Source organism: Chroicocephalus ridibundus, unplaced genomic scaffold (assembly GCF_963924245.1).
Source record: "Chroicocephalus ridibundus unplaced genomic scaffold, bChrRid1.1 SCAFFOLD_61, whole genome shotgun sequence".
NCBI lineage: Eukaryota > Metazoa > Chordata > Aves > Charadriiformes > Laridae > Chroicocephalus > Chroicocephalus ridibundus.
Genome location: NW_026961567.1, coordinates 681,611 through 751,842, shown reverse-complemented (window position 1 = coordinate 751,842; position 70,232 = coordinate 681,611).

The window sequence follows — 70,232 nt, the reverse complement described above, 5'->3', positions numbered from 1 at the left end:
GGGCAATATAACACGAGACATAACGCAATAGAGGGCGGTACAAGGCATTACACAGTCAAAGAACAACCGATTAAAAAAAAAAAAACCACGCAACACGGTGTGGTACGATGCCAGAATAGAACACAGAGCAATCAAGAGCGTGACGGGGCAACACGATGCGAAACCGATACTGAGTGAGGCGGAGCAATACTATTTCAAATATACAAGAACATAGTACGGAACCAAATTCTTAAGCGTACGACACAAGACCATCTCAAATGGCAGTCAAGGAAGTTACCGAGCAACGTAATCCCGATTTGCACAAAATGGTACCATCAGGCACCATCACGTCCGTCAACACTAAGTTGTACTGCAATATCCCCCGCATCACACGCGCCGTACCCTTCTGCTCACCTGCTCCGCATGGATTCTGGGTTTGGACTTTGTGGCACACTCTGGTTCTGGCACCTAAAACACCTAAGACACACAATATTACTGTTGAGCTTACGGGAAACCACCACCCCCATGCGCTACCTCTCTGCTACCCAGCTCACCTCCAACGCTCGTCCGGCTCCGGATGCCTGCAGCGCCTGCAAAACCAAAGACAAACACTCCCCTGAGCCGCAATGTAGCACTGGGCTATTAGACGCCAACGTGTCCACAACCGCCTCACTTGCTGGGACTACTCAGTGGGTGCGCAGCATCGCCCCTCTGACCCTGCATGTCACACCAACCGAAGAAACACACGCCGAGATACTGCCCAAAACCCTACCAAATTCCCCATCTCCCACTCCCTCACCTTGCCCGCCCATCCTCCCCCTCCTGGCTCTTCGGGCGTGGGAGCTGTCGCCAGAGCCGCGGCCCTACCGGAAAATGCTTCGCAGGCTTGTGCGGCGGTGACACATGGGCGCCGGTGGCAGCGAGGCTGACGGCCGCCGCAAAGCCCGCAGCCCCACAGGCTGTTTCGCCAGGCGAGCGGCTGCCAAAGAGCTTTCCAACGAGGCACGGCTTTCCCTCCTGGCTCTTCGGGCGTGGGAGCTGTCGGCAGAGCCGCGGCCCTACAGGAAAATGCTTCGCAGGCTGGCGCGGCTGCACCTGGTGGGCGCCGGTGGCGGGGAGGCTGACGGCCGCCACAAAGCCCGCAGCCCCACGGGCTGTGGGGCCACGCGAGCGGCTGCCAAAGAGCTTTCCAACAAGGCACGGCTTTCCCTCCTGGGTCTTCGGGCGTGGGAGCTGTCGCCAGAGCCACGGCCCTACCGGAAAATGCTTCACAGGCTGGTGCGGCGGCGCCACGTGGGCGCCGGTGGCGCGGAGGCTGACGGCCGCCGCAAAGCCCGCAGCCCCACAGGCTGTTTCGCCAGGCGAGCGGCTGCCAAAGAGCTTTCCAAAGAGGCATGGCTTTCCCTCATGGCTCTTCGGGCGTGGGAGCTGTCGTCAGAGCCGCAGCCCTACCGGAAAATGCTTCGCACGCTGTCGCGGCGGCGCCACGTGGTCGCCGGTGTCGCTGAGGCTGACGTCCGCCGGAAAGCCCGCAGCCCCACGGGCTGTGAGGCCACGCGAGCGGCTGCCAAAGACCTTTCCAACGAGGCACAGCTTTCCCTCCTAGGTCTTCGGGCGTGGGAGCTGTCGCCAGAGCCGCGGCCCTACCGGAAAATGCTTCGCAGGCTGGCGCGTCTGCACCTGGTGGGCGCCAGTGGCGGGGAGGCTGACGGCCGCCACAAAGCCCACAGCCCCACGGGCTGTGGGGCCACGCGATCGGCTGCCAAAGAGCTTTCCAACGAGGCACGGCTTTCCCTCCTGGCTCTTCGTGCTTGGGAGCTGTCGCCAGAGTTGCGACGCTACCGGAAAATGCTTCGCAGGCTGGTGGGGCGGCGCCACGTGGGCGCCGGTGGCTCTGAGGCTGACGGCCGCCGCAAAGCCCGCAGCCCCACGGGCTGTTTCGCCACGCGATCGGATGCCAAAGAGCTTTCCAACGAGGCACGGCTTTCCCTCCTGGCTCTTCGGGCGTGGGAGCTGTCGCCAGAGCCGCGGCCCTACCGCAAAATGCTTCGCAGGCTAGCGCGGCGGCGCCATGTGGGTGCCGGTTGCGCCGAGGCTGACGGCCGCCGCAAAGCCCGCAGCCCCACGGGCTGTGGGGCCACGCAAGAGGCTGCCAAAGAGCTTTCCAACGAGGCATGGCTTTCCCTCCTGGCTCTTCGGGCGTGGGAGCTGTCGCCAGAGCCGCGGCCCTACTGGAAAATGCTTCGCAGGCTGGTGGGGCGGCGCCAGGTGGGCGCTGGTGGCTCCGAGGCTGACGGCCGCCGCAAAGCCCGCAGCCCCACGGGCTGTGGGGCCACGCGAGCGGCTGCCAAAGAGCTTTCCAACGAGGCACGGCTTTCCCTCCTGGCTCTTCGGGCGTGGGAGCTGTCGCCAGAGCCACGGCCCTACCAGAAAATGCTTCGCAGCGTGGCGCGGCGGCGCCACATGGGCGCCGGTGGCGTGGAGGCTGACGGCCGCCGCAAAGCCCGCAGCCCCACGGGCTGTGGGGCCACGCGAGCGGCTGCCAAAGAGCTTTCCAGCGAGGCACGGCTTTCCCTCCTGGCTCTTCCGGCGTGGGAGCTGTCGCCAGCGCCGCGGCCCTACCGGAAAATGGTTTGGAGGCTGGCGCGGCGGCACCACCTCGGGCTGCGGGCTTTCCTGCTGCCTTCAGAGTCTCACAGCCACCCTTTCCCACTTGGCACCACGCCAGCCTCTAGCATTTCTATTATTAAGTCAAGACAGTGTACGACTTAACATCATACAGAGCGCTACACATCAATACATGCTCAAATTAAGCATAGCCACTGGAAAAATTGGCAATACAGTGCCATCGTATGTTACCAAGTGTCACATCTCATTGAAGACAATGACAGAGCGATGCAACGTCAAGCGCAACACAGTACTGGGCCGTGCGAGGCAATACGCCGTCACAGAATCAGCAATAGAGAAATTCACAACGGAGTGCGGTCTTACGATAGAATCTCTAAAGCCACCGTTAAGCCAGTGACAGGCGGTACAATGCCACACGTTACAGTATACAGGGCAGTACAACCCGATTCGCAGACAAATAAATTAGAGCAAATTACAAGACTCCCAATACAGTACAGTACAATGCCAGACCGTCTCAGATGTCGGTCAAGACAATGCCAGGGCAATGCAGTGCAAGACATAACGTTATACAGGTCAGTACAAGGCAATACGCAGTCAAATGAAGAACAGTCAACTACAATACCCAAACCACACTGGCAAACAATGGCAAACAATCCCACATGTCGGTCGAGACAATGACAACGCGAGACAGAACACCGTGCAGGGCAGCGCAAGGCAGTACACAGTCAAATAGAGAACAGCTGACCAGAAAACCCGCACTACGCTGCCGTACGATCTCAAAACATCTCGGATGGCAGTCAAGGCAATTACAGGGCAAGACAAAGCACTACGTCGCAGTACACAAGGCAGTACAAGGCAATACTCAGTCAAATAAATAACAGACAGTCACAAAATTCACAGTGCAGTGAATTCACATGGGTCAGATGGCAACCAAAAGAAGGACAGGGCAATACAAGGCGAGAGGTAACCCAATACGGGGCCGGACAAGGCAATATGCAGTTGTGGCGGGTGGAGCGATTCACTTCAGTCCTGAGAGAAGTAGAGAAACATTTAGAAACATCAACACAGTGTTTCGACAAAGGCAGCAGTGAACGTAACATCCCTTTACCAGGTTCCGTGGCCACGTACCCCAGATCATTTATTGCACAGGGGCCAGGGTCAGACGAGCTGTTAGGGAGACCCTCCCGTCGAGCCACAACCCCCTTGCTTTCTAAACTCCTTCTTGAAGAGCAGTCTAAGTGCGGCTGGATCCAATTCCTAGCCCTGGACTTGGGCACCGGTTCACCTCTAAAGGATTGTATCCGCGCCATCAACCCTTTATATCACTGAGCTAAGGCTACGAGGTTTAGCGTGGTATTAGTCACTTACCGAGACTCTGTTGCGGCAAGGGATCTCTCAGCCTTGAGGAGCAGAACCTGAAGCAAGCGTCCCCGCTCAAGGGCACATCCTGGTGCTATGACAGACTATGACAGGCAATACTATGACAGGGCAATACAATGCGAGACGTAACTTTACACAGGGCAGTACAAGGCCAATACACAGTCAAATAGGGAATGACCGATCACAAAATTGATGCACGGTCAAATAGAGTACAACAGCCTAAGAAGCCCTCAATACAGTGCCTGTCAACGCCAGAATACATCAGATGGCTCGCAGCACGGTGAGAGGGCAATACGACGCAAGACTCAGGAAAATACAGGGCAGTACAAAGCAATACGTAGTCAAATATAGAACAGCCGATCAAAAACACCCTCAGTTCGGTGCGGTACAACCCCAGAGAGTGTAAAAGGACAGTTAAGACTATTTCATGGCAACACAACGCACAATGTAACACAATACAGGTTGCTACAACACGATACAGAATAATATAGGAAACAACCCATCAAAACGCCACAATACGGTGCAGTACGATCCCACACGGTCTCGGGTGGCAGTCAAAACAACTATAGGGCGACACGATCCAAGATGCAACATTACACGACAGAGCAGAACTGAAGACGCAGTCAACTAAATACCAACCAATTAGAAGAACCGCAATACAGTGCGGGAGAAAACAAAAATAAATGGAGATGCCAGTCAAGACAATGACAGAGCAATACAAGGCAAGAAATAACGCAATACAGGGCAGTACAGTGAAATACACGGTCAAATAAATAACTGATTAAGTATCCCGCAATACCGTGCGATGCAATGCCAAAACGCGTGAGACAGCAGTCGAGGCAGTGACAGAGCTATACAATGGAAGACGTAACAATGCAGGGCTGTACAACACCAAAATGTATCAGATGGCACTCAGAACAATAACATGGCGATACAATGCAAGCCGCAACACAATACAAGGTGGTAACAAGGCAATACACGGTCAAACACAGACTAACGAATAAAACCTGCACAATACGGATCGCTGCAATCCCAGAACATCTAAAGTGACAGTGAACGGAATGACGGGGCAGTACAATGCAAGATACAACACTAGACAGGGCAATACGCATTCAAATAACGCACAACCGATTAAAAAACCCACAATACACACCAGTACAATGCCGGAACAGATCAGATGGCAGTCCGGGCAAATAGAGGACAATACAATGCCAAACGTGATGCCATACAGGGCCGGACAAGGCAATACGCAGTTGTGGCAGGCCGAGCGGCTAACTTCGCTTCTAAGAGAGAAGCGGTGAAACATTCAGAAACATCAACACAGTGATTCTCCAAAGGCAGCAGCGCATGTGACGGCGCTTTACCAGATTCCATATGGCCACGCACCCCGGATTATTTACTGCCTAGGGGCCAGGGTCAGACAAGCTGTCAGGGAGACCCTCCCGTTGAGTCACGAGGCTCGGAAAGGACCCCCTTGCTTTCTAAACTCCTTCTCGGAGAGGAGTCTAGGTGCGGCTGGATCCAATTCCTAGCCCCGGACTTAGGCAACGGTTCACCTCTAAAGGATTGTATCTGCGCCATCGACCCTTTATATCACTGAGCTAAGGCTACAAGGTTTTGTATGCTATTAGTCACTTACTGAGAATCTGTTGCGGCAAGGCATCTCTGTCTCGAGGAGCAGAACCTTAATTGAGCGTCCCTGCTCAAGGGGAGATCCTGGCACGGAGGCCCCTGCCATGCAGAAGTCAAAAGGCTCTTGGGCTGTCCACTATTTATGGGGTAAGCTAATTGACTTATAGTCACATCAGCACAGGAACAAAATATCTAGGTCCCCACTGTGTTGCCAACCATCCCCCAACTTCAAGTACCACTCAGAACAACTCCATGGATGATTGGGGCGCCAAAACGAAGGGGCGCCCGCACCACCCCAGCAGTCAAATAAGGAACAACCAATGGAACTTTCACAATAAATAAGTACAATCCCAGACAGTCCAAAGTAACAGCCAAGACAACGACAGACCAATACAGTGCAAGACCTAACATCATACAGAGCAGTAAAAGGCAACGCGCAGCCAAGTCAAGAACAGTTAAAATACCCATAATCCAGTGCAGCACTATGACACTGTCCCAAAACGCAGTCAAAACAATGACAGAGTAATGCAACACGAGCTGTAACACAATACAGGGCAGCACAAAGCAATACACAGTCACACAAAGAACAGCCAATTACAAAACCCACAACAGAACGCCCTACGATCTCAGGAAGTCTCAGAGGGCAGTCACGGCAAATACAGGGCAATACGGTGCAAGATAACACAATACAGGCCACTGCCAGCCAATACTCAGTCAAATAAATAACAGACAGTCAAAAAATTCACAATGCAGTGCACTACTATGACACCATGGGTCAGGTGGCAATCATGACAACGATAGGGCAATACAAGGCAAGACGTAACCCAACACGGGGCCGGACAAGGCAATATGCAGTTGTGGCAGGTGGAGCCATTCACTTCACTCCTAAGAGAAAAGTAGAGAAACATTCAGAAACATCAACACAGTGATTCTCCAAAGGCAGCAGTGCGCATGACGGCGCTTTATCAGGTTCCGTGGCCACGGACCCTGGATTATTTCCTGCCTAGGGGCCAGGGTCAGACGAGCTGTCAGGGAGACCCTCCCGTTGAGTCACGAGGCTCGGAAAGGACCCCCTTGCTTTCTAAACTCCTTCTCGGAGAGGAGTCTAGGTGCGGCTGGATCCAATTCCTAGCTCGGAGAGGACCCCCTTGCTTTCTAAACTCCTTCTCGGAGAGGAGTCTAGGTGCGGCTGGATCCAATTCCTAGCCCCGGACTTGGGCAACGGTTCACCTCTAAAGGATTATGTCTGTGCCGTCAACCCTTTACATGGCTCATAAAAAACAGCTGATGAAGGAAGTGACAATATGGTGGCCTACAACGGCAGAATAGATCAGATGACAATCAAGACAACAACAGAGCAATACAATGGAAGACGTAACACCACACGGGGCCGGACAAGGCAATACACAGCCACATCAGAACCCATGAGAGACATCAAACTACAGTCCAGACCTAGGACAGATTCTCTAACGTGACCGTCAAGACGACAGGGCAATGCAATGCAAGATGTAACACAGGCCATATGCAGTTGTGGCGGGCGCAATGATAAAATTCACTCCTAAGAGAGAGGTAGAGAAACATTAACAAACATAACAGTGATTCACTAAAGGTAGCAGCGCACGTGATGGCACTTTACCAGGTTCCATATGGCCACGCACCCCGGGTCATTTACTGCCTCAGGGCCAGGGTCTGACACGCTGTCTGGGAGACCCTCCTGTTGAGTCACGAGGCTCGGAAAGGACCCCCTTGCTTTCTAAACTCCTTCTCCGAGAGGAGTCTAGGTGCGGCTGGATCCCATCCTCGCCCCGGACTTGGGCAATGGTTCACCTCTAAAGGATCATATCTGCGTGATCAAACCCTTCGTATCGCTCAGCTAAGATGGCAAAGTCTGGCATGCTGTTAGTCACTTACCCAGAATCTGTTGCGGCAAGGCTTCTCTCAACCTAGAGGAGCAGAACCTTAAGTGAGTGTCCCCGGGAAACGCTGGCAAACAGGCCGCTGCCTTGCAAGGAAGCTCAAAGGGCTCTTGGTCTGTCCGCTAGGTCTATAGCAAGCTAACTGACTCACAGTGTCTTGACTCTGGTGCCAGCCACCCCACAAAGTTCAAGTGCCACTCGTAGCGACTCCTGCTGGTCGTTATAGCTCGAGCAGCAGCCTGGAGGAAAAAGGGGGGTGACATCGCAACAGCGGTCAAATACAGAACAACCGGTTAAAAATTGCACAATACTGTGCCAGAGACTCTAAAATAACTGGCAAGACAACGACAGGGCAACACCATGCAAGATCTAACCTTACACAGGGCAGTACAAGGCAACATACAATCAAATGCAGAGCAGACAATGAAAGAATTGACGGTACGGTGCCATACAACGGTAGAATATATCAGATGTCGGTCACCACAATGACAGAGCAATACAAGGCAAGACGTAACGCGATACGGGGCCCTACCAGGCGACACAGTCAAGGAAACAACAACCCATGAAAGAATTCACAATACAGCGCGGTCCTAGGACGGAACGTGTAAAATGACCGTCGAGACAGTGACAGGGCAATACAATGCAAGACACAACACCATACCAGGTGGTAACAAGGCAACATGCAGCCAAACGAAGAACAACCGATTAAGAAACCCAGCATACGTTCAACTGTAATACCAGAAAACATCAGAAGGCAGTCAAGACAACGACAGCACACTATAACATGAGAAGTAACACAATACACAGCAGTACAAGGCATTACACAGTCAAATAAAGAAGAACCGATTAAAAACCACACAATACAGTGCGGTGCGATGCCAGAGTGGATCAGAAGGCAGTCGAGACTATGACGGGGCAATATAATGCAAGATGTTACACAATACAGGGCGGTACAAGGCATTAGAAAGCCAGATGAAGAACAACCGATTAAAAAACCCGCAATACAGCGTGGTACGAGGCCCGAACAGATCAGAAGGCAGTCAAGGCTACGACGGGGCAATATAACACGAGACATAACGCAATAGAGGGCGGTACAAGGCATTACACAGTCAAAGAACAACCGATTAAAAAAAAAAAAACCACGCAACACGGTGTGGTACGATGCCAGAATAGAACACAGAGCAATCAAGAGCGTGACGGGGCAACACGATGCGAAACCGATACTGAGTGAGGCGGAGCAATACTATTTCAAATATACAAGAACATAGTACGGAACCAAATTCTTAAGCGTACGACACAAGACCATCTCAAATGGCAGTCAAGGAAGTTACCGAGCAACGTAATCCCGATTTGCACAAAATGGTACCATCAGGCACCATCACGTCCGTCAACACTAAGTTGTACTGCAATATCCCCCGCATCACACGCGCCGTACCCTTCTGCTCACCTGCTCCGCATGGATTCTGGGTTTGGACTTTGTGGCACACTCTGGTTCTGGCACCTAAAACACCTAAGACACACAATATTACTGTTGAGCTTACGGGAAACCACCACCCCCATGCGCTACCTCTCTGCTACCCAGCTCACCTCCAACGCTCGTCCGGCTCCGGATGCCTGCAGCGCCTGCAAAACCAAAGACAAACACTCCCCTGAGCCGCAATGTAGCACTGGGCTATTAGACGCCAACGTGTCCACAACCGCCTCACTTGCTGGGACTACTCAGTGGGTGCGCAGCATCGCCCCTCTGACCCTGCATGTCACACCAACCGAAGAAACACACGCCGAGATACTGCCCAAAACCCTACCAAATTCCCCATCTCCCACTCCCTCACCTTGCCCGCCCATCCTCCCCCTCCTGGCTCTTCGGGCGTGGGAGCTGTCGCCAGAGCCGCGGCCCTACCGGAAAATGCTTCGCAGGCTTGTGCGGCGGTGACACATGGGCGCCGGTGGCAGCGAGGCTGACGGCCGCCGCAAAGCCCGCAGCCCCACAGGCTGTTTCGCCAGGCGAGCGGCTGCCAAAGAGCTTTCCAACGAGGCACGGCTTTCCCTCCTGGCTCTTCGGGCGTGGGAGCTGTCGGCAGAGCCGCGGCCCTACAGGAAAATGCTTCGCAAGCTGGCGCGGCAGCGCCACGTAGGCGCCGGTGGCGGCGAGGCTGACGGCCGCCGCAAAGCCCGCAGCCCCACGGGCTGTGGGGCCACGCGAGCGGCTGCCAAAGAGCTTTCCAACAAGGCACGGCTTTCCCTCCTGGGTCTTCGGGCGTGGGAGCTGTCGCCAGAGCCACGGCCCTACCGGAAAATGCTTCACAGGCTGGTGCGGCGGCGCCACGTGGGCGCCGGTGGCGCGGAGGGTGACGGCCGCCGCAAAGCCCGCAGCCCCACAGGCTGTTTCGCCAGGCGAGCGGCTGCCAAAGAGCTTTCCAAAGAGGCATGGCTTTCCCTCATGGCTCTTCGGGCGTGGGAGCTGTCGTCAGAGCCGCAGCCCTACCGGAAAATGCTTCGCACGCTGTCGCGGCGGCGCCACGTGGTCGCCGGTGTCGCTGAGGCTGACGTCCGCCGGAAAGCCCGCAGCCCCACGGGCTGTGAGGCCACGCGAGCGGCTGCCAAAGACCTTTCCAACGAGGCACAGCTTTCCCTCCTAGGTCTTCGGGCGTGGGAGCTGTCGCCAGAGCCGCGGCCCTACCGGAAAATGCTTCGCAGGCTGGCGCGTCTGCACCTGGTGGGCGCCAGTGGCGGGGAGGCTGACGGCCGCCACAAAGCCCACAGCCCCACGGGCTGTTTCGCCACGCGATCGGCTGCCAAAGAGCTTTCCAACGAGGCACGGCTTTCCCTCCTGGCTCTTCGTGCTTGGGAGCTGTCGCCAGAGTTGCGACCCTACCGGAAAATGCTTCGCAGGCTGGTGGGGCGGCGCCACGTGGGCGCCGGTGGCTCTGAGGCTGACAACCGCCGCAAAGCCCGCAGCCCCACGGGCTGTTTCGCCACGCGATCGGATGCCAAAGAGCTTTCCAACGAGGCACGGCTTTCCCTCCTGGCTCTTCGGGCGTGGGAGCTGTCGCCAGAGCCGCGGCCCTACCGCAAAATGCTTCGCAGGCTAGCGCGGCGGCGCCATGTGGGTGCCGGTTGCGCCGAGGCTGACGGCCGCCGCAAAGCCCGCAGCCCCACGGGCTGTGGGGCCACGCAAGAGGCTGCCAAAGAGCTTTCCAACGAGGCACGGCTTTCCCTCCTGGCTCTTCGGGCGTGGGAGCTGTCGCCAGAGCCGCGGCCCTACTGGAAAATGCTTCGCAGGCTGGTGGGGCGGCGCCAGGTGGGCGCTGGTGGCTCCAAGGCTGACGGCCGCCGCAAAGCCCGCAGCCCCACGGGCTGTGGGGCCACGTGAGCGGCTGCCAAAGAGCTTTCCAACGAGGCACGGCTTTCCCTCCTGGCTCTTCGGGCGTGGGAGCTGTCGCCAGAGCCACGGCCCTACCAGAAAATGCTTCGCAGCGTGGCGCGGCGGCGCCACATGGGCGCCGGTGGCGTGGAGGCTGACGGCCGCCGCAAAGCCCGCAGCCCCACGGGCTGTGGGGCCACGCGAGCGGCTGCCAAAGAGCTTTCCAGCGAGGCATGGCTTTCCCTCCTGGCTCTTCCGGCGTGGGAGCTGTCGCCAGAGCCGCGGCCCTACCGGAAAATGGTTTGGAGGCTGGCGCGGCGGCACCACCTCGGGCTGCGGGCTTTCCTGCTGCCTTCAGAGTCTCACAGCCACCCTTTCCCACTTGGCACCACGCCAGCCTCTAGCATTTCTATTATTAAGTCAAGACAGTGTACGACTTAACATCATACAGAGCGCTACACATCAATACATGCTCAAATTAAGCATAGCCACTGGAAAAATTGGCAATACAGTGCCATCGTATGTTACCAAGTGTCACATCTCATTGAAGACAATGACAGAGCGATGCAACGTCAAGCGTAACACAGTACTGGGCCGTGCGAGGCAATACGCCGTCACAGAATCAGCAATAGAGAAATTCACAACGGAGTGCAGTCTTACGATAGAATCTCTAAAGCCACCGTTAAGCCAGTGACAGGCGGTACAATGCCACACGTTACAGTATACAGGGCAGTACAACCCGATTCGCAGACAAATAAATTAGAGCAAATTACAAGACTCCCAATACAGTACAGTACAATGCCAGACCGTCTCAGATGTCGGTCAAGACAATGCCAGGGCAATGCAGTGCAAGACATAACGTTATACAGGTCAGTACAAGGCAATACGCAGTCAAATGAAGAACAGTAAACTACAATACCCAAACCACACTGGCAAACAATGGCAAACAATCACACATGTCGGTCGAGACAATGACAACGCGAGACAGAACACCGTGCAGGGCAGCGCAAGGCAGTACACAGTCAAATAGAGAACAGCTGACCAGAAAACCCGCACTACGCTGCCGTACGATCTCAAAACATCTCGGATGGCAGTCAAGGCAATTACAGGGCAAGACAAAGCACTACGTCGCAGTACACAAGGCAGTACAAGGCAATACTCAGTCAAATAAATAACAGACAGTCACAAAATTCACAGTGCAGTGAATTCACATGGGTCAGATGGCAACCAAAAGAAGGACAGGGCAATACAAGGCGAGAGGTAACCCAATACGGGGCCGGACAAGGCAATATGCAGTTGTGGCGGGTGGAGCGATTCACTTCAGTCCTGAGAGAAGTAGAGAAACATTTAGAAACATCAACACAGTGTTTCGACAAAGGCAGCAGTGAACGTAACATCCCTTTACCAGGTTCCGTGGCCACGTACCCCAGATCATTTATTGCACAGGGGCCAGGGTCAGACGAGCTGTTAGGGAGACCCTCCCGTCGAGCCACAACCCCCTTGCTTTCTAAACTCCTTCTTGAAGAGCAGTCTAAGTGCGGCTGGATCCAATTCCTAGCCCTGGACTTGGGCACCGCTTCACCTCTAAAGGATTGTATCCGCGCCATCAACCCTTTATATCACTGAGCTAAGGCTACGAGGTTTAGCGTGGTATTAGTCACTTACCGAGACTCTGTTGCGGCAAGGGATCTCTCAGCCTTGAGGAGCAGAACCTGAAGCAAGCGTCCCCGCTCAAGGGCACATCCTGGTGCTATGACAGACTATGACAGGCAATACTATGACAGGGCAATACAATGCGAGACGTAACTTTACACAGGGCAGTACAAGGCCAATACACAGTCAAATAGGGAATGACCGATCACAAAATTGATGCACGGTCAAATAGAGTACAACAGCCTAAGAAGCCCTCAATACAGTGCCTGTCAACGCCAGAATACATCAGATGGCTCGCAGCACGGTGAGAGGGCAATACGACGCAAGACTCAGGAAAATACAGGGCAGTACAAAGCAATACGTAGTCAAATATAGAACAGCCGATCAAAAACACCCTCAGTTCGGTGCGGTACAACCCCAGAGAGTGTAAAAGGACAGTTAAGACTATTTCATGGCAACACAACGCACAATGTAACACAATACAGGTTGCTACAACACGATACAGAATAATATAGGAAACAACCCATCAAAACGCCACAATACGGTGCAGTACGATCCCACACGGTCTCGGGTGGCAGTCAAAACAACTATAGGGCGACACGATCCAAGATGCAACATTACACGACAGAGCAGAACTGAAGACGCAGTCAACTAAATACCAACCAATTAGAAGAACCGCAATACAGTGCGGGAGAAAACAAAAATAAATGGAGATGCCAGTCAAGACAATGACAGAGCAATACAAGGCAAGAAATAACGCAATACAGGGCAGTACAGTGAAATACACGGTCAAATAAATAACTGATTAAGTATCCCGCAATACCGTGCGATGCAATGCCAAAACGCGTGAGACAGCAGTCGAGGCAGTGACAGAGCTATACAATGGAAGACGTAACAATGCAGGGCTGTACAACACCAAAATGTATCAGATGGCACTCAGAACAATAACATGGCGATACAATGCAAGCCGCAACACAATACAAGGTGGTAACAAGGCAATACACGGTCAAACACAGACTAACGAATAAAACCTGCACAATACGGATCGCTGCAATCCCAGAACATCTAAAGTGACAGTGAACGGAATGACGGGGCAGTACAATGCAAGATACAACACTAGACAGGGCAATACGCATTCAAATAACGCACAACCGATTAAAAAACCCACAATACACACCAGTACAATGCCGGAACAGATCAGATGGCAGTCCGGGCAAATAGAGGACAATACAATGCCAAACGTGATGCCATACAGGGCCGGACAAGGCAATACGCAGTTGTGGCAGGCCGAGCGGCTAACTTCGCTTCTAAGAGAGAAGCGGTGAAACATTCAGAAACATCAACACAGTGATTCTCCAAAGGCAGCAGCGCATGTGACGGCGCTTTACCAGATTCCATATGGCCACGCACCCCGGATTATTTACTGCCTAGGGGCCAGGGTCAGACAAGCTGTCAGGGAGACCCTCCCGTTGAGTCACGAGGCTCGGAAAGGACCCCCTTGCTTTCTAAACTCCTTCTCGGAGAGGAGTCTAGGTGCGGCTGGATCCAATTCCTAGCCCCGGACTTAGGCAACGGTTCACCTCTAAAGGATTGTATCTGCGCCATCGACCCTTTATATCACTGAGCTAAGGCTACAAGGTTTTGTATGCTATTAGTCACTTACTGAGAATCTGTTGCGGCAAGGCATCTCTGTCTCGAGGAGCAGAACCTTAATTGAGCGTCCCTGCTCAAGGGGAGATCCTGGCACGGAGGCCCCTGCCATGCAGAAGTCAAAAGGCTCTTGGGCTGTCCACTATTTATGGGGTAAGCTAATTGACTTATAGTCACATCAGCACAGGAACAAAATATCTAGGTCCCCACTGTGTTGCCAACCATCCCCCAACTTCAAGTACCACTCAGAACAACTCCATGGATGATTGGGGCGCCAAAACGAAGGGGCGCCCGCACCACCCCAGCAGTCAAATAAGGAACAACCAATGGAACTTTCACAATAAATAAGTACAATCCCAGACAGTCCAAAGTAACAGCCAAGACAACGACAGACCAATACAGTGCAAGACCTAACATCATACAGAGCAGTAAAAGGCAACGCGCAGCCAAGTCAAGAACAGTTAAAATACCCATAATCCAGTGCAGCACTATGACACTGTCCCAAAACGCAGTCAAAACAATGACAGAGTAATGCAACACGAGCTGTAACACAATACAGGGCAGCACAAAGCAATACACAGTCACACAAAGAACAGCCAATTACAAAACCCACAACAGAACGCCCTACGATCTCAGGAAGTCTCAGAGGGCAGTCACGGCAAATACAGGGCAATACGGTGCAAGATAACACAATACAGGCCACTGCCAGCCAATACTCAGTCAAATAAATAACAGACAGTCAAAAAATTCACAATGCAGTGCACTACTATGACACCATGGGTCAGGTGGCAATCATGACAACGATAGGGCAATACAAGGCAAGACGTAACCCAACACGGGGCCGGACAAGGCAATATGCAGTTGTGGCAGGTGGAGCCATTCACTTCACTCCTAAGAGAAAAGTAGAGAAACATTCAGAAACATCAACACAGTGATTCTCCAAAGGCAGCAGTGCGCATGACGGCGCTTTATCAGGTTCCGTGGCCACGGACCCTGGATTATTTCCTGCCTAGGGGCCAGGGTCAGACGAGCTGTCAGGGAGACCCTCCCGTTGAGTCACGAGGCTCGGAAAGGACCCCCTTGCTTTCTAAACTCCTTCTCGGAGAGGAGTCTAGGTGCGGCTGGATCCAATTCCTAGCTCGGAGAGGACCCCCTTGCTTTCTAAACTCCTTCTCGGAGAGGAGTCTAGGTGCGGCTGGATCCAATTCCTAGCCCCGGACTTGGGCAACGGTTCACCTCTAAAGGATTATGTCTGTGCCGTCAACCCTTTACATGGCTCATAAAAAACAGCTGATGAAGGAAGTGACAATATGGTGGCCTACAACGGCAGAATAGATCAGATGACAATCAAGACAACAACAGAGCAATACAATGGAAGACGTAACACCACACGGGGCCGGACAAGGCAATACACAGCCACATCAGAACCCATGAGAGACATCAAACTACAGTCCAGACCTAGGACAGATTCTCTAACGTGACCGTCAAGACGACAGGGCAATGCAATGCAAGATGTAACACAGGCCATATGCAGTTGTGGCGGGCGCAATGATAAAATTCACTCCTAAGAGAGAGGTAGAGAAACATTAACAAACATAACAGTGATTCACTAAAGGTAGCAGCGCACGTGATGGCACTTTACCAGGTTCCATATGGCCACGCACCCCGGGTCATTTACTGCCTCAGGGCCAGGGTCTGACACGCTGTCTGGGAGACCCTCCTGTTGAGTCACGAGGCTCGGAAAGGACCCCCTTGCTTTCTAAACTCCTTCTCCGAGAGGAGTCTAGGTGCGGCTGGATCCCATCCTCGCCCCGGACTTGGGCAACGGTTCACCTCTAAAGGATCATATCTGCGTGATCAAACCCTTCGTATCGCTCAGCTAAGATGGCAAAGTCTGGCATGCTGTTAGTCACTTACCCAGAATCTGTTGCGGCAAGGCTTCTCTCAACCTAGAGGAGCAGAACCTTAAGTGAGTGTCCCCGGGAAACGCTGGCAAACAGGCCGCTGCCTTGCAAGGAAGCTCAAAGGGCTCTTGGTCTGTCCGCTAGGTCTATAGCAAGCTAACTGACTCACAGTGTCTTGACTCTGGTGCCAGCCACCCCACAAAGTTCAAGTGCCACTCGTAGCGACTCCTGCTGGTCGTTATAGCTCGAGCAGCAGCCTGGAGGAAAAAGGGGGGTGACATCGCAACAGCGGTCAAATACAGAACAACCGGTTAAAAATTGCACAATACTGTGCCAGAGACTCTAAAATAACTGGCAAGACAACGACAGGGCAACACCATGCAAGATCTAACCTTACACAGGGCAGTACAAGGCAACATACAATCAAATGCAGAGCAGACAATGAAAGAATTGACGGTACGGTGCCATACAACGGTAGAATATATCAGATGTCGGTCACCACAATGACAGAGCAATACAAGGCAAGACGTAACGCGATACGGGGCCCTACCAGGCGACACAGTCAAGGAAACAACAACCCATGAAAGAATTCACAATACAGCGCGGTCCTAGGACGGAACGTGTAAAATGACCGTCGAGACAGTGACAGGGCAATACAATGCAAGACACAACACCATACCAGGTGGTAACAAGGCAACATGCAGCCAAACGAAGAACAACCGATTAAGAAACCCAGCATACGTTCAACTGTAATACCAGAAAACATCAGAAGGCAGTCAAGACAACGACAGCACACTATAACATGAGAAGTAACACAATACACAGCAGTACAAGGCATTACACAGTCAAATAAAGAAGAACCGATTAAAAACCACACAATACAGTGCGGTGCGATGCCAGAGTGGATCAGAAGGCAGTCGAGACTATGACGGGGCAATATAATGCAAGATGTTACACAATACAGGGCGGTACAAGGCATTAGAAAGCCAGATGAAGAACAACCGATTAAAAAACCCGCAATACAGCGTGGTACGAGGCCCGAACAGATCAGAAGGCAGTCAAGGCTACGACGGGGCAATATAACACGAGACATAACGCAATAGAGGGCAGTACAAGGCATTACACAGTCAAAGAACAACCGATTAAAAAAAAAAAACCACGCAACACGGTGTGGTACGATGCCAGAATAGAACACAGAGCAATCAAGAGCGTGACGGGGCAACACGATGCGAAACCGATACTGAGTGAGGCGGAGCAATACTATTTCAAATATACAAGAACATAGTACGGAACCAAATTCTTAAGCGTACGACACAAGACCATCTCAAATGGCAGTCAAGGAAGTTACTGAGCAACGTAATCCCGATTTGCACAAAATGGTGCCATCAGGCACCATCACGTCCATCAACACTAAGTTGTACTGCAACTGTACCCCGCATCACACGCGCCGTACCCTTCTGCTCACCTGCTCCGCATGGATTCTGGGTTTGGACTTTGTGGCACACTCTGGTTCTGGCACCTAAAACACCTAAGACACACAATATTACTCTTGAGCTTACGGGAAACCACCACCCCCATGCGCTACCTCTCTGCTACCCAGCTCACCTCCAACGCTCGTCCGGCTCCGGATGCCTGCGGCGCCTGCAAAACCAAAGACAAACACTCCCCTGAGCCGCAATGTAGCACTGGGCTATTAGACGCCAACGTGTCCACAACCGCCTCACTTGCTGGGACTACTCAGTGGGTGCGCAGCATCGCCCCTCTGACCCTGCATGTCACACCAACCGAAGAAACACACGCCGAGATACTGCCCAAAACCCTACCAAATTCCCCATCTCCCACTCCCTCACCTTGCCCGCCCATCCTCCCCCGAGGCGTGCAACCTGAAGGCTCGCAAACCACCCATAAAACCCAACAGACATGGGTTGCTTTAAAACTTGAAAGTTGCTCCCTCTGAGGCAGATGTGATAAGGTCAGCAGCGGCGGGTGGGCTGAAGTGACTGACTCATCCCCATCCCCACATCCCATGTCATTCATTGCTTCAAAACTTCAAATTGGAAAGAACCAATACATACAGTACTCAGAGCCACATCTTCTCTCTAATACCACGTGCTGACTCACCTTCTTACATTGCTCTCCTCTCCTACGCTGCCCCGCCAAGCTTGTCCTGTTGCATCTGCAAGAACGACATCAGAGAAATCACCCTGAGGCAGAGCAATAGAGTCATAACAACAAAAAGCCTTGCACCTTTTTACAAATACCATCTAAGGTCCAAATACAACCGTACACAAAGAAAATTACAAAAAAAAAAATCCGCAGCAAAACCAGCTGTACCCTCTTCCACATGAGCTCTTCTTCACTGCTGCTGTATTGCCTTTCCAACATGCCTCTGCTCTTCCCAAACAAAACAGAAGAGGTGTCTACACAGCCTCCCAATGGCTACCCTGAGACAACTCTAACACCTTTGCCCCGATCTACTGGGATTCATGTACTACATATAGACTCTCCACAGGATTCCGCCCACCCTGGACACTACGTGCCCAGGCAGGGCAGCCCCGAGCCAAACACTCACGGTTACGGACAGACACTACACGGAACGCTACGAACGACACGCCTCAAAGATGAGAGAAAACTCTCAGCAAGAAAGATGACACGGGGACCAAAGTCACCGTCGTGCAAGAAAATCTGTGGGATCGTGATGATGTCAACATGAAGACGCTCTACGGAACCCCCTGAAGCAAACTGTAGAACGTGATGGTACGTAATAAGAATGGACTGTTGAGCCCGCTAAGATGGACGTGCAGGAAGTCTGGCTTCAAGACCTAAGAACGTAACGACGCAGGGAAGAACTCCCAGACGTGGAAGTGGGCCGTCCAGAAACTTCCGAGAGGCAAGATTGATGCACGCTTTAAGATGCTAACGCAAGAAGAGCATCAGATGAATGGTGCTACGCCCACAGGCCCAAGCATTCGAGACCCTAAGGATGACGCCCAGGGCCCCACGTCGTGCTCCTGGAGCTCAAAGATGACCTCGAGACCCAAGAAGGGGCGAAGATACACAACACAGACCACATGAACGACATGACAACACGCACGGGCTGGAACTGCCCTGCCCGGGACACGCTAGCGTCACACTGAGCAGTAAGCAACATCCTTTACCTTCCTAAATATGACTGTGCCCCGGGACAGCCCTCGCCACTACGCTAACGTCAAAGACCCCATTTTGCAATTGTCCACCTCGGCCCCTCTCCGGCGCCTGACTGTCAACTTAGCTTTTGGAGGGACAGGCATCTGAATCCTTCTTCGATGCGGTCCGCAAAAACCAGCCATCCGATACATTTCCGCAGTCACCAGGTTCCTCCTCTTCCTCTGCAAAAGGAAAATAAAACATAATCCCAGAGGCCGCCACAGCACCAGCAATAAGCATCCTGAGAGGAGATGCCAACCTCTTCGACGACACGCTCAGCCTCCCGAATGCCGTGGCGTTCTGCTTGCCCGCTCTGCGCCGATTCCGGAGTCCGAGGCTGCAATGATAGTTATTCACAGCACCTAAGAGACCAAGAAACACAACATTACCACTGCGCTTCTGCCAAACCGCCACACCATCAACTCCTATCTTCTGTCTTCATTCACATGAAAAAAAAAGTACCCAATTGTATTCATAGAGGCGCCAGTCACATCTTCCCTCTAATGCCACATGCCGAGCCACCTCCGTACAGCGCTCCTCTCGGCTCCCCTACGTCACCCTGCACATCTCATCTCTCGGCATCTAAAAAGAGAAAAAAAAAAAAATCCAACATTACGCCGATGCAGAGCGATAGCTTAATTCCAAAGGTCTTGTTTCTACTTCGGAACACTGTTCAATTAGATCCAACTACAGCCTGCCATCAAAAAAAAAAAAAACCACAGAAAAAGCCCACAAACATTACACCCCACACAAAGCAGCCTGAACATCTTTGAGATACTGTGTCCTTCACTGACTGTGAACAGCCTCTCCGACTTGGCTCTGCTTATGCCAACACCCACTAATAAAACACCCACGCACCCAACCTACTGAGAGCAAATTAATTCCAGATGACTACCCAACCTTTGCCTCGGTCGCCACAGATCCACATATTAACTGTAGACTCTCGTCACTATTCTGCCTGCCCTGGACTCTACACACCCGGGCAGGGGGGCTCCGAGCCAGACACACACACAAGCACAGACCAACACTACACAAAACGCTAAAAACAACGCATCTCAAGGATGAGAGAAAACTCTCAGCAAGAAGGATGACACCCAGACGGAAGTCACCGTCGGGCAAGACGACCTGGAGACCGTGGTGGTGATGTGAAGAGGCTCTATGGAAGCCCCTGAAACAGAGCGTAGGACATCATCATCTGTGATAAGAAGGGACTGTCAAGACTGATAAGATGTATGCGGGGGAAGCCTGGCTTCAAGACCTAAGAACATAATGACATAGGGAAGAAGTCCCAGTTGTAGACGCGGGCCATCCGGAAACTTCCAAGACGCAAGACCAATGCAAGCTTTAAGCTTCTAACGCAAGACGACCAGCAGCCGAATGGTGCTATGCCCATGGGTGCAGGCGTTCGAGACCCTAGGGATGGCGCCTGAGGCGCCATGCCGTGCTCCTGGAGCTTAAAGACGACCTCGAGACCCAAGAAAGGTCTAAGACACAGAACACGGACCACACGAAAGACAACAACACACACAGGCTGGAACCACCCTGCCCGGGAATGCCGAACAGTAAGCCGCATCCCTTACGTGCCTAAAGGAGACTGCCCTCCAGGACAAACCTCTCCCCTACGCCAACTTCAAAGACACCTTTTTGCAATTCTCAACCTCGTCCCCTCTCGAGCGCCAGTCTCTCAACTTAGCTTTTGGAGGGCCAGGGGTCCGAATCCATCCTTGAGGCAGTCCACAGAAAACAGCCATCCAGTACGTTCCTGTGGTCACCAGCTTCCTCCTCTTCCTCTGCAAAAGGAAAAGAAAAAAAAAAGTTATCCCAAAAGCAGCCACAGCACCAGCAATAAGCATCCTGAGAGGAGATGCCGACCTCTTCCACAACACCCTCAGCCTCGTGAACACCGAGGCATTCTGCTCGCCCGCTCAGCGCCAATTCCAGAGTCTGACGCTGCGGCAACAGTTATTCACGGCACCTAAGATACCAAGAAACACAGCATTACCACTGCGCTACTGCCAAACCACCAGTCCCGTGCTCCTCCTCGATACTATCTGGCTCGCCTCAAATGCGAGAGCCTAGAGCACACCAGGCTCCGACGACACCCGAACCCATCTGCAAAACCTGTCCAAGAAGGACTCATGAACCCGGCTACCTTTTCTAGCCCTCCCCCAGTGCCAAAACTTTAGAAACCCCTTCTCTTCTCCCTGAGCTGCCAGGGAAGGAGCCCCACTTCTTCCCCATAGATCCCACCCTTTATTTGCCAGCCCGAACACCCGGCGTTGGACACTTCTTGAGAGCCACTCTTCCCAGCCTCTCCCTGCGTCCCACCACCACCTCCTATCTTCTGTCTTCCCACGGACTCTGGGCTCTGCTGCAGACCCACAGAGTCAGTGAAGCCCTGATCTGACCTATACCAGGGGCCTGCCACAAGCCGCAAAGGCTCCAGGGACACGGCAAAACCCTGAGCACGGTGGGGGAAGGTGACAAGGCACCCCACATCCTGAAATACGTTATGCTTTATGGCCCTGCTGCTTTCCTGAGAAATGTGGAAACTCCATCTACAGCTGCAGACAAGGTGCTCACCCAGTCCCTGCAAAGTAATCTCATCATCTGCCCGATTGAGACAAATTCTATTGGCATCTTATCTGGGATACAGCAAAGCTAGTGGGGGAAAAAAAAAAAAAAAAAACACAAACAAGAAAGTTCCGTCTTCAATACAGTCAGGGATTCCAGGAAAATGCGCCATGCCTGGAAGAGAGAAAACCATACCCTTAAACTATCTCACCGCCCCCTAAGACTCATTACCACGCGACTCACCTCAAAAACCACAAGGAAGAGAACCGGCACATGAGGCCGCTCTCTACTATACACGCTGCCAAACCTCACCTGGTCCTGAAGGTCTTGCCACCTCCAGCTTCTTACCTGCTATTCTCTAAATGGGATAACATCTCCACCCAAGGAGCTGAGCCGCCTCCAAAGCTGCAATCGACTGAAGGACAGGCAGAGCTCTGACCCTGGAGACACCTGGCAGCAGAACGAGCTGCCCCAGCAGAGGCTGTGGGTTATATACCCCGGGCCCCGCCCAACGCCCTTCCCACCAGCACCTGGGAAAGGGCCTGGCTGACCTCCACAAGGCATAGAGCCTGCCAGAGGAAAAGCTGCTCCTTTCCTCACAGGCCTGAGAAGTACAGCATGCAAAACACCAAAACGGAGAAAGCGACCCTTAGAGGAACGGACAATATGTGCTCTTTTATTACAACTACATCAACTGTGTCAGCAACAGGGCCCGGTAGGTAAGTAAACTTAATTAAACTTCTGCAGGGCGTAGACATAAAGAGAAAGACATCATCCTAACCTAAATAGGCCAGAAGATCATGAAGCACAATAACAATATTTTTATCAAGACTCAATGTGCTTTAGTTTCCTTGTAAAAGAAACCCCACAACGAGTCATACAGCATTTCTAGCAAGACGACGCATATTATCCGACTTCTGCCAGAACTGTGTTCTGGATCGGACCGACAGACAGAGTGCAAGCAGAGGCTTGTGTGCCGCCTGTAATGCAGTGGCTGAGAAAGAACCAAGGCTTGGGGCCGCCGCTCTCCTCGGCCGAGTCTGCTCCGGTGCCCTGTCTGTCATCATTGCTGTTGTGCCTTAGGCCATGCAGTAAAACAAGTGACACATGCTCCCTTTTAACTTCTCTCCTGAGGCAGAAAAGAACAAGAGAGAGAGACTTAGGGACTGAAAGATAAACTGAACTGTAATGAAATCTTAACAGCAAAATAATACCAAGAAAAGACAACAGTAACAAGAAAACAATTAAATATATACAGGACATACACAACCCGATACAGAGCTCCCAGGATGACCGCTGCTTCACTGGCAAAGTCCGGAACCAGACTCCGTGACAGTCCGGAACCAGACTCCGGACCTGGTTGCATAAATGCACGGATCGAGGTCAAAGGACAATGAACAGACAGAGGAGTCTTCAGAGGCCAGACAACAGGTACCGACCCCTTTGATCCCTCCGCTTTTATACTGAGCGTGATGAGGATGGGATGGAATACCCTATCAGTCAGATTCGGGTCACCGGTCCCGTCTACTCTTCACTATGGGTACAACCCCTCTACGCTTTTCTGCTTCCAACCCTCCAACAGGGCATATATAAAAGTTAGCTGGGCTGGGCTGTTGTAGGAATAAGTATAAGCAAGAGCCTCTCCGCACGGCATCCCTTCGCATTAAGTGTAAATATAAGTTCTTGGTGCTCTGAAGGCAGATACTACCTGAAAAATACGTCATTATTTTCAGAGAGTTCACTTCATTGGAAGAGACTTACTTGAAAAGTAAAGTGACTGCAAACAACACCAGTTCTGTTGTACCTCAGACCAGCACTTCCACACATGGCTACGTAACCTCACATTCACATGAAAAAAAGAAGAAGTGGCCAAATGTATTCATGGAGCCGCCGGTCACATCTTCCCTTTAAGACCTCGGGCTCAGCCACCTTTGTCCTGCACCCCCATCAGCTCCCCTGTGTATCCCTGGCCACCTCATCTCTCTGCATCTGAAGAAAAAGCAACACACCAACATCAAACATTACCCTAATGCAGAGCAGTAGCTTAATTCCAAAGGTCTTGTTTCTACTTAGGAACCCTGTTCACATAAGTCCAACTACAGCCTGTCATCCAAAGAAGAGACGCCTGCAAACATTACACCCCACACAATGCAGGTTTACCATCTTTGAGATACTGTCCCCTTCACTAGCCATGAACACCCTCCCCAACTTGTCTCCGCTTATGCCAGCGCCCACTAATGAAACACCCGTCCACACAGCCTCTCGAAAGCTAATCAATTCGAGACGACTGAGCAACCTTTGCCTGGGTCTAGACAGATCCTCATATTCAGTACAGACTGCTGTCGTGATTCTGCCTACCCTGGACGCTACACACCCAGGCAGGGCAGCCCCAAGCCAAACACACACAGACTGACGCTACACAGAACACAACAAACGACGCGCCTCAAGGATGAGAGAAAACTCTCAGCAAGAAGGATGACACCGGGACCAAAGTCATCGTCGGGCAAGACAGCCTGCAGGACCGTGATGGTGACGATGTGAAGAGGCTCCACAGAACCCCCTGAAACAAAGTGTAGAACTTCACAGTTCCTGAGAAGGGACTGTTGAGCCTGACAAGATGGACACACAGGAAGCCTAGCTTCAAGACCTAAGAACTTAACGACACAGGGAAGAAGCCCCAGTCGCTGACGCGGGCCATCCAGAAAGTTCCAAGATGCAAGACCGATGCACGCTTTAAGATGCTAATGCAAGAAGAGAGGCAGACGGTTGGTGCTACGCCCACAGGTGCAGGTGTTCGACACCATAAGGATGGCACCCAATGCACATTCCGTGCTCCTGGAGCTTAAAGATGATCTCAAGACCCAAAAAAAGGGTCTAGGATGCAAAACACAGACCACACGAACGACACGACAACACACACAGGCTGCAACTGCCCTGCCTAGGATGCGCTAACATCACACTGGACAGTAAGCTACATTGTTTACCTGCCCAAAGGAGACTGTGCCCCAGAACAGCCCTCCCCCCTACACTAACGTCAAAGACCCCATTACACAATTGTCAGCCTCCACCCCTCTCCAGTGCTGGTCTCTCAACTTAGCTTTTGGAGGGCTAGCATCTGATTCCATCCTCGACGTAGTCCACAAAACACAACCATCCGATACGTTCCTGCAGTCACCGGCTTACTCTTCCTCTGCAAAAGGAAAAGGAAAAGAGAAAGTCATCACAAAAGCAGCCACAACACCAGCAATAAGCATCCTGAGAGGAGATGACGACCTCCTCCACAAAACCCCTCAAGCCTCCTGAATGCTGATGCAGTCTGATTGCCTGCTCCACACAGATTCTAGAGTCGGATGCTGTAGCGACAGTTATTCACGGCACCTAAGATACCAAGAAACACAGCATTTGCACTGCGCTTCTGCCAAACCACCAGTCCTGTGCTCCTCCTCAATACTATCCGTCTTGCCTCAAATGCGAGAGCCTAGAGCAGACTAGATACCATCAACAACCAAACCCAATTACAAAACTGGTTTGAGAAAGACACATGAACCCGCCTCCCTCTCCTAGCCATCCCCCTCCTGAACCATCAGGGAAGGAGGCCCACTGCTTCCCCACAACTCCTGCCCCTTATTTTCCAACTGCTCCTCAGGACCTGCTGTTCTGAGCCCTGCCCTGTGTTTGGCAGGCGCCTCCTGTCTTCCGCCTTCATAGAGACTCCGGGCTCTGCTACAGACCTGGAAAGCCGGGAAAACAGTTACAGAACCTACTGGTAGCCTCCCGCAAGAGCTTTAGGGCCACCGTGATACCCTGCATGCTCTGGGGCAAAATGATGAGCCATCCCTGCTGCTTCCTCAAAACAAACAAACTCAATATATAGATACGTACAAAACACTCACCCTAAATCCTACTCCAGTATCTCATAACACACACAATTAAGACTAATAAAAACACCAACTAACATAGTGTACATCAAAATTGGAAAAAAACACAAGATTTTATCTTCAATGAAGTCAGAAATTATAGTAAAACACACCACCTGCCATAAGCAAAAAAAAAAAGATACATACTATTAAGCCATTTAAACAAACCAAATGCTCCCTACAAAACTAAAGATATGGGGGGAAAAAAAAAAAGATAACATACAACTCCACTTTCTATGGCAACCACCCTTACATTGAGAAGCCTTACCTCTGATGTCTTACCTATGCTAGTTTAAACGCTAAAACAAGCCTTCCCAAACAGCTGCACAAGCTCCAAAACAACACTTAAGAAGCTCCAGAGCTCTGACCCTGGAAAAGACCAGCAGCAGAACAAGGTCCTGCCCTAAAGCTGTGGCTCATATACCCCGGGCCCCACCTGAGGCCCTCAGGCCCCACCCACCACCTTTCCCACAATCCCCTGGGTAAAGGGTGGGGCCAACCCCCAGAAGCATAAAAGCACCTGAAGGTGCACCTGCTGCCCGCTGCAAAAACTCTAGGGACACCGTGGCACTCCATGGGCAACGGGGAAAGGTGATGAGCCATGCCATACCCTGAACGACGCTATGCCTTATGTCCCTGCTGCTTTCTTGAGAAATGCTGGTGCCATATATGCAGATGCATACAAAACGCTCACCCTAACCCCCATAAGATAATCTCATCATCAACCCAATTAAGAGAAACAATATCAGCAATTTACACAGCATACTGCAAAACTGGTGAAAAACCCACAGTTCTATCTTCAATAAAGTCAGAAATTCTAGGAAAATGCAGTGCTCCTAGAACAAAGAAAAGCATACTATTAAACCATCTGGGCACCCCTTAAACACTCATCACAAAGTTATGACCCGAAAAAAAAAGGAGCATACCAGTCAACTTTCTACCATACAGGCAGCTGGATGTTTACTGCTCCCGAAGGTCTCAGCTCAGCCTTCTCACCTCTGCCTCCCTAAATGCCGAAACACACCTGCCCAAACAGCTGAGCCTGTCCCAAAGCTGCAGCAAAGCGAGGGACCAGCAGAGCACCCACCCCACGGGGCCCAGCAGCAGAATGAGCTCCTGAGCCCGGGCTGGGGCTCGTGTACCCCGGGCCCCGCCCACCGCCCTCAGGCCCCGCCCACCGCCCTTCCCACAATCCCCTGGGAAAGGGGCAGGGCCAACCCCCAGAAGACGTGAAGGCGGGTGGCAGCGGGAGCAGCAGCTTTGCTTCTCCTGCCTTAAGTTCCCAGCAGGCGAAGCGCCTCCCCTTTTTATTTCCATTTGGGACTAACCTCTGGTGATTCTCTTACCGCTTTTGTGTGATTTCTGTCCAGTTGTTGCTGTGGAGAAGAGAGCTCTGCAGGGGTTGCATTATTTTTGCGATCTTCAGATATTTTTGTGGTTAACTGATAATCGTGTTTTATCGTTTTGGAAGAGTGTTGGAAGCATATGATTTCCAGAAGACTTATGAGCATTTACGGACGGGCTCCTGGAGGACTAAAGTGCCATAGAGACGCGCGTCGGAGGACTGAGGGGGCACTTCCGGGGTCGTGGAGGACCGAAGTGCCACGGAGACGCGCGTCGGAGGACTGAGGGGGCACTTCCGGGGTCGTGGAGGACCGAAGTGCCACGGAGACGCGCGTCGGAGGGCTGAGGGGGCACTTCCGGGGTCGTGGAGGACCGAAGTGCCACGGAGACGCGCGTCGGAGGACTGAGGGGGCACTTCCGGGGTCCTGGAGGACCGAAGTGCCACGGAGACGCGCGTCGGAGGACTGAGGGGGCACTTCCGGGGTCCTGGAGGACCGCGAGGTCACGTAGATGGAAACCCGGAAAACTGCCGGGCACTGACGGGGCCGTGGTAACGTGTAAGAGCTGATGCGGAGGGGCCGATGGCCGCTCTGGAGGCCGGGCGGGCGGCACCGATGCCGCTCCAGGTGGCGCGGAGCTCGCCAGAGTCCCGGCGGTCCTGGTTCGCCCTCCGGCCGCCGCTCTCTTGAGACTGCGGCCGGACGGGCCTCCGCGAAGCCGCGCCTGCGCACGAGCTGCGGAACCCACGCGGCGCCGGCGGCGGGGGCCGAGGGGGGCCGGGAGGCGCGGGCACTGCGCATGCGCCGCCCCCCACCTGCAGGATGCGCCTTCAGCCGCCAGGCGGCAGCACCCGCTCCGGTATTGACACACATCTGTACGTTTAGGGAATTTACGTTGCCCATTTCCTACGTTAACGCTTTTGATACCGAATATCTATTTAGGCTGTCTGCCTACACACCTAGTTTGACACTAATATCTTTTTATAAACGCATCTAAGTATTTTTATATTCTAGGATCTTTCATATAACACAGAATCACAGAATCCTTAGAGACAGAGGTTTTTATTTTGAACTTTTACATACATAATTTATATATATGTATGTTTCTCATTCCCTATTTCAATGCATCCTGCCCATAGTTACAGGTTTTCACATTTTTTAATGCATCCCAAGAATTTTCAGACATTCTGGGGCCGCGACCCACTTCTTTTGGGGGGGCAACTCCACGTAACCCCCCCCCCCATCTCCCACTCACCTGCTCCTCTGCTGCATCATCGCTGCCCCAGTGACATCGGGGTGCCCCAAATGACACCATCACCCCCCAAGACACACACACACAGACACCCTTCTATTCACCCCAAAAAAAGGCTTAAAACGCCCAGACCCAGGGCTGGCCCCTTCTCCTCAGGGGGGCTCCGCCACCGGCTGCAAACCTGGGCTGGGGCATCTCTCGAGCAGCACGAGACGCCTACGACGAGGCACCTGGAAAACAAAAATCCCCAATTATAGCTCAGCATCCCAAAAAAACAGCACAGAAGAGAGCAGAGGAATTCCGTCAGACGGAGGGACGGGACAGGAGCTGGGGAAACAGCTCAGCTTGAAATACAGCACAGCCTTCAAAAGCCAGCGCCATTTGAACTCTTAAAAGTCAGGATTAAGACTAATCAGTGCCATTTTGAACACGTTCTTAGCATAAGGGCGAACCCTCCGGCTGGTGCTGGGAAACACCTGGCCCTTTCCCTTTCACTGAGAAGGTGTGCATGAAGTTTACATCCACCCAGTGAAAATACTTACCCTGTGAAAGTACTTGGCTTTCCTTCGGCGCTAATTTAACTTGCACAGCTGTGAACGGATACTATTAAACTATCCGTCTCCAAAATACACAGCTATGATTTGACCACGGGGGGTTTTTTGTGTGCTACACGAGGAGGAGGAGGGACATCGGGGCAGCGGCGCTGCCCGAGAGAGACACTACTGGCTGCCGGGAAAAGGCGGCACTGAAAGCCAGACAGAAGTAAAGTACTTCAGAGCACTCTGCCAAAAAAACGGGGGGGAAAACCGCGTAACATTCAGTTGTCTCTCCTTTTAAACATTTCGAACAAATACCTAACTGCCCAGGTACACCTCATAAATTGTACACTACAGCCGTTTAGGCGGCTGCAGTTTAAACTACGCAAGTCAGTTTGTCGATTATACAACTCTCACTTTTTTTTTTTTAGCTTCATTTAACATAGAAAAATCAGTGAGAGAAAAAACTCCTCCAAATGGTTTTACTTTTGGGGGCGGGGAATCAAATCGCCGGCGCCGCGATCCGTAGGGCTACCAAAAAGGACCGGCAGATTCGCGAATGCTTTTGGCTGTGCTGAAGGCGCAGAGGAACGCGTTTTTATGGTATCTCGACTGTTCCAACCGAGAACCCAAAGGCCGGCGATGCCAGCAACTGGGGGGAGACGCGCGGCACTTGGGCCTGCGGAAGGAAATGAACTTCCTCCCGAGGTTACAGAAAAAGGACATTGTTGAAGCCGTAACTCACCAAAACCACAACCAAAACCACAGGATTCGCCGTCACGAGTTAAACGCTGCTGCTGCTTCACGGCAAAGCCTGGAGAACACAGAGAGGCGATGCCCGTTTGTCCCGTTTTGTCCATGTCTCCTCTTTGACCTCAATCGCCTTTAGGACAGATGCCAGTATCTCAGTGAGGTTTTCGAGTACCGCTGTGAAATATTTTAAAGACTTATTGACTGAGAAAGCATAAAGTTTTTATCGTGAAAGCAAAGCCTGCTTCTTCTGGACATGTGAACTCTTACAAACAGTTCCTTCCCTCTTCTAGTACAGAATTATTTTCACAGTATCGTTTGACAGTGAGCACCCAGAAAGAGAAGAATATGCTTTCAGGAAGAGAAAAATAAATGGAGGGAAGTAAGCTTTGCAGAGGCGTAACGTGCTCCAGGACAGACTTTATTTTGTTTTTAGGATTGTGAGGGACGGACTGTAAATTCCCTGCCGAGGGGCAGGAGCCCCTCCAAGCCTTCAGTGGAACGCCTCAAACACTCGCAAGGAAATAAATAACGCAGGCCTGGCCTTCAAACAGCTGATGAGGCTCACACTTCTGGCGGCTGAAAGTGTGGGAGAACTGTCTTGTGAAGACAGGTCGGTTCTGCCACTCGTGCCCTGAGCTCGCTCGTTCTCAGTTCTCGAGGCCGTTGTGTCCCATGAGTGACCTTTGCTTCATTATCCGCGAAACGCACGTGAAAGCGCACGCCCTGCATGTGCTAATGAAGATTACAGAGATCACGCTAAACATGTGTGACCATGGCACTCGTCTCTCCACCCAAATCATGGCACACGTCACCGGGGAGAAGGGAGAAACCTGAGCTGAGCCCGTCCTCAGCAAGGAGGGCGGACCGTGCTGATTCAGCAAACGTAAAAGGGGAAAATAAGTGCCCCGAGGGAACAAAAAAGAAACAAAAGAAATAGATAGTGCCTGGGAAGATTCTTCCCAAGAAAGAAGAAGATTATGCCTGGGAAGAATCCCTGAAAAAGACGCTGGAACCAGGACCCGCGATCTCTTTATCTCTGTCTTTTTCTCTGTCTTTTCCTCTCTCTGTCCCTCAGTTTCTCTTTTCTCTTGGAATTGTTAAGTAACAGTTAGAGCTGTGAAGTGATGACCTTAAGATGACCTTAAGTACGACCTTAAGCACCGCTTGCCATAAGTTGTCCTACACCTGGTGTTAACTAACACAATGTACACCCCAACACCTGCCATAATTTTTTATATACCTAACCAATTATCGTGGGCTTGTTAAGATCTATACTAACCATTTTGGTAAGCTAATAAATGTTTCTGTATGGACCTTGAGATTTATCTCACCTTAGTCCGTGCCGCTGAGAATTTACAAATCTGAAGTCACTTACCCTCCCCTCTTTCCTGACAGCGGGAAGCGATAAGGATTTTGTTAAAATATTTCACAGAAAAACTATAGGAGGAGCGCTGGCACATCCTTCCCGTTAACTTCAGAGTCCACACTACAAGTACCTCAGGAAAAAAGCAGACGCGCATCGCAGACGCACCTCGTACTCGCAGAGCACTCCGGATTCTTTCCGTCTGTCCTGTACCATCACGGCAGAAGGAAGGGCGACCACGGAGAAACGCTGGCAGCTGGAATTCTGCCAAGACAGGAAAAAAACTTCTGGCGTAAAGCTAGGTGGCAATCTAAAGCGTCCTTCTTTCGTGAAGGTCTGTGAAGACTGCAGCCAACGGAGGCTCCTGACGAGTGGGACACGGCCCCAAAGCCTGGGACTCACCGCAGCTCCTGCTTTCAGCGCTGCCCACAGAATTTTCCAGTTCAGGTGCCTCTCTCTTTCTCTGTCCCTTCCTCTTCTGCAGCGCTGGTCACTTGACCATCCTCCACCTAAGAGAACACAGCGGTGTCTTACAGCTCTTGCGATATGAAGCTTCCCAGATGTGCAGCCTTGCACGCACACAACCCTTCCCCATGGCCATACCGTGATTTTGGATACGCGTACGGACCCTGCGGTACATATCAGCAATCTGGTCTGCTGAGGACAACTCAGAGGGGACCCTTCCTCACCCAGAAATGCTTGGCTGTCTCTTCCCTGCCGCAGGAAGCACCTTCTGGCTCAATCACCTTGATGTTGTTCTCTGGCTGTTTCACGTTTTTCAAGCATCTTAAGCTTCACCCACAGCAGCTCCTGTTCAAAGCCAGTAAACGTCCACCAGTCCCAGGTCGCCCACACCAGGAGGGAGAACGGGGCTGAACGGAGACAGCCCAGGCAAGTCTGTGGCAAAGGCAGCCCACGACAACCCCGGGGAGGAGCGGACAACCGCGGCCTCCGGGAGAGAAAGAGAAGGGGCAGCAGTTCCCCGACCACTCGCCCCAGCGGGAGCCCCCCCTGCAGCAGGAGCTCCTGGAGACGCTGCTTTCCCCACCCGGATGCTCCTGGCACCTGCATCGAGAGGCGACCAAGCGCAGCCAGGGGCGGCCGCCGCTGTCGGGAACAGGACGGGGGGAGGACATCTGCCGGCAGTGCCTCGGCTGGGGAGGAGGGCCGGGGCCCGTCTCCTCGCAAAGGAACAGGGAGCGGGGGTGCTGCGGGCCCGGGAGCAGGGGGGACGCCGGCCCGGGAGCAGGGGGGGGCCGGCCCGGGAGCCCGGGGACGCGGGGGGAGAACCGTCCCGATGGGGGGGTACGCGAGGGAGGGAGGGAGGGGGGGTCCGAGCCGGAGGACGCGGCGGGGGGGGCCGGGGCCGGGGCCGGCCTGGGAGCCAGGGGACGGGATGCGGGGGGGGAACCGTCCCGGGAGCGGGGGGGTCCGAGCCGGAGGACGCAGGGGGGGTCCGAGCCGGAGGACGGGGGGGGTGGGGCCGGGGCCGGGCTGGGAGCCCAGGGACGCGGGGGGGGGACGCGGGGAGGGGGGGAACCGTCCCGGGAGCGGGGGGGGGTCCGTCCCGGGAGCGGGGACCGCCTACCATCCTCCCGCCCGACGGAAACGCGACCGGCAGACGCCGCTCCCCACGTGACCACCCGGAAGTAACGTACCGGAAAATACTTCGCAGGCTGGCGTGGCGGCGCGACGTAGGCGCCGGTGGCGCCGAGGCTGACGGCCGCCGCAAAGCCCGCAGCCCCACGGGCTGTGGGGCCACGCGAGCGGCTGCCAAAGAGCTTTCCAACGAGGCACGGCTTTCCCTCCTGGCTCTTCAGGCGTGGGAGCTGTCGCCAGAGCCGCGGCCCTACCGGAAAATGCTTCGCAGGCTGGCGCGGCTGCACCTGGTGGGCGCCGATGGAACCGAGGCTGACGGCCGCCGGAAAGCCCGCAGCCTCACGGACTGTGGGGCCACGCGAGCGGCCGCCAAAGAGCTTTCCAACGAGGCACGGCTTTCCCTCCTGGCTCTTCGGGCGTGGGAGCTGTCGCCAGAGCCGCGGGCCTACCGGAAAATGCTTCGCAGGCTGGCGCGGCGGCGCCACGTGGGCGCCGGTGGCAGCGAGGCTGACGGCCGCCGCAAAGCCCGCAGCCCCACAGGCTGTTTCGCGAGGCGAGCGGCTGCCAAAGAGCTTTCCAACGAGGCACGGCTTTCCCTCCCTGCTCTTGGGCGTGGGAGCTGTCGCCAGAGCCGCGGCCCTACCGGATAATGCTTCGCAGGCTGGCGCAGCGGCGCCACGTGGGCGCCGGTGGCAGCGAGGCTGACGGCCGCCGCAAAGCCCGCAGCCCCACAGGCTGTTTCGCCAGGCGAGCGGCTGCCAAAGAGCTTTCCAACGAGGCACGGCTTTCCCTCCTGGCTCTTCGTGCTTGGGAGCTGTCGCCAGAGCCGCGGCCCTACCGGAAAATGCTTCGCAGGCTGTTGGGGCGGCGCCACGTGGGCGCCGGTGGCTCCGAGGCTGACGGCCGCCGCAAAGCCCGCAGCCCCACAGGCTGTGGGGCCACGCGAGCGGCTGCCAAAGAGCTTTCCAACGAGGCACGGCTTTCCCTCCTGGCTCTTCGGGCGTGGGAGCTGTCGCCAGAGCCGCGGCCCTACAGGAAAATGCTTCGCAGGCTGGTGGGGCGGCGCCACGTGGGCGCCGGTGGCTCCGAGGCTGACGGCCGCCGCAAAGCCCGCAGCACCACAGGCTGTTTCGCCAGGCGAGCGGCTGCCAAAGAGCTTTCCAACGAGGCACGGCTTTCCCTCCTGGCTCTTCGGGCGTGGGAGCTGTCGCCAGAGCCGCGGCCCTACAGGAAAATGCTTCGCAGGCTGGCGCAGCGGCGCCACGTGGGCGCCGGTGGCAGGGAGGCTGACGGCCGCCGCATAGCCCGCAGCCCCATGGGCTGTGGGGCCACGCGAGCGGCCGCCAAAGAGCTTTCCAACGAGGCACGGCTTTCCCTCCTGGCTCTTCGGGCGTGGGAGCTGTCGCCAGAGCCACGGCCCTACCGGAAAATGCTTCGCAGGCTGGCGCGGCTGCACCTGGTGGGTGCCGGTGGCTCCGAGGCTGACGGCCGCCGCAAAGCCCGCAGCCCCACAGGCTGTTTCACCAGGCGAGCGGCTGCCAAAGAGCTTTCCAACGAGGCACGGCTTTCCCTCCTGGCTCTTCGGGCGTGGGAGCTGTCGCCAGAGCCGCGGCCCTATCGGAAAACGCTTCGCAGGCTGGCGCAGCGGCGCCACGTGGGCGCCGGTGGCGGCGAGGCTGACGGCCGCCGCAGAGCCCGCAGCCCCATGGGCTGTGGGGCCACGCGAGCGGCTGCCAAAGAGCTTTCCAACGAGGCATGGCTTTCCCTCCTGGCTCTTCGGGCTTGGGAGTTGTCGTCAGAGCCGCAGCCCTACCGGAAAATGCTTCGCAAGCTGGCACGGCAGCGCCACGTGGGCACCGTTGGCGGCGAGGCTGACGGCTGCTGCAAAGCCCGCAGCCACACGGGCTGTGGGGCCACATGAGCGGCTGCCAAAGAGCTTTCCAACGAGGCACGGCTTTCCCTCCTGGCTCTTCGGGCGTGGGAGCTGTCGCCAGAGCCGCGGCCCTACAGGAAAATGCTTCGCAGGCTGGTGGGGCGGCGCCACGTGGGCGCCGGTGGCTCCGAGGCTGACGGCCGCCGCAAAGCCCGCAGCCCCACAGGCTGTTTCGCCAGGCGAGCAGCTGCCAAAGAGCTTTCCAACGAGGCACGGCTTTCCCTCCTGGCTCTTCGGGCGTGGGAGCTGTCGCCAGAGCCGCGGCCCTACAGGAAAATGCTTCGCAGGCTGGCGCAGCGGCGCCACGTGGGCGCCGGTGGCAGGGAGGCTGACGGTCGCCGCATAGCCCGCAGCCCCATGGGCTGTGGGGCCACGCGAGCGGCCGCCAAAGAGCTTTCCAACGAGGCACGGCTTTCCCTCCTGGCTCTTCGGGCGTGGGAGCTGTCGGCAGAGCCACGGCCCTACCGGAAAATGCTTCGCAGGCTGGCGCGGCTGCACCTGGTGGGTGCCGTTGGCTCCGAGGCTGACGGCCACCGCAAAGCCCGCAGCCCCACAGGCTGTTTCGCCAGGCGAGCGGCTGCCAAAGAGCTTTCCAACGAGGCACGGCTTTCCCTCCTGGCTCTTCGGGCGTGGGAGCTGTCGCCAGAGCCACGGCCCTACCGGAAAATGCTTCGCAGGCTGGCGCGGCTGCACCTGGTGTGTGCCGGTGGCTCCGAGGCTGACGGCCGCCGCAAAGCCCGCAGCCCCACGAGCTGTGGGGCCACGCGAGCGGCTGCCAAAGAGCTTTCCAACGAGGCATGGCTTTTCCTCCTGGCTCTTCGGGCGTGGGAGCTGTCGCCAGAGCCGCGGCCCTACCGGAAAACGCTTCGCAGGCTGGCGCAGCGGCGCCACGTGGGCACCGTTGGCGGCGAGGCTGACGGCCGCGGCAAAGCCCGCAGCCACACGGGCTGTGGGGCCACACGAGCGGCTGCCAAAGAGCTTTCCAGCGAGGCATGGCTTTCCCTCCTGGCTCTTCGGGCGTGGGAGCTGTCGCCAGAGCCGCGGCCCTACCGGAAAATGCTTCGCAGGCTGGCGCGGCGGCGCCACGTGGGCGCCGGTGGCACCGAGGCTGACGGCCGCCGCAAAGCCCGCAGCCCCACGGGCTGTGGGGCCACGCGATCGGCTGCCAAAGAGCTTTCCAGCAGGCACGACTTTCCCTCCTGGCTCTTCGGGCGTGGGAGCTGTCGCCAGAGCCGCGGGCCTACCGGAAAATGCTTCGCAGGCTGGCGCGTCGGCGCCACGTGGGCGCCGGTGGCAGCGAGGCTGACGGCCGCCGCAAAGCCCGCAGCCCCACAGGTTGTTTCGCGAGGCGAGCGGCTGCCAAAGAGCTTTCCAACGAGGCACGGCTTTCCCTCCCTGCTCTTGGGCGTGGGAGCTGTCGCCAGAGCCGCGGCCTTACCGGATAATGCTTCGCAGGCTGGCGCAGCGGCGCCACGTGGGCGCCGGTGGCAGCGAGGCTGACGGCCGCCGCAAAGCCTGCAGCCCCACAGGCTGTTTCGCCAGGCGAGCGGCTGCCAAAGAGCTTTCCAACGAGGCACGGCTTTCCCTCCTGGCTCTTCGTGCTTGGGAGCTGTCGCCAGAGCCGCGGCCCTACCGGAAAATGCTTCGCAGGCTGGTGGGGCGGCGCCACGTGGGCGCCGGTGGCTCCGAGGCTGACGGCCGCCGCAAAGCCCGCAGCCCCACAGGCTGTGGGGCCACGCGAGCGGCTGCCAAAGAGCTTTCCAACGAGGCACGGCTTTCCCTCCTGGCTCTTCGGGCGTGGGAGCTGTCGCCAGAGCCGCGGCCCTACAGGAAAATGCTTCCCAGGCTGGTGGGGCGGCGCCACGTGGGCGCCGGTGGCTCCGAGGCTGACGGCCGCCGCAAAGCCCGCAGCCCCACAGGCTGTTTCGCCAGGCGAGCGGCTGCCAAAGAGCTTTCCAACGAGGCACGGCTTTCCCTCCTGGCTCTTCGGGTGTGGGAGCTGTCGCCAGAGCTGCGGCCCTACAGGAAAATGCTTCGCAGGCTGGCGCAGCGGCGCCACGTGGGCGCCGGTGGCAGGGAGGCTGATGGTCGCCGCATAGCCCGCAGCCCCATGGGCTGTGGGGCCACGCGAGCGGCTGCCAAAGAGCTTTCCAACGAGGCATGGCTTTTCCTCCTGGCTCTTCGGGCGTGGGAGCTGTCGCCAGAGCCGCGGCCCTACCGGAAAACGCTTCGCAGGCTGGCGCAGCGGCGCCACGTGGGCGCCGGTGGCGGCGAGGCTGACGGCCGCCGCAGAGCCCGCAGCCCCATGGGCTGTGGAGCCACGCGAGCGGCTGCCAAAGAGCTTTCCAACGAGGCATGGCTTTCCCTCCTGGCTCTTCGGGCTTGGGAGTTGTCGTCAGAGCCGCAGCCCTACCGGAAAATGCTTCGCAAGCTGGCACGGCAGCGCCACGTGCGCACCGTTGGCGGCGAGGCTGACGGCCGCCACAAAGCCCGCAGCCACACGGGCTGTGGGGCCACACGAGCGGCTGCCAAAGAGCTTTCCAGCGAGGCACGACTTTCCCTCCTGGCTCTTCGGGCGTGGGAGCTGTCGCCAGAGCCGCGGCCCTACCGGAAAATGCTTCGCAGCCTGGTGAGGCGGTGACACATGGGCGCCGGTGGCAGCGAGGCTGACGGCCGCCGCAAAGCCCGCAGCCCCACAGGCTGTTTCGCCAGGCGAGCGGCTGCCAAAGAGCTTTCCAACGAGGCACGGCTTTCCCTCCTCGCTCTTCGGGTGTGGGAGCTGTCGCCAGAGCCGCGGCCCTACAGGAAAATGCTTCGCAGGCTGGCGCGGCTGCACCTGGTGGGCGCCGGTGGCGGGGAGGCTGACGGCCGCCACAAAGCCCGCAGCCCCACGGGCTGTGGGGCCACGCGAGCGGCTGCCAAAGAGCTTTCCAACGAGGCACGGCTTTCCCTCCTGGCTCTTTGTGCTTGGGAGCTGTCGCCAGAGTTGCGGCCCTACCGGAAAATGCTTCACAGGCTGGTGGGGCGGCGCCACGTGGGCGCCGGTGGCGCCGAGGCTGACGGCCGCCACAAAGCCCGCAGCCCCACGGGCTGTGGGGCCACGCGAGAGGCTGCCAAAGAGCTTTCCAACGAGGCACGGCTTTCCCTCCTGGCTCTTCGGGCGTGGGAGCTGTCGCCAGAGCCGCGGCCCTACAGGAAAATGCTTCGCAGGCTGGTGGGGCGGCGCCACGTGGGCGCCGGTGGCTCCGAGGCTGACGGCCGCCGCAAAGCCCGCAGCCCCACAGGCTGTTTCGCCAGGCGAGCGGCTGCCAAAGAGCTTTCCAACGAGGCACGGCTTTCCCTCCTGGCTCTTCGGGCGTGGGAGCTGTCGCCAGAGCCGCGGCGCTACAGGAAAATGCTTCGCAGGCTGGCGCAGCGGCGCCACGTGTGCGCCGGTGGCAGGGAGGCTGACGGTCGCCGCATAGCCCGCAGCCCCACGGGCTGTGGGGCCACGCGAGCGGCCGCCAAAGAGCTTTCCAACGAGGCACGGCTTTCCCTCCTGGCTCTTCGGGCATGGGAGCTGTCGCCAGAGCCACGGCCCTACCGGAAAACGCTTCGCAGGCTGGCGCAGCGGCGCCACGTGGGCGCCGGTGGCGGCGAGGCTGACGGCCGCCGCAGAGCCCGCAGCCCCATGGGCTGTGGGGCCACACGAGCGGCTGCCAAAGAGCTTTCCAACGAGGCATGGCTTTCCCTCATGGCTCTTCGGGCTTGGGAGCTGTCGTCAGAGCCGCAGCCCTACCGGAAAATGCTTCGCAGGCTGGCACGGCAGCGCCACGTGGGCACCGTTGGCGGCGAGGCTGACGGCCACCGCAAAGCCCGCAGCCCCACAGGCTGTTTCGCCAGGCGAGCGGCTGCCAAAGAGCTTTCCAACGAGGCACGGCTTTCTCTCCTCGCTCTTAGGGCGTGGGAGCTGTCGCCAGAGCCGCGGCCCTACTGGAAAATGCTTCGCAGGCTGGCGCAGCGGCGCCACGTGGGCGCCGGTGGCAGGGAGGCTGACGGCCGCCACAAAGCCCGCAGCCCCACGGGCTGTGGGGCCACGCGATTGGCTGCCAAAGAGCTTTCCAACGAGGCACGGCTTTCCCTCCTGGCTCTTCGGGCGTGGGAGCTGTCGCCAGAGCCACGGCCCTACCGGAAAATGCTTCGCAGGCTGGCGCGGCTGCACCTGGTGGGTGCCGGTGGCTCCGAGGCTGACGGCTGCCGCAAAGCCCGCAGCCCCACAGGCTGTTTCGCCAGGCGAGCGGCTGCCAAAGAGCTTTCCAACGAGGCACGGCTTTCCCTCCTGGCTCTTCGGGCGTGGGAGCTGTCGCCAGAGCCACGGCCCTACCGGAAAATGCTTCGCAGGCTGGCGCGGCTGCACCTGGTGGGTGCCGGTGGCTCCGAGGCTGACGGCCGCCGCAAAGCCCGCAGCCCCACAGGCTGTTTCGCCAGGCGAGCGGCCGCCAAAGAGCTTTCCAACGAGGCACGGCTTTCCCTCCTGGCTCTTCGTGCGTGGGAGCTGTCGCCAGAGTTGCGGCCCTACCGGAAAATGCTTCGCAGGCTGGTGGGGCGGTGCCACGTGGGCGCCGGTGGCTCCGAGGCTGACGGCCGCCGCAAAGCCCGCAGCCGCACGGGCTGTTTCGCCAGGCGAGCGGCTGCCAAAGAGCTTTCCAACGAGGCATGGCTTTCCCTCCTGGCTCTTCGGGCTTGGGAGCTGTCGCCAGAGTTGCGGCCCTACCGGAAAATGCTTCGCAGGCTGGTGGGGCGGCGCCACGTGGGCGCCGGTGGCTCCGAGGCTGACAACCGCCGCAAAGCCCGCAGCCCCACGGGCTGTGGGGCCACGCGAGCGGCTGCCAAAGAGCTTTCCAACGAGGCACGGCTTTCCCTCCTGGCTCTTCGGCCTTGGAGTTGTCGTCAGAGCCGCAGCCCTACCGGAAAATGCTTCGCAGCCTGGTGAGGCGGCGACACATGGGCGCCGGTGGCAGCGAGGCTGACGGCCGCCGGAAAGCCCGCAGCCCCACAGGCTGTTTCGCCAGGCGAGCGGCTGCCAAAGAGCTTTCCAACGAGGCACGGCTTTCCCTCCTCGCTCTTCGGGCGTCAGAGCTGTCGCCAGAGCCGCGGCCCTACAGGAAAATGCTTCGCAGGCTGGCGCGGCTGCACCTGGTGGGTGCCGGTGTCTCCGAGGCTGACGGCCGCCACAAAGCCCGCAGCCCCACGGGCTGTGGGGCCACGCAAGAGGCTGCCAAAGAGCTTTCCAACGAGGCATGGCTTTCCCTCCTGGCTCTTCGGGCGTGGGAGCTGTCGCCAGAGCCGCAGCCCTACAGGAAAATGCTTCGCAGGCTGGCGCGGCGGCGCCACGTGGGCGCCGGTGTCGCTGAGGCTGACGTCCGCCGGAAAGCCCGCAGCCCCACGGGCTGTGGGGCCACGCGAGCGGCTGCCAAAGAGCTTTCCAACGAGGCACGGCTTTCCCTCCTGGCTCTTCGGGCGTGGGAGCTGTCGTCAGAGCCGCAGCCCTACCGGAAAATGCTTCGCAGGCTGGCGCGGCTGCACCTGGTGGGCGCCAGTGGCGGGGAGGCTGACGGCCGCCACAAAGCCCGCAGCCCCACGGGCTGTGGGGCCACGCAAGAGGCTGCCAAAGAGCTTTCCAACGAGGCATGGCTTTCCCTCCTGGCTCTTCGGGCGTGGGAGCTGTCGCCAGAGCCGCGGCCCTACCGGAAAATGCTTCGCAGTCTGGCGCGGCTGCACCTGGTGGGCGCCGGTGGCGGGGAGGCTGACGGCCCCCACAAAGCCCGCAGCCCCACGGGCTGTGGGGCCACGCGAGCGGCTGCCAAAGAGCTTTCCAACGAGGCACGGCTTTCCCTCCTGGCTCTTCGTGCTTGGGAGCTGTCGCCAGAGTTGCGGCCCTACCGGAAAATGCTTCGCAGGCTGGTGGGGCGGCGCCACGTGGGCGCCGGTGGCTCCGAGGCTGACGGCCGCCGCAAAGCCCGCAGCCGCACGGGCTGTTTCGCCAGGCGAGCGGCTGCCAAAGAGCTTTCCAACGAGGCATGGCTTTCCCTCCTGGCTCTTCGGGCTTGGGAGCTGTCGCCAGAGTTGCGGCCCTACCGGAAAATGCTTCGCAGGCTGGTTGGGCAGCACCACGTGGGCGCCGGTGGCTCCGAGGCTGACAACCGCCGCAAAGCCCGCAGCCCCACGGGCTGTGGGGCCACGCGAGCGGCCGCCAAAGAGCTTTCCAACGAGGCACGGCTTTCCCTCCTGGCTCTTCGGGCTTGGGAGCTGTCGTCAGAGCCGCAGCCCTACCAGAAAATGCTTCGCAGGCTGGCGCGGCAGCGCCACGTGGGCGCCGGTGGCGCCGAGGCTGACGGCCGCCGCAAAGCCCGCAGCCCCACGGGCTGTGGGGCCACGCAAGAGGCTGCCAAAGAGCTTTCCAACGAGGCATGGCTTTCCCTCCCTGCTCTTCGGGCGTGGGAGCTGTCGCCAGAGCCGCGGCCCTACCGGAAAATGCTTCGCAGGCTGGCGCGGCTGCACCTGGTGGGCGCCGGTGGCGGGGAGGCTGACGGTCGCCGCAAAGCCCGCAGCCACACGGGCTGTGGGGCCACGCGAGCGGCTGCCAAAGAGCTTTCCAACGAGGCATGGCTTTCCCTCCTGGCTCTTCGGGCGTGGGAGCTGTCGCCAGAGCCGCAGCCCTACCGGAAAATGCTTCGCAGGCTGGTGCGGCGGTACCACGTGGGCGCCGGTGGCTCCGAGGCTGACGGCCGCGGCAAAGCCCGCAGCCCCACGGGCTGTTTCGCCAGGCGAGCGGCTGCCAAAGAGCTTTCCAACGAGGCATGGCTTTCCCTCCTGGCTCTTCGTGCTTGGGAGCTGTCGCCAGAGTTGCGGCCCTACCGGAAAATGCTTCGCAAGCTGGCGCGGCGGCGCCATGTGGGCGCCGGTGGCGCCGAGGCTGACGGCCGCCACAAAGCCCGCAGCCCCACGGGCTGTGGGGCCACGCGAGAGGCTGCCAAAGAGCTTTCCAACGAGGCATGGCTTTCCCTCCTGGCTCTTCGGGCGTGGGAGGTGTCGCCAGAGACGCGGCCCTACAGGAAAATGCTTCGCAGGCTGGCGCAGCGGCGCCACGTGGGCGCCGGTGGCAGCGAGGCTGACGGCCGCCGCAAAGCCCGCAGCCCCACAGGCTGTTTCGCCAGGCGAGCGGCTGCCAAAGAGCTTTCCAACGAGGCACGGCTTTCTCTCCTCGCTCTTAGGGCGTGGGAGCTGTCGCCAGAGCCGCGGCCCTACAGGAAAATGCTTCGCAGGCTGGCGCGGCTGCACCTGGTGGGCGCCGGTGGCGGGGAGGCTGACGGCCGCCACAAAGCCCGCAGCCCCACGGGCTGTGGGGCCACGCGATCGGCTGCCAAAGAGCTTTCCAACGAGGCACGGCTTTCCCTCCTGGCTCTTCGGGCGTGGGAGCTGTCGCCAGAGCCGCGGCCCTACAGGAAAATGCTTCGCAGGCTGGTGGGGCGGCGCCACGTGGGCGCCGGTGGCTCCGAGGCTGACGGCCGCCGCAAAGCCCGCAGCCCCACAGGCTGTTTCGCCAGGCGAGCGGCTGCCAAAGAGCTTTCCAACGAGGCACGGCTTTCCCTCCTGGCTCTTCGGGCGTGGGAGCTGTCGCCAGAGCCGCGGCGCTACAGGAAAATGCTTCGCAGGCTGGCGCAGCGGCGCCACGTGGGCGCCGGTGGCAGGGAGGCTGACGGTCGCCGCATAGCCCGCAGCCCCATGGGCTGTGGGGCCACGCGAGCGGCCGCCAAAGAGCTTTCCAACGAGGCACGGCTTTCCCTCCTGGCTCTTCGGGCATGGGAGCTGTCGCCAGAGCCGCGGCCCTACAGGAAAATGCTTCGCAGGCTGGCGCGGCTGCACCTGGTGGGCGCCGGTGGCTCCGAGGCTGACGGCCGCCACAAAGCCCGCAGCCCCACGGGCTGTGGGGCCACGCGAGCGGCTGCCAAAGAGCTTTCCAACGAGGCATGGCTTTCCCTCCTGGCTCTTCGGGCGTGGGAGCTGTCGCCAGAGCCGCAGCCCTACAGGAAAATGCTTCGCAGGCTGGCGCGGCGGCGCCACGTGGGCGCCGGTGTCGCTGAGGCTGACGTCCGCCGGAAAGCCCGCAGCCCCACGGGCTGTGGGGCCACGCGAGCGGCTGCCAAAGAGCTTTCCAACGAGGCACGGCTTTCCCTCCTGGCTCTTCGGGCGTGGGAGCTGTCGTCAGAGGCGCAGCCCTACCGGAAAATGCTTCGCAGGCTGGCGCGGCTGCACCTGGTGGGCGCCAGTGGCGGGGAGGCTGACGGCCGCCACAAAGCCCGCAGCCCCACGGGCTGTGGGGCCACGCAAGAGGCTGCCAAAGAGCTTTCCAACGAGGCATGGCTTTCCCTCCTGGCTCTTCGGGCGTGGGAGCTGTCGCCAGAGCCGCGGCCCTACCGGAAAATGCTTCGCAGGCTGGCGCGGCTGCACCTGGTGGGCGCCGGTGGCGGGGAGGCTGACGGCCGCCGCAAAGCCCGCAGCCCCACGGGCTGTGGGGCCACGCGAGCGGCTGCCAAAGAGCTTTCCAACGAGGCACGGCTTTTCCTCCTGGCTCTTCGTGCTTGGGAGCTGTCGCCAGAGTTGCGGCCCTACCGGAAAATGCTTCGCAGGCTGGTGGGGCGGCGCCACGTGGGCGCCGGTGGCTCCGAGGCTGACGGCCGCCGCAAACCCCGCAGCCGCACGGGCTGTTTCGCCAGGCGAGCGGCTGCCAAAGAGCTTTCCAACGAGGCATGGCTTTCCCTCCCTGCTCTTCGGGCGTGGGAGCTGTCGCCAGAGCCGCGGCCCTACCGGAAAATGCTTCGCAGGCTGGCGCGGCTGCACCTGGTGGGCGCCGGTGGCGGGGAGGCTGACGGTCGCCGCAAAGCCCGCAGCCACACGGGCTGTGGGGCCACGCGAGCGGCTGCCAAAGAGCTTTCCAACGAGGCATGGCTTTCCCTCCCTGCTCTTCGGGCGCGGGAGCTGTCGCCAGAGCCGCAGCCCTACCGGAAAATGCTTCGCAGGCTGGTGCGGCGGTACCACGTGGGCGCCGGTGGCGCCGAGGCTGACGGCCGCCGCAAAGCCCGCAGCCCCATGGGCTGTGGGGCCACGCGAGCGGCTGCCAAAGAGCTTTCCAACGAGGCACGGCTTTCCCTCCTGGCTCTTCGGGCTTGGGAGTTGTCGTCAGAGCCGTGGCCCTACTGGAAAATGCTTCGCAAGCTGGCGCGGCGGCACCACGTGGGCGCCGGTGGCTTAGAGGCTGACGGCCGCCGCAAAGCCCGCAGCCCCACGGGCTGTGAGGCCACGCGAGCGGCTGCCAAAGAGCTTTCCAACGAGGCACGGCTTTCCCTCCTGGCTCTTCGGGCGTGGGAGCTGTCGCCAGAGCCGCGGCCCTACCGGAAAATGCTTCGAAGGGTGGCGCGGCTGTAGCTGGTAGGCGCCGGTGGCGCTGAGGCTGACGGCCGCCGCAAAGCCCGCAGCCCCACGGGCTGTGGGGCCACGCGAGCGGCTGCCAAAGAGCTTTCCAACGAGGCACAGCTTTCCCTCCTGGCTCTTCGTGCTTGGGAGCTGTCGCCAGAGTTGCGGCCCTACCGGAAAATGCTTCGCAGGCTGGTGGGGCGGCGCCACGTGGGCGCCGGTGGCTCCGAGGCTGACGGCCGCCGCAAAGCCCGCAGCCCCACAGGCTGTGGGGCCACGCGAGCGGCTGCCAAAGAGCTTTCCAACGAGGCACGGCTTTCCCTCCTGGCTCTTCGGGCGTGGGAGCTGTCGCCAGAGCCGCGGCCCTACAGGAAAATGCTTCGCAGGCTGGTGGGGCGGCGCCACGTGGGCGCCGGTGGCTCCGAGGCTGACGGCCGCCGCAAAGCCCGCAGCCCCACAGGCTGTTTCGCCAGGCGAGCGGCTGCCAAAGAGCTTTCCAACGAGGCACGGCTTTCCCTCCTGGCTCTTCGGGTGTGGGAGCTGTCGCCAGAGCCGCGGCCCTACAGGAAAATGCTTCGCAGGCTGGCGCAGCGGCGCCACGTGGGCGCCGGTGGCAGGGAGGCTGACGGTCGCCGCATAGCCCGCAGCCCCATGAGCTGTGGGGCCACGCGAGCGGCTGCCAAAGAGCTTTCCAACGAGGCATGGCTTTTCCTCCTGGCTCTTCGGGCGTGGGAGCTGTCGCCAGAGCGGCGGCCCTACCGGAAAACGCTTCGCAGGCTGGCGCAGCGGCGCCACGTGGGCGCCGGTGGCGGCGAGGCTGACGGCCGCCGCAGAGCCCGCAGCCCCATGGGCTGTGGGGCCACGCGAGCGGCTGCCAAAGAGCTTTCCAACGAGGCATGGCTTTCCCTCCTGGCTCTTCGGGCTTGGGAGTTGTCGTCAGAGCCGCAGCCCTACCGGTAAATGCTTCGCAAGCTGGCACGGCAGCGCCACGTGGGCACCGTTGGCGGCGAGGCTGACGGCCGCCGCAAAGCCCGCAGCCACACGGGCTGTGGGGCCACACGAGCGGCTGCCAAAGAGCTTTCCAGGGAGGCACGACTTTCCCTCCTGGCTCTTCGGGCGTGGGAGCTGTCGCCAGAGCCGCGGCCCTACCGGAAAATGCTTCGCAGCCTGGTGAGGCGGTGACACATGGGCGCCGGTGGCAGCGAGGCTGACGGCCGCCGCAAAGCCCGCAGCCCCACAGGCTGTTTCGCCAGGCGAGCGGCTGCCAAAGAGCTTTCCAACGAGGCACGGCTTTCCCTCCTCGCTCTTCGGGTGTGGGAGCTGTCGCCAGAGCCGCGGCCCTACCGGAAAATGCTTCGCAGGCTGGCGCGGCTGCACCTGGTGGGCGCCGGTGGCGGGGAGGCTGACGGCCGCCACAAAGCCCGCAGCCCCACGGGCTGTGGGGCCACGCGATCGGCTGCCAAAGAGCTTTCCAACGAGGCACGGCTTTCCCTCCTGGCTCTTTGTGCTTGGGAGCTGTCGCCAGAGTTGCGGCCCTACCGGAAAATGCTTCACAGGCTGGTGGGGCGGCGCCACGTGGGCGCCGGTGGCTCCGAGGCTGACGGCCGCGGCAAAGCCCGCAGCCCCACGGGCTGTTTCGCCAGGCGAGCGGCTGCCAAAGAGCTTTCCAACGAGGCATGGCTTTCCCTCCTGGCTCTTCGGGCGTGGGAGCTGTCGCCAGAGACGCAGCCCTACAGGAAAATGCTTCGCAGGCTGGCGCAGCGGCGCCACGTGGGCGCCGGTGGCAGCGAGGCTGACGGCCGCCGCAAAGCCCGCAGCCCCACAGGCTGTTTCGCCAGGCGAGCGGCTGCCAAAGAGCTTTCCAACGAGGCACGGCTTTCTCTCCTCGCTCTTAGGGCGTGGGAGCTGTCGCCAGAGCCGCGGCCCTACAGGAAAATGCTTCGCAGGCTGGCGCGGCTGCACCTGGTGGGCGCCGGTGGCGGGGAGGCTGACGGCCGCCACAAAGCCCGCAGCCCCACGGGCTGTGGGGCCACGCGATCGGCTGCCAAAGAGCTTTCCAACGAGGCACGGCTTTCCCTCCTGGCTCTTCGGGCGTGGGAGCTGTCGCCAGAGCCGCGGCCCTACAGGAAAATGCTTCGCAGGCTGGTGGGGCGGCGCCACGTGGGCGCCGGTGGCTCCGAGGCTGACGGCCGCCGCAAAGCCCGCAGCCCCACAGGCTGTTTCGCCAGGCGAGCAGCTGCCAAAGAGCTTTCCAACGAGGCACGGCTTTCCCTCCTGGCTCTTCGGGCGTGGGAGCTGTCGCCAGAGCCGCGGCGCTACAGGAAAATGCTTCGCAGGCTGGCGCAGCGGCGCCACGTGGGCGCCGGTGGCAGGGAGGCTGACGGTCGCCGCATAGCCCGCAGCCCCATGGGCTGTGGGGCCACGCGAGCGGCCGCCAAAGAGCTTTCCAACGAGGCACGGCTTTCCCTCATGGCTCTTCGGGCATGGGAGCTGTCGCCAGAGCCACGGCCCTACCAGAAAATGCTTCGCAGGCTGGCGCGGCTGCACCTGGTGGGTGCCGGTGGCTCCGAGGCTGACAGCCGCCGCAAAGCCCGCAGCCCCACAGGCTGTTTCGCCAGGCGAGCGGCTGCCAAAGAGCTTTCCAACGAGGCACGGCTTTCCCTCCTGGCTCTTCGGGCGTGGGAGCTGTCGCCAGAGAAACGGCCCTACCGGAAAATGCTTCGCAGGCTGGCGCGGCTGCACCTGGTGGGTGCCGGTGACTCCGAGGCTGACGGCCGCCGCAAAGCCCGCAGCCCCACAGGCTGTTTCGCCAGGCGAGCGGCCGCCAAAGAGCTTTCCAACGAGGCACGGCTTTCCCTCCTGGCTCTTCGGGCTTGGGAGCTGTCGCCAGAGCCGCAGCCCTACCGGAAAATGCTTCGCAAGCTGGCGCGGCAGCACCACGTGGGCGCCGGTGGCGCCGAGGCTGACGGCCGCCGCAAAGCCCGCAGCCCCACGGGCTGTGGGGCCACGCGATCGGCTGCCAAAGAGCTTTCCAACGAGGCACGGCTTTCCCTCCTGGCTCTTCGGGCGTGGGAGCTGTCGCCAGAGCCGCGGCCCTACAGGAAAATGCTTCGCAGGCTGGCGCGGCAGCACCACGTGGGCGCCGGTGGCTCCGAGGCTGACGGCCGCCGCAAAGCCCGCAGCCCCACAGGCTGTTTCGCCAGGCGAGCGGCTGCCAAAGAGCTTTCCAACGAGGCACGGCTTTCCCTCCTGGCTCTTCGGGCGTGGGAGCTGTCGCCAGAGCCGCGGCGCTACAGGAAAATGCTTCGCAGGCTGGCGCAGCGGCGCCACGTGGGCGCCGGTGGCAGGGAGGCTGACGGTCGCCGCATAGCCCGCAGCCCCATGGGCTGTGGGGCTACGCGAGCGGCCGCCAAAGAGCTTTCCAACGAGGCACGGCTTTCCCTCCTGGCTCTTCGGGCATGGGAGCTGTCGCCAGAGCCACGGCCCTACCAGAAAATGCTTCGCAGGCTGGCGCGGCTGCACCTGGTGGGTGCCGGTGGCTCCGAGGCTGACAGCCGCCGCAAAGCCCGCAGCCCCACAGGCTGTTTCGCCAGGCGAGCGGCTGCCAAAGAGCTTTCCAACGAGGCACGGCTTTCCCTCCTGGCTCTTCGGGCGTGGGAGCTGTCGCCAGAGAAACGGCCCTACCGGAAAATGCTTCGCAGGCTGGCGCGGCTGCACCTGGTGGGTGCCGGTGACTCCGAGGCTGACGGCCGCCGCAAAGCCCGCAGCCCCACAGGCTGTTTCGCCAGGCGAGCGGCCGCCAAAGAGCTTTCCAACGAGGCACGGCTTTCCCTCCTGGCTCTTCGGGCTTGGGAGCTGTCGCCAGAGCCGCAGCCCTACCGGAAAATGCTTCGCAAGCTGGCGCGGCAGCACCACGTGGGCGCCGGTGGCGCCGAGGCTGACGGCCGCCGCAAAGCCCGCAGCCCCACGGGCTGTGGGGCCACGCGAGCGGCTGCCAAAGAGCTTTCCAACGAGGCATGGCTTTTCCTCCTGGCTCTTCGGGCGTGGGAGCTGTTGCCAGAGCCGCGGCCCTACCGGAAAACGCTTCGCAGGCTGGCGCAGCGGCGCCACGTGGGCGCCGGTGGCGGCGAGGCTGACGGCCGCCGCAGAGCCCGCAGCCCCATGGGCTGTGGGGCCACGCGAGCGGCTGCCAAAGAGCTTTCCAACGAGGCATGGCTTTCCCTCCTGGCTCTTCGGGCTTGGGAGTTGTCGTCAGAGCCGCAGCCCTACCGGAAAATGCTTCGCAAGCTGGCACGGCAGCGCCACGTGGGCACCGTTGGCGGCGAGGCTGACGGCCGCCGCAAAGCCCGCAGCCCCACAGGCTGTTTCGCCAGGCGAGCGGCTGCCAAAGAGCTTTCCAACGAGGCACGGCTTTCTCTTCTCGCTCTTAGGGCGTGGGAGCTGTCGCCAGAGCCGCGGCCCTACTGGAAAATGCTTCGCAGGCTGGCGCGGCTGCACCTGGTGGGCGCCGGTGGCGGGGAGGCTGACGGCCGCCACAAAGCCCGCAGCCCCACGGGCTGTGGGGCCACGCGAGCGACTGCCAAAGAGCTTTCCAACGAGGCACGGCTTTCCCTCCTGGCTCTTCGGGCGTGGGAGCTGTCGCCAGAGCCGCGGCCCTACAGGAAAATGCTTCGCAGGCTGGCGCAGCGGCGCCACGTGGGCGCCGGTGGCAGGGAGGCTGACGGCCGCCACAAAGCCCGCAGCCCCACGGGCTGTGGGGCCACGCGATTGGCTGCCAAAGAGCTTTCCAACGAGGCACGGCTTTCCCTCCTGGCTCTTCGGGCGTGGGAGCTGTCGCCAGAGCCACGGCCCTACCGGAAAATGCTTCGCAGGCTGGCGCGGCTGCACCTGGTGGGTGCCGGTGGCTCCGAGGCTGACGGCCGCCGCAAAGCCCGCAGCCCCACAGGCTGTTTCGCCAGGCGAGCGGCTGCCAAAGAGCTTTCCAACGAGGCACGGCTTTCCCTCCTGGCTCTTCGGGCGTGGGAGCTGTCGCCAGAGCCACGGCCCTACCGGAAAATGCTTCGCAGGCTGGCGCGGCTGCACCTGGTGGGTGCCGGTGGCTCCGAAGCTGACGGCCGCCGCAAAGCCCGCAGCCCCACAGGCTGTTTCGCCAGGCGAGCGGCCGCCAAAGAGCTTTCCAACGAGGCACGGCTTTCCCTCCTGGCTCTTCGGGCGTGGGAGCTGTCGCCAGAGTTGCGGCCCTACCGGAAAATGCTTCGCAGGCTGGTGGGGCGGTGCCACGTGGGCGCCGGTGGCTCCGAGGCTGACGGCCGCCGCAAAGCCCGCAGCCCCACAGGCTGTTTCGCCAGGCGAGCGGCTGCCAAAGAGCTTTCCAACGAGGCACGGCTTTCCCTCCTGGCTCTTCGGGCTTGGGAGCTGTCGCCAGAGTTGCGGCCCTACCGGAAAATGCTTCGCAGCCTGGTGAGGCGGCGACACATGGGCGCCGGTGGCAGCGAGGCTGACGGCCGCCGGAAAGCCCGCAGCCCCACAGGCTGTGGGGCCACGCGAGCGGCTGCCAAAGAGCTTTCCAACGAGGCACGGCTTTCCCTCCTGGCTCTTCGGCCTTGGAGTTGTCGTCAGAGCCGCAGCCCTACCGGAAAATGCTTCGCAGCCTGGTGAGGCGGCGACACATGGGCGCCGGTGGCAGCGAGGCTGACGGCCGCCGGAAAGCCCGCAGCCCCACAGGCTGTTTCGACAGGCGAGCGGCTGCCAAAGAGCTTTCCAACGAGGCACGGCTTTCCCTCCTCGCTCTTCGGGCGTCAGAGCTGTCGCCAGAGCCGCGGCCCTACAGGAAAATGCTTCGCAGGCTGGCGCGGCTGCACCTGGTGGGCGCCGGTGGCTCCGAGGCTGACGGCCGCCACAAAGCCCGCAGCCCCACGGGCTGTGGGGCCACGCAAGAGGCTGCCAAAGAGCTTTCCAACGAGGCATGGCTTTCCCTCCTGGCTCTTCGGGCGTGGGAGCTGTCGCCAGAGTTGCGGCCCTACCGGAAAATGCTTCGCAGGCTGGTGGGGCGGCGCCACGTGGGCGCCGGTGGCTCCGAGGCTGACGGCCGCCGCAAAGCCCGCAGCCACACGGGCTGTGGGGCCACGCGAGCGGCTGCCAAAGAGCTTTCCAACGAGGCACGGCTTTCCCTCCTGGCTCTTCGTGCTTGGGAGCTGCCACCAGAGCCGCGGCCCTACAGGAAAATGCTTCGCAGGCTGGCGCAGCGGCGCCACGTGGGCGCCGGTGGCGCGGAGGCTGACGGCCGCCGCAAAGCCCGAAGCCCCACGGGCTGTGGGGCCACGTGAGCGGCTGCCAAAGAGCTTTCCAACGAGGCATGGCTTTCCTTCCTGGCTCTTCGGGCGTGGGAGCTGTCGCCAGAGCCGCGGCCCTACCGGAAAATGCTTCTTAGGCTGGCGCAGCGGCGCCACGTGGGCGCCGGTGGCAGCGAGGATGACGGCCGCCGCAAAGCCCGCAGCCCCACAAGCTGTTTCACCAGGCGAGCGGCTGCCAAAGAGCTTTCCAACGAGGCACGGCTTTCCCTCCTAGGTCTTCGGGCGTGGGAGCTGTCGCCAGAGCCGCGGCCCTACTGGAAAATGCTTTGCAGGCTGGCGCGGCTGCACCTGGTGGGCGCCGGTGGCGGGGAGGCTGACGGTCGCCGCAAAGCCCGCAGCCCCACGGGCTGTGGGGCCACGCGAGCGGCTGCCAAAGAGCTTTCCAACGAGGCACGGCTTTCCCTCCTGGGTCTTCGGGCGTGGGAGCTGTCGCCAGAGTCGCGGCCCTACCGCAAAAAGCTCTGCATACTTGCGCGGCGGCGCCACATGGGCACCGTTGGCGGTGAGGCTGACGGCCGCCGCAAAGCCCGCAGCCCCACGGGCTGTGGGGCCACGGAAGAGGCTGCCAAAGAGCTTTCCAACGAGGCACGGCTTTCCCTCCTGGCTCTTCGGGCGTGGGAGCTGTCGCCAGAGCCGCGGCCCTACCGGAAAATGCTTCGCAGGCTGGCGCGGCGGCGCCACGTGGGCGCCGGTGGCAGCGAGGCTGACGGCCGCCGCAAAGCCCGCAGCCCCACAGGCTGTTTCGCCAGACGAGCGGCTACCAAAGAGCTTTCCAACGAGGCACGGCTTTCCCTCCTGGCTCTTCGGGCTTGGGAGTTGTCGTCAGAGCCGTGGCCCTACTGGAAAATGCTTCGCAAGCTGGCGCGGCGGCGCCACGTGGGCGCCGGTGGCTTAGAGGCTGACGGCCGCCGCAAAGCCCGCAGCCCCACGGGCTGTGGGGCCACGCGAGCGGCTGCCAAAGAGCTTTCCAACGAGGCACAGCTTTCCCTCCTGGCTCTTCGTGCTTGGGAGCTGTCGCCAGAGTTGCGGCCCTACGGGAAAATGCTTCGCAGGGTGGTGGCGCGGCGCCACGTGGGCGCCGGTGGCTCCGAGGATGACGGCCGCCGCAAAGCCCGCAGCCGCACGGGCTGTTTCGCCAGGCGAGCGGCTGCCAAAGAGCTTTCCAACGAGGCATGGCTTTCCCTCCTGGCTCTTCGTGCTTGGGAGCTGTCGCCAGAGTTGCGGCCCTACCGGAAAATGCTTCGCAGGCTGGTGGGGCGGCGCCACGTGGGCGCCGGTGGCTCCGAGGCTGACAACCGCCGCAAAGCCCGCAGCCCCACGGGCTGTGAGGCCACGCGAGCGGCTGCCAAAGAGCTTTCCAACGAGGCACGGCTTTCCCTCCTGGCTCTTCGGGCGTGGGAGCTGTCGCCAGAGCCGCGGCCCTACCGGAAAATGCTTCGCAGGCTGGTGGGGCGGCGCCACGTGGGCGCTGGTGGCTCCGAGGCTGACGGCCGCCGCAAAGCCCCCAGCCCCACGGGCTGTGGGGCCACGCAAGCGGCTGCCAAAGAGCTTTCCAACGAGGCACGGCTTTCCCTCCTGGGTCTTCGGGCTTGGGAGTTGTCGTCAGAGCCGTGGCCCAACTGGAAAATGCTTCGCAAGCTGGCGCGGCGGCGCCACGTGGGCGCCGGTGGCGCCAAGGCTGACGGCCGCCGCAAAGCCCGCAGCCCCACGGGCTGTGAGGCCACGCGAGCGGCTGCCAAAGAGCTTTCCAACGAGGCACGGCTTTCCCTCCTGGCTCTTCGGGCGTGGGAGCTGTCGCCAGAGCCGCGGCCCTACCGGAAAATGCTTCGCAGGCTGGCGCGGCTGCACCTGGTGGGCGCCGGTGGCGGGGAGGCTGACGGCCGCCACAAAGCCCGCAGCCCCACGGGCTGTGGGGCCACGCGAGCGGCTGCCAAAGAGCTTTCCAACGAGGCACGGCTTTCCCTCCTGGCTCTTCGGGCGTGGGAGCTGTCGCCAGAGTCGCGGCCCTACCGCAAAAAGCTCTGCATACTTGCGCGGCGGCGCCACATGGGCACCGTTGGCGGTGAGGCTGACGGCCGCCGCAAAGCCCGCAGCCCCACGGGCTGTGGGGCCACGGAAGAGGCTGCCAAAGAGCTTTCCAACGAGGCACGGCTTTCCCTCCTGGCTCTTCGTGCTTGGGAGCTGTCGCCAGAGTTGCGGCCCTACCGGAAAATGCTTCGCAGGGTGGTGGGGCGGCGCCACGTGGGCGCCGGTGGCTCCGAGGCTGACGGCCGCCGCAAAGCCCGCAGCCGCACGGGCTGTTTCGCCAGGCGAGCGGCTGCCAAAGAGCTTTCCAACGAGGCATGGCTTTCCCTCCTGGCTCTTCGAGCTTGGGAGCTGTCGCCAGAGTTGCGGCCCTACCGGAAAATGCTTCGCAGGCTGGTGGGGCGGCGCCACGTGGGCGCCGGTGGCTCCGAGGCTGACAACCGCCGCAAAGCCCGCAGCCCCACGGGCTGTGAGGCCACGCGAGCGGCTGCCAAAGAGCTTTCCAACGAGGCACGGCTTTCCCTCCTGGCTCTTCGGGCGTGGGAGCTGTCGCCAGAGCCGCGGCCCTACCGGAAAATGCTTCGCAGGCTGGTGGGGCGGCGCCACGTGGGCGCTGGTGGCTCCGAGGCTGACGGCCGCCGCAAAGCCCCCAGCCCCACGGGCTGTGGGGCCACGCAAGCGGCTGCCAAAGAGCTTTCCAACGAGGCACGGCTTTCCCTCCTGGGTCTTCGGGCTTGGGAGTTGTCGTCAGAGCCGTGGCCCAACTGGAAAATGCTTCGCAAGCTGGCGCGGCGGCGCCACATGGGCGCCGGTGGCGCCAAGGCTGACGGCCGCCGCAAAGCCCGCAGCCCCACGGGCTGTGAGGCCACGCGAGCGGCTGCCAAAGAGCTTTCCAACGAGGCACGGCTTTCCCTCCTGGCTCTTCGGGCGTGGGAGCTGTCGCCAGAGCCGCGGCCCTACCGGAAAATGCTTCGCAGGCTGGCGCGGCTGCACCTGGTGGGCGCCGGTGGCGGGGAGGCTGACGGCCGCCACAAAGCCCGCAGCCCCACGGGCTGTGGGGCCACGCGAGCGGCTGCCAAAGAGCTTTCCAACGAGGCACGGCTTTCCCTCCTGGCTCTTCGGGCGTGGGAGCTGTCGCCAGAGTCGCGGCCCTACCGCAAAAAGCTCTGCATACTTGCGCGGCGGCGTCACATGGGCACCGTTGGCGGTGAGGCTGACGGCCGCCGCAAAGCCCGCAGCCCCACGGGCTGTGGGGCCACGTGAGCGGCTGCCAAAGAGCTTTCCAACGAGGCATGGCTTTCCTTCCTGGCTCTTCGGGCTTGGGAGTTGTCGTCAGAGCCGCAGCCCTACCGGAAAATGCTTCGCAAGCTGGCGCGGCAGCGCCACGTGGGCACTGTTGGCGGCGAGGCTGACGGCCGCCGCAAAGCCCGCAGCCCCACAGGCTGTTTCGCCAGGCGAGCGGCTGCCAAAGAGCTTTCCAACGAGGCACGGCTTTCCCTCCTGGCTCTTCGTCCTTGGGAGCTGTCGCCAGAGCCGCGGCCCTACCGGAAAATGCTTCGCAGGCTGGTGGGGCGGCGCCACGTGGGCGCTGGTGGCTCCGAGGCTGACGGCCGCCGCAAAGCCCGCAGCCCCACGGGCTGTGGGGCCACGCAAGCGGCTGCCAAAGAGCTTTCCAACGAGGCACGGCTTTCCCTCCTGGCTCTTCGGGCTTGGGAGTTGTCGTCAGAGCCGTGGCCCTACTGGAAAATGCTTCGCAAACTGGCGCGGCGGCGCCTCGTGGGCGCCGGTGGCGCCGAGGCTGACGGCCGCTGCAAAGCCCGCAGCCCCACGGGCTGTGAGGCCACGCGAGCGGCGGCCAAAGAGCTTTCCAACGAGGCACGGCTTTCCCTCCTGGCTCTTCGGGCGTGGGAGCTGTCGCCAGAGCCGCGGCCCTACAGGAAAATGCTTCGCAGGCTGGCGCGGCTGCACCTGGTGGGCGCCGGTGGCGGGGAGGCTGACGGCCGCCACAAAGCCCGCAGCCCCACGGGCTGTGGGGCCACGCGATCGGCTGCCAAAGAGCTTTCCAACGAGGCACGGCTTTCCCTCCTGGCTCTTGGTGCTTGGGAGCTGTCGCCAGAGTTGCGGCCCTACCGGAAAATGCTTCACAGGCTGGTGGGGCGGCGCCACGTGGGCGCCGGTGGCGCCGAGGCTGACGGCCGCCACAAGGCCCGCAGCCCCACGGGCTGTGGGGCCACGCGAGAGGCTGCCAAAGAGCTTTCCAACGAGGCATGGCTTTCCCTCCTGGCTCTTCGGGCGTGGGAGCTGTCGCCAGAGACGCGGCCCTACCGGAAAATGCTTCGCAGGCTGGCGCAGCGGCGCCACGTGGGCGCCGGTGGCAGCGAGGCTGACGGCCGCCGCAAAGCCCGCAGCCCCACAGGCTGTTTCGCCAGGCGAGCGGCTGCCAAAGAGCTTTCCAACGAGGCACGGCTTTCTCTCCTCGCTCTTAGGGCGTGGGAGCTGTCGCCAGAGCCGCGGCCCTACAGGAAAATGCTTCGCAGGCTGGCGCGGCTGCACCTGGTGGGCGCCGGTGGCGGGGAGGCTGACGGCCGCCACAAAGCCCGCAGCCCCACGGGCTGTGGGGCCACGCGATCGGCTGCCAAAGAGCTTTCCAACGAGGCACGGCTTTCCCTCCTGGCTCTTCGGCATGGGAGCTGTCGCCAGAGCCACGGCCCTACCGGAACATGCTTCGCAGGCTGGCGCGGCTGCACCTGGTGGGTGCCGGTGGCTCCGAGGCTGACGGCCGCCGCAAAGCCCGCAGCCCCACAGGCTGTTTCACCAGGCGAGCGGCTGCCAAAGAGCTTTCCAACGAGGCACGGCTTTCCCTCCTGGCTCTTTGGGCGTGGGAGCTGTCGCCAGAGCCACGGCCCTACCGGAAAATGCTACGCAGGCTGGCGCGGCTGCACCTGGTGGGTGCCGGTGGCTCCGAGGCTGACGGCCGCCGCAAAGCCCGCAGCCCCACAGGCTGTTTCGCCAGGCGAGCGGCCGCCAAAGAGCTTTCCAACGAGGCACGGCTTTCCCTCCTGGCTCTTCGGGCTTGGGAGCTGTCGTCAGAGCCGCAGCCCTACCGGAAAATGCTTCGCAAGCTGGCGCGGCAGCGCCACGTGGGCGCCGGTGGCTCCGAGGCTGACGGCCGCCACAAAGCCCGCAGCCCCACGGGCTGTGGGGCCACGCGAGAGGCTGCCAAAGAGCTTTCCAACGAGGCATGGCTTTTCCTCCTGGCTCTTCGGGCGTGGGAGCTGTCGCCAGAGCCGCGGCCCTACCGGAAAACGCTTCGCAGGCTGGCGCAGCGGCGCCACGTGGGCGCCGGTGGCGGCGAGGCTGACGGCCGCCGCAGAGCCCGCAGCCCCATGGGCTGTGGGGCCACGCGAGCGGCTGCCAAAGAGATTTCCAACGAGGCACGGCTTTCCCTCCTGGCTCTTCGGGCTTGGGAGTTGTCGTCAGAGCCGCAGCCCTACCGGAAAATGCTTCGCAGGCTGGCGCGGCTGCACCTGGTGGGCGCCGGTGGCGGGGAGGCTGACGGCCGCCACAAAGCCCGCAGCCCCACGGGCTGTGGGGCCACGCGATCGGCTGCCAAAGAGCTTTCCAACGAGGCATGGCTTTCCCTCCTGGCTCTTCGTGCTTGGGAGCTGTCGCCAGAGTTGCGGCCCTACCGGAAAATGCTTCACAGGCTGGTGGGGCGGCGCCACGTGGGCGCCGGTGGCTCCGAGGCTGACGGCCGCGGCAAAGCCCGCAGCCCCACGGGCTGTTTCGCCAGGCGAGCGGCTGCCAAAGAGCTTTCCAACGAGGCATGGCTTTCCCTCCTGGCTCTTCGTGCTTGGGAGCTGTCGCCAGAGTTGCGGCCCTACCGGAAAATGCTTCGCAAGCTTGCGCAGCGGCGCCATGTGGGCGCCGGTGGCGCCGAGGCTGACGGCTGCCACAAAGCCCGCAGCCCCACGGGCTGTGGGGCCACGCGATCGGCTGCCAAAGAGCTTTCCAACGAGGCACGGCTTTCCCTCCTGGCTCTTCGGGCGTGGGAGCTGTCGCCAGAGCCGCGGCCCTACAGGAAAATGCTTCGCAGGCTGGCGCGGCTGCACCTGGTGGGCGCCGGTGGCGGGGAGGCTGACGGCCGCCACAAAGCCCGCAGCCCCACGGGCTGTGGGGCCACGCGATCGGCTGCCAAAGAGCTTTCCAACGAGGCACGGCTTTCCCTCCTGGCTCTTGGTGCTTGGGAGCTGTCGCCAGAGTTGCGGCCCTACCGGAAAATGCTTCACAGGCTGGTGGGGCGGCGCCACGTGGGCGCCGGTGGCTCCGAGGCTGACGGCCGCGGCAAAGCCCGCAGCCCCACGGGCTGTTTCGCCAGGCGAGCGGCTGCCAAAGAGCTTTCCAACGAGGCATGGCTTTCCCTCCTGGCTCTTCGTGCTTCGGAGATGTCGCCAGAGTTGCGGCCCTACCGGAAAATGCTTCGCAAGCTTGCGCAGCGGCGCCATGTGGGCGCCGGTGGCGCCGAGGCTGACGGCCGCCACAAAGCCCGCAGCCCCACGGGCTGTGGGGCCACGCGATCGGCTGCCAAAGAGCTTTCCAACGAGGCACGGCTTTCCCTCCTGGCTCTTCGGGCGTGGGAGCTGTCGCCAGAGCCGCGGCCCTACAGGAAAATGCTTCGCAGGCTGGTGGGGCGGCACCACGTGGGCGCCGTTGGCTCCGAGGCTGACGGCCGCCACAAAGCCCGCAGCCCCACAGGCTGTTTCGCCAGGCGAGCGGCTGCCAAAGAGCTTTCCAACGAGGCACGGCTTTCCCTCCTGGCTCTTCGGGCGTGGGAGCTGTCGCCAGAGCCGCGGCCCTACAGGAAAATGCTTCGCAGGCTGGCGCAGCGGCGCCACGTGGGCGCCGCTGGCAGGGAGGCTGATGTTCGCCGCATAGCCCGCAGCCCCATGGGCTGTGGGGCCATGCGATCGGCTGCCAAAGAGCTTTCCAACGAGGCACGGCTTTCCCTCCTGGCTCTTCGGGCATGGGAGCTGTCGCCAGAGCCACGGCCCTACCAGAAAATGCTTCGCAGGCTGGCGCGGCTGCACCTGGTGGGTGCCGGTGGCTCCGAGGCTGACGGCCGCCGCAAAGCCCGCAGCCCCACAGGCTGTTTCGCCAGGCGAGCGGCTGCCAAAGAGCTTTCCAACGAGGCACGGCTTTCCCTCCTGGCTCTTCGGGCGTGGGAGCTGTCGCCAGAGAAACGGCCCTACCGGAAAATGCTTCGCAGGCTGGCGCGGCTGCACCTGGTGGGTGCCGGTGGCTCCAAGGCTGACGGCCGCCGCAAAGCCTGCAGCCCCACAGGCTGTTTCGCCAGGCGAGCGGCCGCCAAAGAGCTTTCCAACGAGGCACGGCTTTCCCTCCTGGCTCTTCGGGCTTGGGAGCTGTCGTCAGAGCCGCAGCCCTACCGGAAAATGCTTCGCAAGCTGGCGCGGCAGCACCACGTGGGCGCCGGTGTCGCCGAGGCTGACGGCCGCCGCAGAGCCCGCAGCCCCACAGGCTGTTTCGCCAGGCGAGCGGCTGCCAAAGAGCTTTCCAACGAGGCACGGCTTTCTCTCCTCGCTCTTAGGGCGTGGGAGCTGTCGCCAGAGCCGCGGCCCTACAGGAAAATGCTTCGCAGGCTGGCGCGGCTGCACCTGGTGGGCGCCGGTGGCGGGGAGGCTGACGGCCGCCACAAAGCCCGCAGCCCCACGGGCTGTGGGGCCACGCGATCGGCTGCCAAAGAGCTTTCCAACGAGGCACGGCTTTCCCTCCTGGCTCTTTGGGCGTGGGAGCTGTCGCCATAGCCACGGCCCTACCGGAAAATGCTTCGCAGGCTGGCGCGGCTGCACCTGGTGGGTGCCGGTGGCTCCGAGGCTGACGGCCGCCGCAAAGCCCGCAGCCCCACAGGCTGTTTCGCCAGGCGAGCGGCCGCCAAAGAGCTTTCCAACGAGGCACGGCTTTCCCTCCTGGCTCTTTGGGCGTGGGAGCTGTCGCCATAGCCACGGCCCTACCGGAAAATGCTTCGCAGGCTGGCGCGGCTGCACCTGGTGGGTGCCGGTGGCTCCGAGGCTGACGGCCGCCGCAAAGCCCGCAGCCCCACAGGCTGTTTCGCCAGGCGAGCGGCCGCCAACGAGCTTTCCAACGAGGCACGGCTTTCCCTCCTGGCTCTTCGGGCTTGGGAGCTGTCGTCAGAGCCGCAGCCCTACCGGAAAATGCTTCGCAAGCTGGCGCGGCAGCGCCACGTGGGCGCCGGTGGCGCCGAGGCTGACGGCCGCCGCAAAGCCCGCAGCCCCACGGGCTGTGGGGCCACGCGAGCGGCTGCCAAAGAGCTTTCCAACGAGGCATGGCTTTTCCTCCTGGCTCTTCGGGCGTGGGAGCTGTCGCCAGAGCCGCGGCCCTACCGGAAAACGCTTCGCAGGCTGGCGCAGCGGCGCCACGTGGGCGCCGGTGGCGGCGAGGCTGACGGCCGCCGCAGAGCCCGCAGCCCCATGGGCTGTGGGGCCACGCGAGCGGCTGCCAAAGAGCTTTCCAACGAGGCACGGCTTTCCCTCCTGGCTCTTCGGGCTTGGGAGTTGTCGTCAGAGCCGCAGCCCTACCGGAAAATGCTTCGCAAGCTGGCACGGCAGCGCCACGTGGGCACCGTTGGCGGCGAGGCTGACGGCCGCCGCAAAGCCTGCAGCCACACGGGCTGTGGGGCCACACGAGCGGCTGCCAAAGAGCTTTCCAGCGAGGCACGACTTTCCCTCCTGGCTCTTCGGGCGTGGGAGCTGTCGCCAGAGCCGCGGCCCTACCGGAAAATGCTTCGCAGCCTGGTGAGGCGGTGACACATGGGCGCCGGTGGCAGCGAGGCTGACGGCCGCCGCAAAGCCCGCAGCCCCACAGGCTGTTTCGCCAGGCGAGCGGCTGCCAAAGAGCTTTCCAACGAGGCACGGCTTTCCCTCCTCGCTCTTCGGGTGTGGGAGCTGTCGCCAGAGCCGCGGCCCTACAGGAAAATGCTTCGCAGGCTGGCGCGGCTGCACCTGGTGGGCGCCGGTGGCGGGGAGGCTGACGGCCGCCACAAAGCCCGCAGCCCCACGGGCTGTGGGGCCACGCGATCGGCTGCCAAAGAGCTTTCCAACGAGGCACGGCTTTCCCTCCTGGCTCTTCGTGCTTGGGAGCTGTCGCCAGAGTTGCGGCCCTACCGGAAAATGCTTCACAGGCTGGTGGGGCGGCGCCACGTGGGCGCCGGTGGCTCCGAGGCTGACGGCCGCGGCAAAGCCCGAAGCCCCACGGGCTGTTTCGCCAGGCGAGCGGCTGCCAAAGAGCTTTCCAACGAGGCATGGCTTTCCCTCCTGGCTCTTCGTGCTTGGGAGCTGTCGCCAGAGTTGCGGCCCTACCGGAAAATGCTTCGCAAGCTGGCGCAGCGGCGCCACGTGGGCGCCGGTGGCGGGGAGGCTGACGGCCGCCACAAAGCCCGCAGCCCCACGGGCTGTGGGGCCACGCGATCGGCTGCCAAAGAGCTTTCCAACGAGGCATGGCTTTCCCTCCTGGCTCTTCGGGCGTGGGAGCTGTCGCCAGAGACGCGGCCCTACAGGAAAATGCTTCGCAGGCTGGCGCAGCGGCGCCACGTGGGCGCCGGTGGCAGCGAGGCTGACGGCCGCCGCAAAGCCCGCAGCCCCACAGGCTGTTTCGCCAGGCGAGCGGCTGCCAAAGAGCTTTCCAACGAGGCACGGCTTTCTCTCCTCGCTCTTAGGGCGTGGGAGCTGTCGCCAGAGCCGCGGCCCTACAGGAAAATGCTTTGCAGGCTGGCGCGGCTGCACCTGGTGGGCGCCGGTGGCGGGGAGGCTGACGGCCGCCGCAAAGCCCGCAGCCCCACAGGCTGTTTCGCCAGGCGAGCGGCCGCCAAAGAGCTTTCCAACGAGGCACGGCTTTCCCTCCTGGCTCTTCGGGCTTGGGAGCTGTCGTCAGAGCCGCAGCCCTACCGGAAAATGCTTCGAAGGCTGGCGCGGCTGCACCTGGTGGGCGCCGGTGGCGGGGAGGCTGACGGCCGCCACAAAGCCTGCAGCCCCACGGGCTGTGGGGCCACACGAGCGGCTGCCAAAGAGCTTTCCAACGAGGCACGGCTTTCCCTCCTGGCTGTTCGTGCTTGGGAGCTGTCGCCAGAGTTGCGGCCCTACCGGAAAATGCTTCACAGGCTGGTGGGGCGGCGCCACGTGGGCGCCGGTGGCTCCGAGGCTGACGGCCGCCGCAAAGCCCGCAGCCCCACGGGCTGTTTCGCCAGGCGAGCGGCTGCCAAAGAGCTTTCCAACGAGGCATGGCTTTCCCTCCTGGCTCTTCGTGCTTGGGAGCTGTCGCCAGAGTTGCGGCCCTACCGGAAAATGCTTCGCAAGCTGGCGCGGCGGCGCCATGTGGGCGCCGGTGGCGCCGAGGCTGACGGCCGCCACAAAGCCCGCAGCCCCACGGGCTGTGGGGCCACGCGAGAGGCTGCCAAAGAGCTTTCCAACGAGGCATGGCTTTCCCTCCTGGCTCTTCGGGCGTGGGAGCTGTCGCCAGAGACGCGGCCCTACAGGAAAATGCTTCGCAGGCTGGCGCAGCGGCGCCACGTGGGCGCCGGTGGCAGGGAGGCTGACGGTCGCCGCATAGCCCGCAGCCCCATGGGCTGTGGGGCCACGCGAGCGGCCGCCAAAGAGCTTTCCAACGAGGCACGGCTTTCCCTCCTGGCTCTTCGGGCATGGGAGCTGTCGCCAGAGCCACGGCCCTACCAGAAAATGCTTCGCAGGCTGGCGCGGCTGCACCTGGTGGGTGCCGGTGGCTCCGAGGTTGACGGCCGCCGCAAAGCCCGCAGCCCCACAGGCTGTTTCGCCAGGCGAGCGGCTGCCAAAGAGCTTTCCAACGAGGCACGGCTTTCCCTCCTGGCTCTTCGGGCGTGGGAGCTGTCGCCAGAGAAACGGCCCTACCGGAAAATGCTTCGCAGGCTGGCGCGGCTGCACCTGGTGGGTGCCGGTGACTCCGAGGCTGACGGCCGCCGCAAAGCCCGCAGCCCCACAGGCTGTTTCGCCAGGCGAGCGGCCGCCAAAGAGCTTTCCAACGAGGCACGGCTTTCCCTCCTGGCTCTTCGGGCTTGGGAGCTGTCGTCAGAGCCGCAGCCCTACCGGAAAATGCTTCGCAAGCTGGCGCGGCAGCACCACGTGGGCGCCGGTGGCGCCGAGGCTGACGGCCGCCGCAAAGCCCGCAGCCCCACGGGCTGTGGGGCCACGCGAGCGGCTGCCAAAGAGCTTTCCAACGAGGCATGGCTTTTCCTCCTGGCTCTTCGGGCGTGGGAGCTGTCGCCAGAGCCGCGGCCCTACCGGAAAACGCTTCGCAGCCTGGTGAGGCGGTGACACATGGGCGCCGGTGGCAGCGAGGCTGACGGCCGCCGCAAAGCCCGCAGCCCCACAGGCTGTTTCGCCAGGCGAGCGGCTGCCAAAGAGCTTTCCAACGAGGCACGGCTTTCCCTCCTCGCTCTTCGGGTGTGGGAGCTGTCGCCAGAGCCGCGGCCCTACAGGAAAATGCTTCGAAGGCTGGCGCGGCTGCACCTGGTGGGCGCCGGTGGCGGGGAGGCTGACGGCCGCCACAAAGCCTGCAGCCCCACGGGCTGTGGGGCCACACGAGCGGCTGCCAAAGAGCTTTCCAACGAGGCACGGCTTTCCCTCCTGGCTGTTCGTGCTTGGGAGCTGTCGCCAGAGTTGCGGCCCTACCGGAAAATGCTTCACAGGCTGGTGGGGCGGCGCCACGTGGGCGCCGGTGGCTCCGAGGCTGACGGCCGCGGCAAAGCCCGCAGCCCCACGGGCTGTTTCGCCAGGCGAGCGGCTGCCAAAGAGCTTTCCAACGAGGCATGGCTTTCCCTCCTGGCTCTTCGTGCTTGGGAACTGTCGCCAGAGTTGCGGCCCTACCGGAAAATGCTTCGCAAGCTGGCGCGGCGGCGCCATGTGGGCGCCGGTGGCGCCGAGGCTGACGGCCGCCACAAAGCCCGCAGCCCCACGGGCTGTGGGGCCACGCGAGAGGCTGCCAAAGAGCTTTCCAACGAGGCATGGCTTTCCCTCCTGGCTCTTCGGGCGTGGGAGCTGTCGCCAGAGTTGCGGCCCTACCGGAAAATGCTTCGCAGGCTGGCGCAGCGGCGCCACGTGGGCGCCGGTGGCAGGGAGGCTGACGGTCGCCGCATAGCCCGCAGCCCCATGGGCTGTGGGGCCACGCGAGCGGCCGCCAAAGAGCTTTCCAACGAGGCACGGCTTTCCCTCCTGGCTCTTCGGGCATGGGAGCTGTCGCCAGAGCCACGACCCTACCAGAAAATGCTTCGCAGGCTGGCGCGGCTGCACCTGGTGGGTGCCGGTGGCTCCGAGGTTGACGGCCGCCGCAAAGCCCGCAGCCCCACGGGCTGTTTCGCCAGGCGAGCGGCTGCCAAAGAGCTTTCCAACGAGGCACGGCTTTCCCTCCTGGCTCTTCGGGCGTGGGAGCTGTCGCCAGAGAAACGGCCCTACCGGAAAATGCTTCGCAGGCTGGCGCGGCTGCACCTGGTGGGTGCCGGTGGCTCCGAGGCTGACGGCCGCCGCAAAGCCCGCAGCCCCACAGGCTGTTTCGCCAGGCGAGCGGCCGCCAAAGAGCTTTCCAACGAGGCACGGCTTTCCCTCCTGGCTCTTCGGGCTTGGGAGCTGTCGTCAGAGCCGCAGCCCTACCGGAAAATGCTTCGCAAGCTGGCGCGGCAGCACCACGTGGGCGCCGGTGGCGCCAAGGCTGACGGCCGCCGCAAAGCCCGCAGCCCCACGGGCTGTGGGGCCACGCGAGCGGCTGCCAAAGAGCTTTCCAACGAGGCATGGCTTTTCCTCCTGGCTCTTCGGGCGTGGGAGCTGTCGCCAGAGCCGCGGCCCTACCGGAAAACGCTTCGCAGCCTGGTGAGGCGGTGACACATGGGCGCCGGTGGCAGCGAGGCTGACGGCCGCCGCAAAGCCCGCAGCCCCACAGGCTGTTTCGCCAGGCGAGCGGCTGCCAAAGAGCTTTCCAACGAGGCACGGCTTTCCCTCCTCGCTCTTCGGGTGTGGGAGCTGTCGCCAGAGCCGCGGCCCTACAGGAAAATGCTTCGCAGGCTGGCGCGGCTGCACCTGGTGGGCGCCGGTGGCGGGGAGGCTGACGGCCGCCACAAAGCCTGCAGCCCCACGGGCTGTTTCGCCAGGCGAGCGGCTGCCAAAGAGCTTTCCAACGAGGCATGGCTTTCCCTCCTGGCTCTTCGTGCTTGGGAGCTGTCGCCAGAGTTGCGGCCCTACAGGAAAATGCTTCGCAAGCTGGCGCGGCGGCGCCATGTGGGCGCCGGTGGCGCCGAGGCTGACGGCCGCCACAAAGCCCGCAGCCCCACGGGCTGTGGAGCCACGCGAGAGGCTGCCAAAGAGCTTTCCAACGAGGCATGGCTTTCCCTCCTGGCTCTTCGGGCGTGGGAGCTGTCGCCAGAGACGCGGCCCTACAGGAAAATGCTTCGCAGGCTGGCGCAGCGGCGCCACGTGGGCGCCGGTGGCGGCGAGGCTGACGGCCGCCGCAAAGCCCGCAGCCCCACAGGCTGTTTCGCCAGGCGAGCGGCTGCCAAAGAGCTTTCCAACGAGGCACGGCTTTCTCTCCTCACTCTTAGGGCGTGGGAGCTGTCGCCAGAGCCGCGGCCCTACAGGAAAATGCTTCGCAGGCTGTCGCAGCTGCACCTGGTGGGCGCCGGTGGCGGGGAGGCTGACGGCCGCCATAAAGCCCGCAGCCCCACGGGCTGTGGGGCCACGCGATCGGCTGCCAAAGAGCTTTCCAACGAGGCACGGCTTTCCCTCCTGGCTCTTCGGGCGTGGGAGCTGTCGCCAGAGCCACGGCCCTACCGGAACATGCTTCGCAGGCTAGCGCGGCTGCACCTGGTGGGTGCCGTTGGCTCCGAGGCTGACGGCCGCCGCAAAGCCCGCAGCCCCACAGGCAGTTTCGCCAGGCGAGCGGCTGCCAAAGAGCTTTCCAACGAGGCACGGCTTTCCCTCCTGGCTCTTCGGGCGTGGGAGCTGTCGCCAGAGCCACGGCCCTACCGGAAAATGCTTCGCAGGCTGGCGCGGCTGCACCTGGTGGGTGCCGGTGGCTCCGAGGCTGACGGCCGCCGCAAAGCCCGCAGCCCCACAGGCTGTTTCGCCAGGCGAGCGGCCGCCAAAGAGCTTTCCAACGAGGCACGGCTTTCCCTCCTGGCTCTTCGGGCTTGGGAGCTGTCGTCAGAGCCGCAGCCCTACCGGAAAATGCTTCGCAAGCTGGCGCGGCAGCGCCACGTGGGCGCTGGTGGCGCCGTGGCTGACGGCCGCCGCAAAGCCCGCAGCCCCACGGGCTGTGGGGCCACGCGAGCGGCTGCCAAAGAGCTTTCCAACGAGGCATGGCTTTTCCTCCTGGCTCTTCGGGCGTGGGAGCTGTCGCCAGAGCCGCGGCCCTACCGGAAAACGCTTCGCAGGCTGGCGCAGCGGCGCCACGTGGGCGCCGGTGGCGGCGAGGCTGACGGCCGCCGCAGAGCCCGCAGCCCCATGGGCTGTGGGGCCACGCGAGCGGCTGCCAAAGAGCTTTCCAACGAGGCACGGCTTTCCCTCCTGGCTCTTCGGGCTTGGGAGTTGTCTTCAGAGCCGCAGCCCTACCGGAAAATGCTTCGCAAGCTGGCACGGCAGCGCCACGTGGGCACCGTTGGCGGCGAGACTGACGGTCGCCGCAAAGCCTGCAGCCACACGGGCTGTGGGGCCACACGAGCGGCTGCCAAAGAGCTTTCCAGCGAGGCACGGCTTTCCCTCCTGGCTCTTCGGGCGTGGGAGCTGTCGCCAGAGCCGCGGCCCTACCGGAAAATGCTTCGCAGCCTGGTGAGGCGGTGACACATGGGCGCCGGTGGCAGCGAGGCTGACGGCCGCCGCAAAGCCCGCAGCCCCACAGGCTGTTTCGCCAGGCGAGCGGCTGCCAAAGAGCTTTCCAACGAGGCACGGCTTTCCCTCCTCGCTCTTCGGGTGTGGGAGCTGTCGCCAGAGCCGCGGCCCTACAGGAAAATGCTTCGCAGGCTGGCGCGGCTGCACCTGGTGGGCGCCGGTGGCGGGGAGGCTGACGGCCGCCACAAAGCCCGCAGCCACACGGGCTGTGGGGCCACGCGATCGGCTGCCAAAGAGCTTTCCAACGAGGCACGGCTTTCCCTCCTGGCTCTTCGGGCGTGGGAGCTGTCGCCAGAGTTGCGGCCCTACCGGAAAATGCTTCACAGGCTGGTGGGGCGGCGCCACGTGGGCGCCGGTGGCTCCGAGGCTGACGGCCGCGGCAAAGCCCGCAGCCCCACGGGCTGTGGGGCCACGCGAGAGGCTGCCAAAGAGCTTTCCAACGAGGCATGGCTTTCCCTCCTGGCTCTTCGGGCGTGGGAGCTGTCGCCAGAGACGCGGCCCTACAGGAAAATGCTTCGCAGGCTGGCGCAGCGGCGCCACGTGGGCGCCGGTGGCAGCGAGGCTGACGGCCGCCGCAAAGCCCGCAGCCCCACAGGCTGTTTCGCCAGGCGAGCGGCTGCCAAAGAGCTTTCCAACGAGGCACGGCTTTCTCTCCTCGCTCTTAGGGCGTGGGAGCTGTCGCCAGAGCCGCGGCCCTACAGGAAAATGCTTTGCAGGCTGGCGCGGCTGCACCTGGTGGGCGCCGGTGGCGGGGAGGCTGACGGCCGCCACAAAGCCCGCAGCCCCACGGGCTGTGGGGCCACGCGATCGGCTGCCAAAGAGCTTTCCAACGAGGCACGGCTTTCCCTCCTGGCTCTTCGGGCGTGGGAGCTGTCGCCAGAGCCGCGGCCCTACAGGAAAATGCTTCGCAGGCTGGTGGGGCGGCGCCACGTGGGCGCCGTTGGCTCCGAGGCTGACGGCCGCCGCAAAGCCCGCAGCCCCACAGGCTGTTTCGCCAGGCGAGCGGCTGCCAAAGAGCTTTCCAACGAGGCACGGCTTTCCCTCCTGGCTCTTCGGGCGTGGGAGCTGTCGCCAGAGCCGCGGCCCTACAGGAAAATGCTTCGCAGGCTGGCGCAGCGGCGCCACGTGGGCGCCGGTGGCAGGGAGGCTGACGGTCGCCGCATAGCCCGCAGCCCCATGGGCTGTGGGGCCACGCGAGCGGCCGCCAAAGAGCTTTCCAACGAGGCACGGCTTTCCCTCCTGGCTCTTCGGGCATGGGAGCTGTCGCCAGAGCCACGGCCCTACCAGAAAATGCTTCGCAGGCTGGCGCGGCTGCACCTGGTGGGTGCCGGTGGCTCCGAGGCTGACGGCCGCCGCAAAGCCCGCAGCCCCACAGGCTGTTTCGCCAGGCGAGCGGCTGCCAAAGAGCTTTCCAACGAGGCACGGCTTTCCCTCCTCGCTCTTCGGGTGTGGGAGCTGTCGCCAGAGCCGCGGCCCTACAGGAAAATGCTTCGCAGGCTGGTGGGGCGGCGCCACGTGGGCGCCGGTGGCTCCGAGGCTGACGGCCGCGGCAAAGCCCGCAGCCCCACAGGCTGTTTCGCCAGGCGAGCGGCTGCCAAAGAGCTTTCCAACGATGCATGGCTTTCCCTCCTGGCTCTTCGTGCTTGGGAGCTGTCGCCAGAGTTGCGGCCCTACCGGAAAATGCTTCGCAAGCTGGCGCGGCGGCGCCATGTGGGCGCCGGTGGCGCCGAGGCTGACGGCCGCCACAAAGCCCGCAGCCCCACGGGCTGTGGGGCCACGCGAGAGGCTGCCAAAGAGCTTTCCAACGAGGCACGGCTTTCCCTCCTGGCTCTTCGGGCATGGGAGCTGTCGCCAGAGCCACGGCCCTACCAGAAAATGCTTCGCAGGCTGGCGCGGCTGCACCTGGTGGGTGCCGGTGGCTCCGAGGCTGACGGCCGCCGCAAAGCCCGCAGCCCCACAGGCTGTTTCGCCAGGTGAGCGGCTGCCAAAGAGCTTTCCAACGAGGCACGGCTTTCCCTCCTGGCTCTTCGGGCGTGGGAGCTGTCGCCAGCCAAACGGCCCTACCGGAAAATGCTTCGCAGGCTGGCGCGGCTGCACCTGGTGGGTGCCGGTGGCTCCGAGGCTGACGGCCGCCGCAAAGCCCGCAGCCCCACAGGCAGTTTCGCCAGGCGAGCGGCCGCCAAAGAGCTTTCCAACGAGGCACGGCTTTCCCTCCTGGCTCTTCGGGCTTGGGAGCTGTCGTCAGAGCCGCAGCCCTAACGGAAAATGCTTCGCAAGCTGGCGCGGCAGCACCACGTGGGCGCCGGTGGCGCCGAGGCTGACGGCCGCCACAAAGCCCGCAGCCCCACGGGCTGTGGGGCCACGCGAGCGGCTGCCAAAGAGCTTTCCAACGAGGCATGGCTTTTCCTCCTGGCTCTTCGGGCGTGGGAGCTGTCGCCAGAGCCGCGGCCCTACCGGAAAATGCTTCGCAGGCTGGCGCAGCGGCGCCACGTGGGCGCCGGTGGCGGCGAGGCTGACGGCCGCCGCAGAGCCCGCAGCCCCATGGGCTGTTTCGCCACGCGAGCGGCTGCCAAAGAGCTTTCCAACGAGGCACGGCTTTCCCTCCTGGCTCTTCGGGCTTGGGAGTTGTCGTCAGAGCCGCAGCCCTACCGGAAAATGCTTCGCAAGCTGGCACGGCAGCGCCACGTGGGCACCGTTGGCGGCGAGGCTGACGGCCGCCGCAAAGCCCGCAGCCACACGGGCTGTGGGGCCACACGTGCGGCTGCCAAAGAGCTTTCCAGCGAGGCACGACTTTCCCTCCTGGCTCTTCGGGCGTGGGAGCTGTCGCCAGAGACGCGGCCCTACCGGAAAATGCTTCGCAGGCTGGCGCATCGGCGCCACGTGGGCGCCGGTGGCAGCGAGGCTGACGGCCGCCGCAAAGCCCGCAGCCCCACAGGCTGTTTCGCCAGGCGAGCGGCTGCCAAAGAGCTTTCCAACGAGGCACGGCTTTCCCTCCTGGCTCTTCGGGCGTGGGAGCTGTCGCCAGAGCCGCGGCCCTACCGGAAAATGCTTCGCAGGCTGGCGCGGCTGCACCTGGTGGGCGCCGGTGGCGGGGAGGCTGACGGCCGCCACAAAGCCCGCAGCCCCACGGGCTGTGGGGCCACGCGATCGGCTACCAAAGAGCTTTCCAACGAGGCACGGCTTTCCCTCCTAGGTCTTCGGGCGTGGGAGCTGTCGCCAGAGCCGCGGCCCTACAGGAAAATGCTTCGCAGGCTGGTGGGGCGGCGCCACGTGGGCGCCGGTGGCTCCGAGGCTGACGGCCGCCGCAAAGCCCGCAGCCCCACAGGCTGTTTCGCCAGGCGAGCGGCTGCCAAAGAGCTTTCCAACGAGGCACGGCTTTCCCTCCTGGCTCTTCGGGCGTGGGAGCTGTCGCCAGAGCCGCGGCCCTACAGGAAAATGCTTCGCAGGCTGGTGCAGCGGCGCCACGTGGGCGCCGGTGGCAGGGAGGCTGACGGCCGCCACAAAGCCCGCAGCCCCACGGGCTTTGGGGCCACGCGAGCGGCCGCCAAAGAGCTTTCCAACGAGGCACGGCTTTCCCTCCTGGCTCTTCGGGCGTGGGAGCTGTCGCCAGAGCCACGGCCCTACCGGAAAATGCTTCGCAGGCTGGCGCGTCTGCACCTGGTGGGTGCCGGTGGCTCCGAGGCTGACGGCCGCCGCAAAGCCCGCAGCCCCACAGGCTGTTTCGCCAGGCGAGCGGCTGCCAAAGAGGTTTCCAACGAGGCACGGCTTTCCCTCCTGGCTCTTCGGGCGTGGGAGCTGTCGCCAGAGCCACGGCCCTACCGGAAAATGCTTCGCAGGCTGGCGCGGCTGCACCTGGTGGGTGCCGGTGGCTCCGAGGCTGACGGCCGCCGCAAAGCCCGCAGCCCCACAGGCTGTTTCGCCAGGCGAGCGGCCGCCAAAGAGCTTTCCAACGAGGCACGGCTTTCCCTCCTGGCTCTTCGGGCGTGGGAGCTGTCGCCAGAGCCGCGGCCCTACCGGAAAATGCTTCGCAGGCTGGTGGGGCGGTGCCACGTGGGCGCCGGTGGCTCCGAGGCTGACGGCCGCCGCAAAGCCCGCAGCCGCACGGGCTGTTTCGCCAGGCGAGCGGCTGCCAAAGAGCTTTCCAACGAGGCATGGCTTTCCCTCCTGGCTCTTCGGGCTTGGGAGCTGTCGCCAGAGTTGCGGCCCTACCGGAAAATGCTTCGCAAGCTGGCGCGGCGGCGCCACGTGGGCGCCGGTGGCTCCGAGGCTGACAATCGCCGCAAAGCCCGCAGCCCCACGGGCTGTGGGGCCACGCGAGCGGCTGCCAAAGAGCTTTCCAACGAGGCACGGCTTTCCCTCCTGGCTCTTCGGGCTTGGGAGTTGTCGTCAGAGCCGCAGCCCTACCGGAAAATGCTTCGCAGCCTGGTGAGACGGCGACACATGGGCGCCGGTGGCAGCGAGGCTGACGGCCGCCGCAAAGCCCGCAGCCCCACAGGCTGTTTCGCCAGGGGAGCGGCTGCCAAAGAGCTTTCCAACGAGGCACGGCTTTCCCTCCTGGCTCTTCGGGCGTGGGAGCTGTCGCCAGAGCCGCGGCCCTACAGGAAAATGCTTCGCAGGCTGGCGCGGCTGCACCTGGTGGGCGCCGGTGGCACCGAGGCTGACGGCCGCCACAAAGCCCGCAGCCCCACGGGCTGTGGGGCCACGCAAGAGGCTGCCAAAGAGCTTTCCAACGAGGCATGGCTTTCCCTCCTGGCTCTTCGGGCTTGGGAGCTGTCGCCAGAGTTGCGGCCCTACCGGAAAATGCTTCGCAGGCTGGCGCGGCGGCGCCACGTGGGCGCCGGTGTCGCTGAGGCTGACGGCCGCCACAAAGCCCGCAGCCCCACGGGCTGCGGGGCCACGCAAGA